The sequence below is a fragment of the Teleopsis dalmanni genome, chromosome 2 (genome assembly GCF_002237135.1).
Source record: "Teleopsis dalmanni isolate 2A chromosome 2, ASM223713v2, whole genome shotgun sequence".
Taxonomy (NCBI): Eukaryota; Metazoa; Arthropoda; class Insecta; order Diptera; family Diopsidae; genus Teleopsis; species Teleopsis dalmanni.
This window is the reverse complement of record NC_051847.1, coordinates 232,567,581-232,637,521: the sequence shown is the minus strand read 5'-3', so window position 1 is coordinate 232,637,521 and position 69,941 is coordinate 232,567,581. Positions and strand designations below refer to the sequence as shown.

The 69,941-nt window shown below is 29.8% G+C and overlaps 1 protein-coding gene across 1 annotated transcript; it reads left to right on the top strand.

The window, feature by feature from the left end:
• Positions 1–36,406: 36,406 nt before the first annotated feature.
• On the top strand, positions 36,407–69,293 carry LOC119676955. The gene is made up of 5 exons (XM_038088222.1): positions 36,407–36,672; positions 49,542–49,887; positions 52,598–52,813; positions 68,138–68,628; positions 69,023–69,293. Exons 1-5 carry the CDS (start codon positions 36,473–36,475, stop codon positions 69,291–69,293), a joined length of 1,524 nt encoding a protein of 507 aa, XP_037944150.1. The 5' UTR covers positions 36,407–36,472.
• The last annotated feature ends 648 nt before the right edge of the window (positions 69,294–69,941 follow it).

The window sequence follows — 69,941 nt, the reverse complement described above, 5'->3', positions numbered from 1 at the left end:
ATTTACTAAAATTTATGGAATCCAAAATTTTACTTAAATATATATCAAAGGAATATGTCAATGATAGTTATTTAGTTTTTACTAAGATTTTAAAGAGATTTACATGTGCCCTACGTTTCACTATTTAAATAAAAAATTGAAAATTTATAATAGTGGAAGTTGATAACCAGAGAATAACTTTATAAAATATATAATATAAAAATATATACCATATAAGAATATAAAATATTCTTTGGTGATAACCGTAAGTGCTTCTGTTCTGTTCGTAAGTGCTTCTGAAGCAGCGCAGCAGCTGAATATTTACAAAAATCAAATTTGTTGTCTTACAGGGTAAGTCAGTTAAAAAGCTTTTTAAAATATTTATAAAAAAATTTTTTTTTTAATTATTTTGAATTTAAATGCAAAATAGCAAAATTGATAATAAAATTGTTGTTTATTAATTATATGTTACAGTATTTAATAAGATTTTAAACTTTTGGTATATATAAAATATAATAATTAATAATAAAATATTTTTAGTTTATATTTTTATTTATTTATATTAATGTATAATCAATAACAAATATCTTGTATATTTATTTTAATATATACAATATAAAATTTTAAACGGCAGGTGATGAGCATAGTCGAAAAAGTTTTTGCCTATAAGTTCAAGTAGCGGAGCAGTTGAGTTTCAATTGATTAAAGAATTTTACCCGTTATTGTCATACAGGGTACAAATATTAATGAAATAGAAAATGTTTTATAATTTTTTTGTGAATTTACATAAAAACCACTTGAATTGGTATGGAGATATTAACATATTGATTAACATATTGATATATATACATTTGAATTTATTGTTGTGTATATAAATCAACAAACTGATATATTGCTATATTGATATCATGCAAACATAATTTTATACATTTTTATATTGGTATATTGATAATTTGATATTTTGATATGGAGATATATTGTTATATTGATATATTTAGATATTAATATGTAAATATGTTGACGTTTTTAGAACATTTTTTATTATTGTAACACAAATATAAAAAGTTTGGGTACTAAGTTTAAACCTTCAGTTATAATCCATAATTAACCGAAATGAAGGCAATTATTTAATAAATTAATAAAACTAATAGGCAAATAAAATGATATCTTAAGTTAGCTGGATTAGCGAACTTTAGTTGTCACTTTAGAAACCAGTTTTAAAATTTTTATTCATATATATTAATGTAATCAATGTCTGTGATTTATAGTCACCTATGATTTGTCACTATTTAGTAAATATATAGTTATTTATCACAATTTCACAAATGAGCTCGTACATAATATCACAAAAATATTTAAAAAAACTACATTGCCGCATGTAGTGTGCTTTAACTGTAATAGAATTTCTATTGTATCTTTTATTACTCAAATATGTTTTATGTCAAAAGTGTTCAAGTTTAAATTGCAGTTTAGAGTTTATAAAATGTTAAATATTTGTCGTCAATTATATTTTCAGCAATTTTAAAAGTGTCACAACGAGTCTCAAGATTTATTTCATTTTTCTATAAAGCAATATTTTTCATTGCATTATTTGAATGCAACTAAAAATATAGAGAGTATACAAATATTTTAGTTATGCATATACTTCGTAATATCAGTAAAATTAAATAAATATTATACTATACATTAAATCTTATTATACTATACATTAAATAAATAATAATAAGAAATTGTTATATTTATTAATAGTTGTTCCAAAATAACAAGAAATAAACAGATACCTTGTAGCCTTAGGGTGGCTCAGAAAAACTAAAATGCGATTTTTAATGAGCGCACCCCCTAGGAATATGCCATTGACCTTAAAAATGATATTCCCAAAGTTTTGGAACAATAGGATTAAAAATGACGTTGCGCCACTCGAGCAAAGTTGGGTTTTCAGTACAAAAAACAGAAATTTTTCATTTCGAGGTGATTTTTTATCTTTTTTCTTGTTTCAACAGTTATTAATATATACTCATTTGATAGATAATTAAAATATCTTTTTAATAAGATACGGATGAGCAAAATCGATGAAAAATTATGCGCAAAACACAATAATTAGTTGGGCGACTGTGCTCTGTTTTCTATTTCATAACTTTTAGATGGCTTGCACAATTACGTAATAGGTATATGCTACGATTTAGTTAATTATTTATAAAAAATTATAATTTCAAGAAAACTTTTTTTTTCAGTAATTAATATATTGTGTTTGTTATGTTTTATAACATAAATCTGACTATGTGAAGGACAATTTTTATGATAATGTTCGACTACTTGCAGAACATATTGTTTTTCCTCTTCATATTTTGTCAAAATCGAATTATAATCCATCATAAGCCTAATTTCTCTTTCTATACAATCATTTATCATATGAAGTCTGGCACAGAATTCAAGTGCATCTCTATAATCTTGCGTCTCCATCCATGGCGAAGGATCGAAACTGATAAAACTATAAGAAAGGCAAAAACGATCCAAGAAATTTGTTATTTCGTCGGTCACAAAATCAATAAGGTTCTTTGCGGAAAATAACTTCATTAGTGGGTTCCCACTCTTTATCTAACCAGAGATAGCTGAGAGCTTGGATCTATGACCGGTAACTCTACAGTTACTATCTGTGCAGATGGCTCAAAGATGGAAGGCGGTACGGGAGCAGGTATCTTCTCGAAAGATATGCAGATAAGACAGTGCTACCGAATCCCTGCTGCTTACAGCGTCTTTCACGGCGAGATATACGCTATCGAAAAAGAGGTCAACAATATACAATAAAGTACAATTCGTCCTTCGAATATCACAATTTTTGTAGATAGGCCGCACTGAAAGCAATTGAATTTAAATTCCAAGATAGTATTAAAATGTCGCGATTCACTGATGGGCATCAAACATCATAAGGTCTCTCTTTGCTGGACATAATACATTTCGAATACTTCTACATAGAAATATTGAAGGGAACGAACTAGCAGATGAGATGGCCAAAAGAGGTTCTGAACTGCATACAGAAGAGGCTGACCTCTCAATACATACACCGATATGTAAACTGTATAGGATAATAGAGGAAATCAATACGGTGACTAACAATTTATAAACTAACCGCGAAGACTGTAAGGTCGCTAGAATCTTATGGCCTAAGTTGGACAAAAATAAAACGAAAAGCATTTTAGGCTTCAACAAACCTGCAGTTCGTGTGCTTTTTGGTGTACTAAAGGGGCACTGTGCCATTGCGCCGATGTTCCAACGGTTGCGAGTTCCAACAAGTTGATTATGCAGAAGTTGCTAAGATGAAGAGGAGGTAAAATCTATCAACCACTTCCTGCGTCTCTGTCAAGGACTTCAAACAAGGCTACGTCTTGCGGATCCTTATTTTACTGGCTTGGAAGAGATAACGAAAGCAAACTTATCGGATCTCCTCAACTTCATCTGGAAAGCCAAATGGTTTAACAAGGATAACAAAGATTAGCAACTCGCATCTCCTGGTAAAATTTTTTGAGGGCATCCCAATGGGCAACATATGTCTCCGAGTAGAAGTGCTGACAACTGTCAGCACGTGCCTTCCGAACATAACCTTACCTAGTATGGGTTAAAATTTTCACACATATGCTCATCATAAAAATGTATATATCTCGTACAAATCATCCGAGTTATATGTAAATTGATCTCTTAAAATATACATTTTTAGTAAGTACATGATTTTCGCCATCCATCGAGAATCCTGGATGGCACCTAGGTGCCACAGGTAACCACTACAAAATATGTATAGCGTAGCGATCCGAAACCTTGCATTTGTCCAGGGCGGTAACTAAAATAGGAGTGATAAATTGAATCGTTCTGTCTGCGTTATCCCAATTTTGTTGAACTGTGACTAAAGATTCAGCTTCCATTTTGAGACAAATTTCTTCATCGAATTCATTCTAATTAAAATCAATGAAACTTTCAGCCGCTCTTGCTTCGTTTGCTAAAAGGATATTAACTTCAGTCATATTCCCTGTACGACCATTTTCTCTTTACTTACCAAATAATTCTTGTTTTGACTACGTTCTCAATTCTACTTATATGTCTATATAAATTATTAAGTAGAAATGTATTATTTTTATTTTTTATTTATGTTTCTTCCGTTTCTTGTAAACATTTGCGATTGCATTGTGCATGCCAGCTAAAAGTTATGAAATAGAAAACAGAGCACAGTCGCTCAACTAATTATTGTGTTTTGCGCATAATTTTTAACCGATTTTGCTCATCCGTATCTTATTAAAAAGATATTTTAATTATCTATCAAATGAGTATATATTAATAACTGTTGAAACAAGTAACAAAGATAAAAAATGACCTTGAATTGAAAAATTTCTGTTTTTTGTACTGAAAACCCAACTTTGCTCGAGTGGCGCAACGTCATTTTTAATCCTATTGTTCCAAAACTTTGGGAATATCATTTTTAAGGTCAATGGCATATTCCTAGGGGGTGCGCTCATTCAAAACTTCATTTTTAATTTTCCTCCTTATAACGTGAGCCACCCTATTGGTACACCCTTTCTTGACATATAGTACAAATTTGAGCGCCATCTGTCAATCAGTTTGTTTACAGCAGCTGTTAATGTGAGACTACATTAAGCGCATTTAGCGATTTTTACTATGGAAAATTCTTGTTGTACACGATTTTTTGACCAAACACGGCATCACTGTTATCGCTCAGGCATCATGTTCGCCAGATCTGGCGCCGTGCGACGTTTTCCTGTTTCCGAAACTCAAATTGCTCCTTCGTGGTAAGCGTTTTGAGTCGAATGAATTGAGTCCAATAAATTTGGAATAAAATTTAAATTTGTTTGTTATTTAATTAAATCCGGGTACTTTTTGAGCTGGAGGTATGCTTAACAAGATTGGTATGAAATTAATTTCAGTACTTTTTTTATCATACTTTAAAATTTTTTGAATCTTTAATTTATTTTAAGGCACCTGTGAGTAAGTAGTCAGGGCTTACTTACCAGATATCGCGGCGTATAAGATGAATTAATTAAACCCAATATATTAATATATTTTATTAAATCTAATATATTTTATTCTTTTTCTTGTACCACTGTACTAGAAATTATTATTTATTAATTAGTTATACTTATATTATAATATAGTTATACCAGTTATTAATAATAGTATTAATACAGTATTAATATACTATCATTTATTAGTTAGAAAGTAATAAATAGTTTTTAAGTATATTTTATCAAAGACATATACACACACTTGTGTAATTATTGAGAAAAATTTTCAAGGTATATGCATGCGTGTCAAAAAACTTCTCTACACAAATGTCATCCTCAACCTTCTGGTGGTGATCCTTATTTTAAACATATGCGACAATGGCGATCGAGTGTTGAACGGTATAACTGTTCCACCAAATCTAGTTCTTAAAGGAAATATCAATTGTCACATAAAGACTGGGGCAGCTTCGGAGGCCCGGTATCTAACAACTTTTATGTAAGGTAGCAAACCTACCACCGAAATAGGATGCTTTGGTTTAATCAGGCACTGTATTTGACTTCCAAATGATTTGAGTATTCACAACAGCAGCTTCGAATAGGAATGGAAATTTGGTGATGATCCTATGCAACGTTAAAAGGACAATATTCGGACAATGGAATGTACGTATGTTATTCCAAACTGCAAAATTTGCCCATCTCTCTGCTACTTGTAAAAGGCTTAACAATGATCTGTTAGCGATAAGTGAAGTTTGCTGGAATGGGAGCGGAAATATGGCTGGCTGGGACATAATCTACGTGAACCGGTTAGTGAAATTGCACACTTAGCGTGAGAATGGAATCCATAAGGTAGATGGAATCGTGGACGGCCAAAAAATATATGGAGAAGATTAATAAACGGGAAAACTAAAAAATCATTCAGCGAGCTTAGAGGATAAGCGCGTAATAGGGGAGGGGAGGGAGGGGTAAGGAAAGCATATGTGGCTAGACTAAGTTCTTGAATTGTGATTGTAATTTATAGAACATTTCAAATAATAATAATATTTATTGTAAGATTTATTTAAATCTAAAGATATGCCAGCTGACTTATTTAACTTTTGTTTTTATAACTAAAAGTAAAGTAATTAATTCGCTAATAAATATAAAAGTGGGCCTATCAGGAAAAGCTGACGGCTGACCTTATCATCAAAATCTTAATAATATGATGTATAAATAATAGATATACAACATATTACTATCCTAAAAATGTTTGTAGGACTATAAATAAAAATTCAATACAAAGATTTATGTTATCTTAGTTGTATATCTTATCTACGTATCAGAAGAACTTAAATGATGACATTAATATCAAAGTTGTAGCATTTAATTTTCTATTTAAACACAATATAAACAACTTGACTGTTGTGTATAGCTATATAATACTAAATTTATTAATAATAGAAGTAGTAACAAATCTTGTTTAAGATCTAATTCGAAATAAATCGAAAAACTTAATTTACAAATCTCTTTACGTCTTGTCATATTTGTGGTAGTTAAAACGATGTCTTCTGCTTTGAAAGTACTCATTAAAGTTTATTTGGCATTATATAGTAGCTTATCTCTACTGGTACAGTAGCTCCTGATCGATATTTATTTTTTGTATCCATTTGAAGTAACTTGTTCCACCAATTTCGTTATTAAAAGAGGGTTCTAATGAAATAGTTAAACACATATATACAAAGTTTCTTAAGGCAACTGAACCTTTTATACTTTTAAAGACAATTTATAAAAATACCTAAGAATTGATTGATGTTGTACCAATATGAATTTAATGAAATATAAGACAGTTAAGTTTTTCTAATATATTATTATAACGAAGATGCGATATTCTACTATTAATCAGTTGAGTTAGTCTAAGAAATTTATTAGATTTTATCAAAACCAACAGTTATGATATCTAAAATGAATGTATTCATTAAGAAAAAAGAACATCGAGTATTAAGAAATTTAAAGGTAAAATATGAATATTATTCGTGTATTCTTTATGTTTATAACTAATAGCAATAATAATTTTACCAAATGGTATAAATATCTAAATAAATATTAATACCTTAAGCAAAAGGGATAATTTTTCTAACTATTACTAACTTGAGAGTAATACATCGAAGAAGAGTTTACACTTTTTATTCTTTGTTCATACAGGGGCATTTTGAGGGTGTTGAGATTATATTAATGCAACTCAGACAATGTAAGAGAGCATATAAATCATATTTGCTCTTGATATTTACTCTTGATAAGTCACTTCGATTTGTTCAGTTAAATTGTCTGACAATTCAAATATAGATAAAAACGATTTTGATTTATTTACATATGTAATTAATCTTACACATAGTGACCACTTGAAATCATAGGTTGATGAAAATGAAATATGAAAGAAATATATTAACTATATTATGTGACGTCTATACAAAATTGAAATTCATTGATTTGAAACTTTGGCAGCTTAAATTGGATATTGTTATATACTTAGCTTTAAAGTTAAAACTAAAAAACTTTTTTATCTATGAGAGCCATTATTATAAAAGTAATATATATCAAAATACTAAATAAATTTTGTATTTATGTGTTCGAATTTCTTAAAAAGTTTATAGTCCGAATATAATGTAATCCATACAAATTATATATGGACTATAAACTAATTAAAAAATTCGTTTATTTTGTAAGACCAATGATGATAAGTTATTTTCTAATTAATAATCTAAATTCAAGTGAACACAATTTGTGGGAACTGTTATTATAGACCTTTTCGGTGGCTCGCAAGTTTGGCAAAAAACAGCGTAGGTGTACTGACCAAGCACATTGGCCAGTAAAAAAAAAGTGTTACCAACGCAATAAGCGAACTATTGTGAACCTTGATTGGAACTTCCAACGAATATTGCAATCATATGTAAAAATTATGTGTAAACAAAAGTTCAAATAAAATTCAAAAATTTCATTAATTTGAAAATCGGAAAAAAGAAAAAATTTTTCCGTATTTTATTTTGAAATTTTCAACATTTTTTTTCTTTTTAATTTTGTATTCAATTTAATTTTTAATTTATGTTTACTTTATATTTTTATACACAATGTTATTTGGTTTCATTATGCTATTTTTGCTATTTGTCTTATTCTGTCTTATTCTTTATATTAAATTTGTTCTATACAAAATTTGACAATAGGTCTTTTTTTTTGTAAGCATATCAGGTTATTTTAAAAATGGTTATTTAGTATAACTTTCTTGAAATCACTTAACTAATAAGCAACTCAAATCGCATGGTTGCCACGACTAAAAATTCGTCCATTGTGAACGAAATTTTCAGTTAACTGTCACCTGTCAACATATATTTGACAAATAATATTCAATTCTTTTTAATTTACTACTTTTTTCTGTTAACATTTATTCACAAGCATTTAAAAAATAAGATATTTATACTCATAATTGCAAAGAATTATTATTCATTTACGAAACTTTAATTTTAAGTTTTATTACGTGTTTAACATATATAAGCCCAACAAAATTTCCAGTTTTTTCAGAGTTGCCGTCAAAAGTAGTCCTTATTTCATGTTGTTCTTTTGTGATATGCTTACAAAAGAAGCAGCCTTATACCTAATACATTTTTACATGATTCGACTATGGTTTCCGTTATCGGTCGAATGTATGGCACACATATTTTTAGAAAATATTTTCACTCTAATTAAATATTTTTCAAAGGTATGTTCTATTGCATTTTTATTTAATAATTTTAAAATAAACAAAATTGAAATTCGTAGAACTCATCCAAAAAGGAATATTTTCAATAAATGAAAACCTGTGGGATAGTATTTAATTGAAGCCTACGTTGGTTGCAATTATGCTTACAAACAAGTGTCTATATATTTGCCTAGTATATTTTATTTTAATTTTATGCATTTAAAAAATAAATTTAAAATTGGTAAAAATAGAAAAAATTAATTTGTAAAATGACATAAAAAAAATAAAATTGTGTTGTGCATATATTGATATGCTTGTATATATACCAAAACTCCTATATATTGTACATATACATATATTTGTTGGTGATATTGTGAGATAAAATAAATAATTTATGTACACCATTATGTAATTGTGTATATAAGTTTGTTTTACCAATTTTAGTTGAACTAAACGAGCAAAATAAAACCACAAAATGTTGTTAAATTTATTCCTAACAAAAGGACTAATTTTAAAAACAACGTACATGTGCAAATACAGAAATTTATTGAGCCAAAAAACCCCTGAAGTATTTCGTATGCCTTTTCTGGCGGTTTTTGTGCGGTAATTTACGCTTGATTTGATTTGGAGATGTGAATATGTTACAAATGTTTTTATGTCTCGCACACATCCAGACATTCTGGAAATTGGGCTTAGAATATGGCACATTCTTTTTAAACACATAAATATCTATCTCTCCATATTATTTGTATCGAAACATCAAAAAACTGCTCATATTTATTTGCTTTCGAAGTAAGCAAATGTTGGCACAAGTTAATTTGAGTGGAAATTAAAATCATGTTGCGCATACAAACAAAATAAAATAACTCATACGACATGAGTGCCCGAATAAAAAGATAATTCGCTTTCAATGTAGGATAAAAAGTGTTGCCTTTAATTCCTAAATTCATTGATTTTTCACAACTTTATATTAAGTTTAAATTAAGGCATTTGAACGACAAATTGTAGTAATCAACGTACAACATAAAGTTATGATAGTTGTCACTTTTCACAAGTAGAAGCCAAACATTTCTAGGAAATTTTTATGATATTTTGTTTTATGAAATGATGCATCATATTTAGTAACAGTTTTCTACTGTACTGACGAAACCCAAAAACAAAGTAAGTTCTTTAAGGTGTCACTGACATATCCAAAAATAAATCTTATCGAAGAAAAAAGCAGTAAACAGAGAGAATATAAAACTCAAGAAATGAAATTCCGGCATATAATGTGTTATTCCATATATGATAACTAATATTAGGCCTTTTCTTTTATAAGCATATCGCAAAAGAACAAATAAAAGAAGCACTACTTTCGATGGCAACTCTGGACAAAATGGAAGTTTAGTTATATATACCAAACACGAAATAAAATTTAAAGTTAAAATTTTGGAAATTAATAATAATTCTTTGCAATTAATTTGGCAAGAATATTTTTTTTTACATGATTGTGAATTTTCATGCCTCTTAACAGTAAAATAATAAACATAAAAAGTAACATATTTGTTACGAACAATGACGACACGAAATATGTATAACTAATGAAATCATTCGTTGACAATTAACTGGAAATTTTGTATGTACTTCGAAAAGTCGTTCACAATAGACGAATTTTTAGTCTTGGGAAGCATGGGATTTGAGTTACTTATTAGTTAAGCGATTTCAAAAAGGTTGTTGGACTAAATAAGCCAGCAATGTTGTTGTTTCATTTGTTATTTTTAAAATAAGCGGTTGTTCTTTTGTCATATGCTTACGAAAGAAAAGACCTATTGTGGAAATAAAAATGAGTGAGACAAAACAGAATGCAGGAAAAAAATTTCTTTCTTAGAAATATTTTAGAGTCATCAGGACTAAGAGAGATTGTATAAAATTAATTGTACAATAATTGCATACGAATAAAAAATAAGAAATTTATCGGCTGCATTAATATAATTCATAGGCTGATGACTCCGTGGGATGGCACTCTGACAGCCCTACTAACGAAATGATAGTAAGTCAACTTCCGAATGATACTTAATTAAATGATAAGTGATGCTATTTTTTTATTTCAAAAACAATGGATTGAATCCAATTTCATGACTCCATTTTGATATTACTTGAAATAAAAAACCGCCAACTTACTGAAGCATCTCTAAGTGATTTGATTGGCTTTTATAAATTAAGCATCACAGTTCAGAAGTATATTACTGGAATTTCATTAAATATACAAGAAAAGATTATAATAGATAAATAAGATAAGATATAGTAGATAAATAAGATATAGTACACATGAATGTTTCAAAGGTTTTTTTGCACAATGTTGTCACACTGCTTACGCTTAACAGGCAAAGATACTGAATTCGATCGGGAAGCGTACACTGCAACTGATCTTGTTAAATAAGCTATTGCTTTTGGTGATGGACAACAGTCGCGATATTCATTACGTAGTATGCAACCTAATGATAGATTGTTGTGAACAATTACATCTGTATCAATATGTATAAAATCAGTACTTTATACAGTACTTTATACTAATTATCCATCTTCTGTTTGCAGTCTGTACTGTTTTGTTGTTTTGCACTAGTACTCGATATGGCTATTTGTAAGATTGTGTAAGAGAAGCTTTTATCTTATCATTACATAAAAGTACTAGTATGACTGAGCTTAGAAGTGTTTGGGATTATAGTAACATAGGTGACTTTCTGCATTTGCTTTCTCAGCTTCTTTAATAATTGTACTGGTATGTGTTGTTTTAGTTTTGGTAGATGGCTAAGCGTTTAACTTAGTACACGATTTGTTTGACTGTATGACATTTTTGGAGCAGAACCATTATAATCTTTACCTTTATCTTAAGTTATATAGTTTTAATTGATGCCAGATGTCGCTTTGTTGGCTTTTATTCAGCAGGTTACTACAATCCCTACTGACCTGTCTTTGTTGTTCGCAAAATCAAATTGTTTTAGTTTTAAATAATTGAATATTAACTAAGTACTCCTCTTTGATTTACATAAAATAATTGCAAACTAAAATTTATGGTTTCAAGCACTTTAGTAAAGTAAAAGCTTTAGCATTTATTTGTGGTTGTATTAACATCCCCAAGGGAATAATATGGATTCACTTTAATTTAAAACAATAAAATGAATTTGCAATTCGAAAAAACCAATTAATATCGACAACTAATTACACAAGTTTTGTTTGACCCATATAATATTCAACAAAGCGCAAAATTAACAGAATCAATTCGTTTATTTCATTTCTGCAATTAATTTCTGCATAATAAATCATCATTAATTATGCATATAATTTAAACGCTACAGATCGATCAATTATTAGTAATAAAATTTGCTTAGGCCATAATTCTGCAAAATTCAAACTGAAATATTTTATTTTCAATTAATTCAGTTCGAGCAGTTTAACATAAATCATAATACCCATAGCGGTGTATCTGAAGGTGAAATGCAAATGCATTTTACTAACATTAGTCCAAGCTTCAGGCAACAAATCTCTTTATCCTCAAAAAGAGTAACAAATATAGCCAGGAGAAATAAAATTCCAAAAGCAATTTATAATCATTTTCCATAATGGTTGGTCGGCCAAGTCCTGGCAAATGGAAGCAGTTTGATGCGTTAAATTTGTGTACACAACGTTGTCCGGTTGGCAGTCAGTTCACATGTAATAAATCAAATTTACTGTTTTATATATTATTTATAAACTAAGCAGTGTTTATTTTGCATAAATAAAAACAATATTAATTGTGATATGATAATGAAGTGAGCTGGAAATAAAATATTAAATATTGTTCAAACATATTCCCAATGGAATCGGGAACATATATAAAAATAAATTAACACATATTGCTTATATGAGTATTGATAGTTGTGGGTAAACTGTTGTGCAGTTTAAGTGGAAAATATCTATGCAAATAATCTCATCATATAGTAATTTTGTTGCGACCTACTTCCAGTGCTCATAACTCGTAAACTCGTGTGATAAATGCATAAACATTCAAAATATTCAAAAAAAATCTATCGCCATTATGCTGCAGATACAAATTTAAAACGCTTATTTTAAGACTTTAAAATCCTCAGCGCTTTGCGCACCAATTTAGTAGAGCATAATCCAATACCGCATAGTATCCTTTTACTGCAAGCGTGAGCAATGGCTTTTGAGGTCAACTGTTTACAGAGTTTACTTCACTTACAACATAAAACACGAGTACACAACAAGGATGCCGTTTACAATGCGAGGAAACTAAGTGGTAAATGCAGAGGAAAGCACTTCATAACTTTTGTGCACGAAATGCAAAGAAACGAGATCGAAAATATTGTATGTCGTAAAAAGAAATCGACAACTTGTCGATGTGCAGCAAGGATATTACTGACAACCTTGTAGCGACTGATAAGCGATACACAATACATATTGGAGGCACTCAATCGAGTAAATTTATATCTCAGATTTCTGATTGCATTTTAAAATATTCCATTTTTATTCGTTGACTTTGCCACCAACTGCATTCCATTTATACTTAAAGAATGATTTTAAAAAAATATTAAGTGAATTTTTTTTAATTTTTTATTTTCATGATTTTTAATTTATATTTAACTGTCAAATTATACTTTTATATTTTAAGAATGTCATAGAATGAAACACCTTAAAAACAAAACTTAATTCAAGAAAATGTCAACATGACCTTTTCATAGTCGTGGGGCTGAAGTAAGTTTGTCACTTCGAACTAATTCGATTCTAATAGCCGTAATTGCTTATATGCTCTTATGAACACAACAATAAAAGGTTCATAATTCCATTTATTATGAGTAAGTGAACCTTAAGAAGCATTAAATTAATACAATTAATTATATTGACCTTTACATGAGTTTTAAATAAAACAACTTACAAAGGCAGTTTAGGGAAAACATCAAAGTAAAGAAAGTATACCTAGTGAGTATCCAGTGAGTATTTATCACTGTAATATTTTCCCCTATTTTATGGTTTTTACAATTTTAATTTAGAAAAAATCATATTTAAAAATAATTTCTATTGAATTATTAAGCAACATTAACTTTAATAATAACTTTACAGCCCTTCAATAAACAAGTGTATTTCATTATTCGAGGTACTTCAATAAAAGTGTTTCATTACAGGGGCAGCCAACGCTATGGTAAACAACCTCAATATGCTACAAAAGTTCTATCATTTTCGTGACTAATTTATGAAAAAACTTATTTTTATGGTAAACTTTTTATTTTATGGTGAAACTGTAATTAATATATCTGATATAAGTATATTGGATCCTATGAAGGTTGGATCCAGCACTAACTTAAGTTTGAGATTCTTGCAATTTTGCTTGCCTAACTATAAGAATAATGAATATTATTATTATGTTAGCTGATATAACATTGCGTCCTAGATATCTATTGTGTACGCTTCATGGACTCAATGTATATTCCAAAGTCCATGTTTCTCAATAAATGGTACTATTGAACTTACATTATAAAGTTTTATCTATTAATTCAATATGAAATGCCCACTTAATGCCATGTTATAGAAAACATTTTGGACATGGCAAAATTGGCTCAATCGGACTATGCCAAAAATTCATGTTATGTAGACAGTCACATCAATGTTGCCAATTTCGTATTTTTACAACGTTTGGTACTTTTTGGTTGTGCCTAAATTTAAATGGAAATGTAGATATGCTCACTTTCAAATTACCACCAAAAATAACAAGCAAGAAAAAATTCATAGAGACTGTAATAACATTAATTTATTATTATATTATCTTATAATTATTAACAGTACTTACGCATTTCCTGGAAATCGAAAAGGTTAATAATTAGATTATTAGCGGTTTACAAAATAGGCTGTGTTGCTTACTGCCATTTTTTCTTCAAAACGTAATGAAATTGAAGTAGTTCGTTCTCAAAAAGCGCAAATACTGAAATTTATACTAAACAACACTGTTTTGCCTTAGTGCCGCCTTTCATGCTGTAATTTGAACCGATATATTGTTTTTTGGCGTCAGAAAGCAACTAATCGGGCTGACTGGCGAAGGCTACTCGACGCGACCAAGGACGGCACACGTCTGTAATGGCCAACTAAGAAGAAGAAGATATTGTTTTTTCTCTCAATCTTAATTTTAATAATTTACATTAAAAACAGCAAGAATTTTATTTATACCGTGGTCGAGGCATTCTACACAACATGTCCCTTAGGTATTTCTTTCTATTATGGTGAGTGAATTCTCAATATTGGATTTGAGGTTTAATTGTCTCTTCTAAGGGATCTTAAAATCGCATTTTTAAATAATGAAAAGAGGAGAGTGTACTTTTCGGAAGAATATAATGAAAAATAGGAAATACTAGATCAAGAAAGGTAGACATTGAGCTCGACTGAAATCAGTGGTATTTGTATTAGGTTATAATCACAACATTTCCCAAAATATTATATATAATAGTGTTAAGTATAATATATAATAATTAGGAAGCTTTTATATCAAATACTGAGTGGTATATAAGCGCAAATGTCAATGGTATACACAATAAAAGTGGGATTTCTAGATTGGGTCTGGATCGAAAGAATTCATTTTTGTTTTTTCACCCATACGGTGAAGATATAAGTTCAATAAATCACATTAAAAACTATATTATGATGAAGTGGATAAGATGATCTTTTAGTGGATTTAAATATCTTAATTATGTCGAGTTTTGCACTATTTGGCTGCAATTGTATGGTACAACATAGAAACCATCTTCATATTTCCCAGCACAAACTATCGTGGGAGGCTTCAACCCGTTAATATCTGTTTGATATTAATGATTAGGAGTAACTTTGAAGATTTAAGCAAATTAATCATAAGGAGAAGATTACTATAAGTTCTATTTCAGTAGTAAATAGAAAAAGAAAGTAGAAGTTTATAGGTTTAATATTTAGAAATTTTAAATTGGCGAAAAGGGTGTCGTAGGTTAGAGAATAACAGTGAGGTAGTTAGATATAAACTCTATATTGGGGATTCTATAAATCATATTTTTAAATAATGTGGAGAATAGTTAATACTTGACCGGAGTAGTGTAAGAGAAATAGCAAATACTTGGTAGCGGAATGTAGACATTGAGTTCGATTGAAGTCAGTAGTATTTGAATTAGCTTACTTTTTTCTAAATTTACTTTGTTGTATATAAACGTATACTTTTATTATTATAAAAATAATATTATGTAAATAATTGAGTATATTTTGCTTTAAATTATGATATTCGACTTTTTTATTGAGTCATAGCATTCGAAGTTCAAATTTAAAATTAAGACTTACTTCGAAGTAATTCATTCATTTTATTAAAGATATACGAGTCTTTTTCACAAATACCTTTGTTTTTCATTCACACACCTTGGGGTTAGTATCAAGGATCAAATCAAAAGAAATTGCAATAAAAAGTAATATTAAAACTTGCATGATAACATGCAACATTTAGACACAGAAAAAAATTGTTTACTTTTTCCAGAAAAAAAGGATATAAGTAGCTCTGAAGGAATTTTCAAAAGTAATTTCCCAATGGCACAGTAACTGTTTTTGCATTGAGGAGTGTTCAAAGAATATTGCAATTATTGCGAATAAACAAAGTTATTTGTGCCGTATGTCCTTTAGAGAGAAAGTTAAATACTTTCAACTTCTTTTCTTGAACATTTCTTGAACTCAGTCAATTTTTATATCTTTCTTTAGAATAGACAATATTCCTGTCACTAGATTCTTAGCACAAATATCTTAATTGAACTTATTTTTAAGTTATGTTTTTGTAATTTGTTCATACGATATAATTAATTAAGTAAAATATATGTTTCCAAATATTGTACTGTTCTGTAAAATCTTTAAGTATTTGCCGGCAGTAGTGCTCAAGGTCAATGCTCCAAGGGCATTAAGAGGTGATGAGGCGTTTATGACATGCAATGCTCCAAAAGGTTATTCCTACAATAAAGTTTAGATTCAGTTAAAATATATTTTTTTAGTATGAAATTAAATTTTTTAAATAAATTCGGTTATAACCAATGACCTTTAAATTTTTGTTGGTAATAATTATCTTAAAAAGTCGTTTCAGTATTTTTGGAAAAATTATTGCTTAATGTTATTTTGACCTTTACATTTGTATCTGTATCTATAATGATGCGTGTGTAGATACAAAGAATTAAAAACGTGACCTTCTAGTACAGATTTTGAATACTAATCTTATTATTTTATTTACAATATGTCCTCAATAATCCAGATAATTTAGTTTCAGCGGTTGTTCGGATTAAAAAAATGTCTGAATTATATAAATCTGTAGGATACTATAATTTATGTATATTATAGTCATTGAGTTATACATTTATTTTGGTTGTTTATTGTCCAAATATAACTGCAATTAAGGATATAAGTAAATGTTACTTTTTCCCGTTCACACGGGACATATTTTTAAGCTTATTTAGTATTTTAACGATTACAATGACAATTTGTGTGTATTACCACCGAGTGTGAATTATTGAGTATCTGGATTTTTGGGAACATACTACATATGAAAGTCTGTTGCTTTTACTAAGTTTTGTTTTCTGGGTACAGAAAGTATTATTTATTCATACAGCTGAATATTTGAATGAACAGTTATGAATACATAATGCAATTTCGGGAAATACATAAACCAAACTTAATCAAATAATACTCAGATTAAGCTGTTATCTGCAATGAATGTTCACAAATTGACAAAAGTCAAAAAGTTTTTTGAAAATTTTCTGTCTACCTTTTGACAAAAAATGTTCATACATTTGAGAGTAAACGATTTTTTGCACTTTTTTGTTGCATTGCTGGCCATAGCATTAATCGTACACATCAATTAATCCATTATTTAAATATATGAATAGCAAAAATACATTATTTTCTTTGAATTCTTTGAGTCCCGTCATTTCAAAAGCGTACTTCACCAACAAAAAAAAATAGACGCCAGAGATTCATACAAAAACGGTTGGTTTTTGGAAAGCAATAAAACTAAAACGTTGGAAATAAATTTAATTAACATGTGCAATCTTTTAGCACAAAATTACCATATTTTGTCAATTATCCTCAACGAGTAACCCACACACGCATCGCAACACCTGCGATCCCAAGCGGTTCGAGTACATGAGTTTGGCATGCTTCGCTCAAATAATTTACTCGTTAGTCAAATGATTCAATTAATTTCGCCATTGAATTGATATCAACAGTGCCATCAGCTGCAGTGATTGGCAATTGGATTTGGTTGAAAGGTATTTGCAGGCGCCATTTTGTGTACACGCCATCAGCCCCCATTTGCATGTGTTCGTTGCCGTGTGCAGAGGCAGCAAACCCTAAACGGAACGGAACGGAAACGAGGAGGCCATTTTCAACAACTGTTCCGTCGGTGTACCGTGCGTGAGCCTTCTGGTTGGTAAGTGCTCTTGTCAATGAGTTTAAATTCAAATTACAAATGCAAATTATAACATTTTCGTGATTCTTTAAGCAAGAACACGAGCTCGCATGTACCGTCATCCCTAACGACTATGGAGCTTGTTTTTGTTTTTGTTTGCCGCAAAGCGTATCACGCGCAACAACAACAAATTGCAATTATTTCTAATGGCTTATAATCTAAATTTTCATTTAAAACTTCGTTCCGACATTAAAGTTCTAATTTATAACGACTAACGTGACAATTTTGAAAACTAATAAATTCTAATCTCCTTATGTTTTTTAAAAAATTTTTTAAAGGACATGATCACGAGTCCCCTTAGAAAACTATTAGTCCTTTTAAAAAAATTTATTTTATTTTATTAATGGGAAACATCGTTCTGATATGTACTCATTTTTTCTATACTCTTAACCGGAGTCATTCTAATAATTTTATTTATAGGAAATGCGGATTAAATATATTATAATTTCGTCCATCGTCTTATACTATGTTCAGACACACCTAAATTTTGCAAAAATCTTAATTTCATCTTTGTTTCAGCGAAATTAAGTCGTTTTTTCCATAAAAAATTTATTTTTATGGTTACAATAAAATTAAGCAAAATGGCCTTAATTTCTTTGAAATTAAGGGACATTTCCAATGCAACTATGCGTAAGATAAGTTTTAAACAAAATATAAAGTTAAGATAACGAAAAAAGGACATTTGTTTAAAATAAATGTCAGTGACAGTTGACTTTAATAAAACCGGGAAATATTTTGAAAGTAGTGCAAATTTTTAAATTTTAATATAGAGAAAGAACTGTAACTGTTATTAATTTAAAATAGAGTGAAAAATAATAATGCACATACCTTAAATCCACTAAAGCTAATAAAACTACTGAATGCTATTCTTTATAGTTATATTAATCAGCTTTTAAAATTTCCCAGATACAAATAGTGGAGAGTATGTAATTTTCTAACTTAATTTCATTTTCACGAAATTAAGGAAATTTTGCTGCCTGAACATAGTATTAATCGAAATTAATCGAATTATTTTATTAATTTGAAATACGCATCAAATATATTATAATTCGTTTCTTTCTACTCTTAACCGGAACTATTCGAATTATTTTGTTGATGAGAAATTTGGAGCAAACATATTATAATTTCATTTATTATATAAAACATGAACTTAATATATCTACATATATTTTAATTTACTTCGTCTATTCTAACGCGTTAATAGATAACATATATATTAAAGATTTATTCTAAATATAAATAAAGAACAGGTTTAAAAATACCACAAAACATGATACCTTAAGCTAAAACTAAAAGCTGTATTAGAAAAATGTTTGCTAAAGGACTTAGTGAGTGTCTACAACTTTTTAATAATATCTTTTTATCCGAGTGATGAGATCCTCTCCGAACCGCTGTTGAGTGACTTGTTTATACCTTCTTAATTGTCAGTTTGTCTGATGAGTTCGTTACATGTTCATTATTCACTCTGCAATCGTCTACGTTTTATGTTCATTGCCGTAGACTTTTTCAAAATATTGTGAAAAATATATTGCATCTCGAAAATTATTGTATTTGGAATAAAGAACGCCAACGACTGGCTCATGAAAAATAAAAAAATTATTTATTAAGTATGACTGGATTGTGACTGAAATAGTGACTGTGACGATATATGATTTCAACAACATGAGAAATGCCGTGCATCTTAATCAATTCTTTGAAAAAAATTGTATACATATGGTATAGTATAGCTTTTGTTAGATCAGAGAAGAAAAGCAATTATAAAAAAAGTAGAGAGGAAAGAAAGTGATAGAAGCGAAATTAATACAACTGAAAAACATAGTGCGTGTATTTTGGTAAGTTGTGGAATATAGATAGCATATTCTGTTGAAAACAAATACCGGGATAGATTGATTAGATTCAAATAACGAGATGTTTATTAATAATTATTATGTTTATACCGACGAAAACAACACCATTTAATTAAATCAAATTTATTAAAATCAATTCAATCAAATAATTTAATAAAATTAAATTCAATAAAATCGAGAACTCGAGCGATACCATTTAGATAGCAATACTTTATTCAAGACAAAATAAAAAGTTGTAGAATCATAATACAACAAATCATCTATCAGGATGGGTTTTACTTAAGTATATTAAATGTTGCTTGCCTAAAATTTTAATTTTTTTTAAATATAAAAGTTCATAGTCTGTGATTTTTAGATATCTTCCTAAGAAATTGTAAAAACTCCAGAGACTATTTCAGAGTTCGGGTTTTTTTTTCAAAATATGATAGCCCGAAATTGTAATAATTTTATAAATCATATTCATCACACACTATAATTACACTAAAGTACTTTCTATGTTGTTCAAATTTAATTGAAAGTATTTTACGTCTGCCTTTGAAACCAAGATTTCATAAGTTTGTGAGGTACTCATATTATTTTCTACTCGATTAACATTTTTAACAATGTCATAGGTCAAACCTAGTAAAGATTATTTTTCAAAATATTTTCGTTTGAAGTATTCGTTTTGTAACAAAATTTAGTAATCTTCGCTCGTCATAAGAATATAAGAATATAGTTTTGTATATATATCTCAAGTCCAGCTCAAACATATATGAATCATTAATATTCAGATCATACTATTTTCTTACATTTAAATTAAATCAAAATTTAAAATCCAAACACAGAATGTATTTTAGTTAAAGCAATCGAAATTATTTTATTTCTTGCCACTGCATTGCACCTCACACCTCGCTAACAAAATAGTTTCATTAACTTAATTGACGCTAAACTTTTTGGAGGGAAACCTCACCAGACGCAATTAAAACAATTAATTTTATTCAAACTGGAATCAACCCAACCAATGTTGGTGAAGCGTTTACCAAAACTTGGTCGTATAGGTTACCAACTATTCACATTAAATTACAGCGCTTCTCTCGCAACTGTTAACCAGTCAATTTCTGGTGGCAGGAATGACTCCATGAGCTTCTCTTCAGTTCAAATATTTAATTTCTAATATATTAATTGCCACAACGAAATATGTTCTTATTTTAAAGTTTCTAATTGTTTCATAAAATAAAAAAATATTCTTCCAGTTTTCCAGTTTTCACATAATTTACTTGGCACCTGCATGCAGCTTTGCACTTTTTAATTAAATTACATTTTGGCTTTGGTAAGGAAAATTCTTAGCTCCCGGTGTTCGCTTCAAAAGTGTGGGTTTCTTGGCTCCGCATATTTGGGATTTGGTTTGCAGGCGGTTTGGTTAGTTTTTAGCTTAAATTAAGCAACAAAAATGTTATTGTGTATTCGAAGAAAACATATTTTGTTGTGGAAATATTAAGTTTTGAGAACGCAATATTTGTTAAAACTTTCAAAGATACAAAATTCAGCAAATATGCACTTTGGCAAAAAAAATCAGAAACCAAAAAAATTACTTGGGGGCAAAACAAAAGTTTTCTCTCAGTTTTTGTTAAATATACTTTTCTGTTGTTATTAATGTATATAATCTTATAAGTTCACATCTTAATAATTAAGAATGAGATTACTATGAAAGAAACTTTATATTCTTAACTTCAATTACACACAGAGCAGTTCATATAATAGAAGTGTACATTGTAACCTAATTTTAAACTTATTTAAATATAAAATCTATATCTTTGTTTTGCAGTAAAAATAAAAAAGGACTCATACACTGTGAGAATATGTGAGTCAAAAGCATTACCTATATGATGCATTTTCTACACTTGCTTATTATATTTACCATATTATTAAAACTAGAATTTACGACATTCTCCCAACAGCCGCTAATGCGGCCAAAAGAGTCCTATTGTACCAAAATCACTTTTAATTACACAAAGCCCTTTAAAGCTTTGGAAACAAAGACCATAACTAAATCTGGAGAAGAGCTCTAAATCTGTACTGGTCACAGAAAGGCCACATCAAACAAGTTTCTTCAAAGAATATGCATAGTATATATACTATATATACAAAGAATGTGCATAGTTGTTTCACCTTCGAGGCATAATCTGCATTTTGAATTAACAGATAATTGAATTTTATGTAGATGATAATTCAGTAATCTTAATTTGGAAACCTTAAAGTACCTTTTGAGTATTTAAGAATGTTTTTGTAGAAGTATGGTTTGATCAGTGCTTTGCTTTATTTAAGTCCTGGGAAGCAAACTATTCTCCTCTTCTTGATTATTTGTTTTGTACTGACCCAGTTTAATTCACAAAAGAGTTACGGCCCCGTAAAAGTAGTTTTTGATGTAGTTCAAGCTAGCTCATCAGCTTATTCATTTCCCAAAACTTCGCTGTGACCCGGAACCCCATGAAAACTTACCTTACTCCGAGCTGCAAGTAACAGTAGTAGCTCGTAGCACTCGAGAATCTGTTTCGATTTGAAAGTGCAAGAAGAATAAGCTTTAAGAGCAGCCTGGCTGTCAGAGAAAATAACAATTCTTGAGTCAGACGATTTTTTAATGATTGATCTGAAGCATAAGTTGATTGCGTGAATTTTAAGTTTGGAAGACACTCGGCCATGTGGTCATTGTCTATGAAATTTTGGTTCAGAACCAGTGATACTTATTGCATACTTATTTATTTACTGAAAGACTACAGTTCTCTCCTCGTGGAGCATAGTGCCTAATATGATATATTAAAAATATTTGAATTTATTGGCTATAAGCGGTTATGTTTTTTATAAGTCTTCGGATTAAATAATTCACTTGTTTGATTCTCGTCTTTCTAACAATTTGATATGTTTACGTAATGACAAGCTTTTTAATATACTTTATAATGAGAGCACAGATAATGACGCACATTTATAAAGATGTACATTTATGGAGATGTGCATTTATGTAGACGTTCATTTATTTGAGATATACATTTATAGAGACGTCTAGTAATTACCAACAATAGTGTTCGAAAATTCAAACATTTAAGACTGTTGTAAGTTGTTAGACTGTGGACAGTCCCATCAGGACACAAAATGAATAATTAATAGTTAGTAAGCACAACATTACTGAACAGCTACTATTGTGTTAGTCAGTTATTTTGCTCAGGAAAAAACATATTTAATACAAAATATGTAATAATATAGTTTATGTATTACACAACACAGTTTAAATAGGTGAATATAATTAAATCCATTCCCTCGTTCTTTACAGAAGAATACGAGTAGATTATTGTAATTACTCCATAAGTTTTCTGGTAAAAATAAAACCACTTAATTTACTAAAGTATGATTATCTATTTGCGAAAGATAGATTACCACTTTATTAGTTATTTTAAAAAGCATTCGGAGCATAAATATATATACATATATATACATCTCTACTTAAGTTAAGTTAATATATTATTAACTTTAATGTGAATGAAATTTACAAATATTTTTGTTTATATTTTATTGTTTCCACAACACGAACTTAGAATAGCCACCCTGGGCAATGCCGTCAAATGTGGCAACTGCAATTACATTTTGATTTAATCTAATTTTATTTTTTATGCCAAAGGACAAACAGGTATCACTCAGCATTAAGGATATCAATATCGATTTATGGAAATATGGTTTATTGTAGGCACGTGTTTTGGTCGAAGTTTGATGTTTCGGTGGTAATTTAAATTATGAACAAAGAAATATATTTAACTTCACTGTTTTTTTTTTTAATATATTTTATATTTAAATGTACCTTCAATTTCAATGGAACAGAGAAAAAGATAATGTTTATAAAAATAATTTTCTTCAAAATACAGCATTTTATTTCGATACAAATAATAATCCCAATGAATTTGGGTGTTTAAAATTTTATAAAAATGGTCTTCTTAATACCAGGGAGCTAAATGAGATATCTTGATATCTTTGTTGTGAAAACTGTTTAGCATGTCTATAATTTAGTAGAATTTCCAAAAAATGCAGAATAAAGGACTTAAAGGATTGCTAAGTACACACAATTTTTTGTGTCTTTATCTCTATTCAAAAAATGATTACTAATTCATATGGTGACTTTATATTATCATATGTAACGATTAAAAGCGATTTGTCAACTTTTTTTGATGCCCCAAAGATACTGTACATCCAGGACGCTAAATGAAACAACACCTCAGATTTGAGCGAAATTCTTGATTTTGGACAAGTCTCTGAAGCGTGAGACTACTGATATAGTAAGTTTAACTGACCACCTATATAGCATTTTGTTAGAATAAATCTCATGTACTATTTGGTAGCTATAGTCACCCACAGTGGTTCAAACCCATAATTTTTCAAAGCAATTTATATAAATTATTGCATCGATTTATAGCTATAAAATATAAAAGTATCACAATATTTTTCGAAAACGAAACAACAGTAGAAACAATGGTTTACTCCTAATACTCGTAAATAAATTCGAAAGAAATGAATATTGTTTTATAAGTTTAATATTAAATAATGAAATTATTGATACATTGAATAGCTTTGAGGGCGATAGTTGGATGAATATAGTACTAATTATCTTAAAGACACTAGTTTTGATAGGAAATAACAGTTCAACGAATTTAAATAGAATTATCACTGCAGCAGGCAGTCTGAAAGATTATAACTCCGGCTTATCATTCTGACTTACGTTCCGAACAATTAAAACCATTTATCTTTGTTAAAATAGTATTATGATATATATCTTTTAGTATTATTTATTTTATCGTTTTTCATTATACATATTGTCAAAATTTGTAATAGTATTTTAATTAATTGAATTTTTGGCTGACCATACAGCTGTTTCAAGTATTGCCAAAAACCCATTATCAGTCGTCTTGGAAATAATTCTTGTATTTAATTATTCATGTCTGCAACTACCAGGAATCGAACACATGTCCTGTCAAATTTGAAATATTTTACTTTACTTCATTATATTTTATTTTATTTTGTTTTATTTTATTTTATTTTATTTTATTTTATTTTATTTTATTTTATTTTATTTTATTTTACTTTATTTTATTTTATTTTATTTTATTTTATTTTGAATTATTGTATCTTATTATATTTTATTTTAGTTATTTTATTTTATTTTACTTTTTTTAATTTATTTTTATTTTGCATTATTTCCTTTTAGCTTGTTTTATTTTATTTTATGTTATATTATTTGATTTTATTTAAAAAATAATATATTATTTTTTTTTATAGTTTTGATGATGTACATTAATTTAAGTTTTGTTTATTAAATTAGTCTATTTTTATTAGACTATTTTTATAACGTTAATATGTATTTGGGTATCGTTGGCAATATCTACAATTTTATTAATTGTATTAGAGCCTCTCTAATATTTTATCATTTTGTGTCTAATTACTTTTATCCAGTACACATGACCTTTCAATTGAAAGAATATTCCTACGTTAAAAGGATATGAAATGATAATGTTGACATGCACATTTATTTTAGTATTTATACTTAGTTTGTAATATACATACAATACACTTCATATTTGTTAACCTATTATTAATATATAAATGCAATTATAATTGCATTCATTCGGGATTTTTAATATATATAAGTCAGTGGGCTACTGAACAGTTTATAAATGCTTTTAAAAAATTAACGTAAATTAACAACTTTCATAGAAAAGTTTATAAATTCATTTTATAATTACAATTTCCTTTAGATTATTTACTGAAGCTTTTATATTTTCCATTAGAGACCGTTCTTAATGTCAGTTTATTTTATAAATCCAGTAAAATTGTAGTAAACCAGTAATTTAATTCATTTTGTCCGCCTACTTCTGCCTCAAAAAACTGAAGTGAAGTCCGCGTTAAGGTGAAGGAAAATAGAAAAGTTTATTAAAGTTTTCTCAACAACGCCCATAAATACTTTCACTTCTCGAGAAGTTTGCCTTCATATTTCAAAAGTATTTCAAATCAACTCACAATTAACTATAACAAAACAATCACCTCAGCAAGAATTACTAAATCGAATTACGAGGGGAGATATCACAAAAATGTATGAATGATGCACAGCAGCATACAGAAGATGCCTTTGAGTATGCAGCATATGTGAGTCTGGTCCTGTCAACAGATTTTACTGCATATGCGGCAGAATAAAGATTGGTTCAGAAACGCGTTAGTTACAATTCCAACAAGGCAATTTGCTTCTGTTCTTGCCACTCTTTTACTATGATGACTTATTTCATGATGTACTCGTATAGATTCATGTGCTCGTATGTATATTTTCTTGCAGTATTTCTCTACTTAAACCGAACACAATGGAACATCAGCGAAGTATTGACTTAAGTGCCATAAAATTTTTACTTACATGGGTTAAGCAGGCATGCAACATGGCCATAAAATAGGAAACGCCAAAAAGTAGTACAAAAAAAAACCCGGTAAAAGTTATAAAAGCATGGGATGAAAGTATTTCTTACAACCGGTAGGTACGCTCCTTGGGTTGGCGGAATATCGTGCAACAAATTGTTGTTGCGGATGTGTTTGCATGGGCTTAGCTCGGCCTTAGCTGCACAGAGGATAACCTGATAACAATAACTCGTAAAGTAAGATTGCGGAAGTAAACTTTAGGCAAATAGATAAGGATAAAAGGAATATTTAAATTGACACAAGTGAATGCGATATTAAAGTATTTATTTTCAAATATTAAAATTCATAAGCAGCGAGGAAACGAGCCAGGAACTGAATTATAACAGGAAACAGTAATGGTAGTAAAAAGTATGAAAAAAGAGACTTTATACGTAATACAAATAATACGACGATAAAAATAATATGTAAATACACTATAAAATATTTATTTATTAACGTTAAAAATGATATTAAACTATAAATTTTCATAAAAATTTAAAAACTGTAGAATTAACTGTAGTAGGGGATCCCACTAAAATTCGTTATTAAAAATAATGTTATTTTTTTTCTAAGAAGCATTTAATACAAAGAATCGGGATAGGGCAGAATCTTCTTTTCATACAATGAATTGCAATAATATTTGTTATTATTCAACAATTAAATTATTCTGAACTAGAACATCAAGTACTGATACTAAGTCCAGCAAGTTACTGCTATATCTTTTACAAATTTATATAGTAATGGGATATCGAAATATCACAAGTATGAGTTGATTAAAGCACTCTTTGTTTATTAGAAATTAAACAGACCCATGTACTGTATCAACAATAATACCATGACGAGAAAATTAAATTATTTTAGCAGTTAATGTAATCTAGCATAGGTGATGTGGGATATATCGGCGATTCTAAGGATCCACTTAGGCTTATTGGTTGATTGTGTTTCTAAGGCAAATATTTTTCAAAGGGAGGTCACGGAGGTGACCAAAACTTTTAAAACCAGAAACTGCTAATATAGTCAATCACGTGGCATATACGCGTGTTAGTAACAAAGCAGTTCTAAAGCACTTCCATTATCTTTTCCACAGCTACGACAAGGATAAATAAACGCTGGAATTAATCTTCTAACGTGTTTCTCTAATTCGCTGTGAGAGTGCTATAGTTTTTCTTAATAGAACGTGAATAACTTGCTCGCACAGAAATAATTCAACAAATGTTTGCATGATGTCAACGATATATCCAGATAATTTAGGTATTCTGAAAGATAACTTAAAACCACGCATCTGGCCAGCTCTTCTTTGTAAGCTACCAATACATCTATCTGAATGATACATGCATAAAATATAAAAGAAAAAGGGATATAAAAATATCATTGCTAACGATATTATATTTATTCGGAAATTGGTCTAGTGTCAATATATTATAGTACACATTTCCATTGTACATAACGAATATTCTGCAACGGAGCACAATCCTGATGTTTACTCAAACATTATTTTACTTAAGTCTTAGTAAAGACAATTTTATAATATTTATACTTTATTGGTAATGGATTAAAAACATGATGCAAAGTAGAAATAAAATAATATAGTAAAATAAACTATTAAAAATCTGTAACAAAAATAACAAAAGTCTTTTATTAAAGTTCGGAAAGCTTTCTTAAAAATTTTAAATTAAATAAATTGAACTAAAGAAAATAAATAATAAAAATATAGTATTAATGTGATTGCCTTGTAAGCATCAAATATTCAAATTTTACCAAAACCCACTTTATGCGTTTTCTTGTAGAGCCCATACTAACTTTAATCACAGCTTTACAAATCTCAGTTATTTAAGTATAGAAGAGCCAACCGCATCATTAAACCATGTAACTTGTAGTTGCCGGAACTTCAATGTAATTATCTAGACCTGCAACTAGATATTCAATATTATATTAATATTATGCACTATATAGTGTTCTTACTACAATGTAAATATATTGTAATATATTTATATATAGAGTTCTTATAGAGTTACCATGTTCACTTCTATATAAAAAAAGTGCTGTTATACAACATAATAATGTTCTTTATACATTTTTTTAGGTTTTTACTTATATAAAATTTTGAATAGATGTACACAAGATTTCTTTATTATATCTTTTTATTAGATAGTTTTTCATCTTGAAGTTCCATTCCATATTGTAAAATAATTGCATTTTACAAATTGTTGCACAATTTATGTAATCAGCATAATTTTGGTATCAACTGTTTTGGAGTGTTTCTCCAAGTCTGATTTCTTTAATGTAAAAAAGGTACGCTCTATGTACCTTTTCTAGTCTTGAATCTTTATGATCCATGAAATATCCTCTTAGGTGTTTCTTTCGCTTGTGCATCATTGCCGGGCATTCCCCAAGCACATGGTATGCAGTTTCTCTCTCTTCTCTACAGTATCTGCAGTCTGAGTTGGATTGAATTCCTGATAGCTGATATTCAATAGGTGATTATTCAATCTACAGTGACCGATCAATAATCCCGTAATAATTCATAGGTTGTTTTTTGATTGTGCTATGCAATCTTTGAAGCGTTTTAGGTTGTAAGTCCCTAACAACGTTTTATATTGTGACAGTTCTGGTAATCTTTCGTTCTCTTTCTTTTTCCTCTGCACCATTCATAAGAATAGATAAAGTTTCTTTGCCTAGACCACGGAATGGTTCTGGGCCTATCATTCTGGAGGCTGCGCCTCTTCTTGCAAGTTTGTCTGCCGTTTCAATGCCTTGCATACCAGCTTGGCTGATTGTTCCAGCCAAGTATGTTCAGTTTGTCAATGTATTCCCATACCAGTTTAGATGATACCTGGTGCCATTATAGCTGTGCTGTGAGTGCCATTATAGCTGCATCTATCTACTGGCGCATCTATCTATCGTGTATATTTCCACTTGAAAGATAGTTGCATTGTTTCCCAGTGCTTCCCAATATATGATATATAATATGTTATATTATTTCGAAAAATGTTTGCCTTGTAATATAATTTAGAATACATTTCTATTTGTATTTAACATAAATGCTGCAAAAGAGCTACATTAACTTGATGATTCCGCCTTAAGTGTATGTAAAAGATACAAGATTCAAAATAGAAATAAAATATTAAAATAAAATAAATTCAAAACAAAAATCATAAAATGTTCATCAAAATTTAGAGTGTTTTTTGGGAAACTCAGGATCAATAAAAATTTAATTATAAAAAAATAAATAATAAATATATTAGACTATTGATGTGATTCAATGAATGCTATCAAAATAAGTCAATTTTTTTAACGTTGAAGTACACTATTAACCCATTTTCTCCTTCCATTTCCTAATGATCTCATTGAGAATTGCTAAAAGAACTTTTAAAGAACTTAATTAAAAAATTAAAAATTGTCTAAAAAGAATAAAGAAAATTACGTATATTATATGGTATATGTATAAGCGAAAAATTTTATTTGATATTTCTTTTGCTATCAAAATAAATCCATATTCTTGACGTTGACCAACACTATTATCCTATTTTCCTACATTTTCTGATGACCTCATTATATGATATATGAACTTTAGAAGCACTAAATTAACAAAATTACAATTCGTCTTATAAGGGTAAGAATATTATATATATTATATGATATTCTCCAATATTTAATATTAGAATTATTAATATTGAATATTTCTTCATGTATATTTTGATTTACAATTACTTATATTTCCAATAAGTCTTTCATAAGTGTTATTTCATAAATCTGTTTCAAAAAAATTTTGCTCACGAATTATTTAATTTATTTTATAATGAAATACATAAAGTATTATTTAATAAAACTTTATTTTATGTAAAAGCAACAAATAAAAAATTTAAAATAATAGAAAGAAATCAAAAAGAAATTGGGTGAAACAATGAAATTATATTTATTTCAACATTAAAAATTGGATGAGGTTCTCAATACATATGCAGGACATTTTCTCTCGATTTAAGTAAAAAGCGTCCATAATCGTTTTAAATTTTCCAATCCGATTTCATATTGGTCACTGCTTTTATATTTTTTAAAATATTTTTCCACAATTTTGTGCGGAATGCACAACATGAAATGCTAACAAGCCTTTGGCAAACAATACTCCTTTTTCGATTCTGGCTTAAACATAGCCCGTGGTCATCCATGGCCATCCATGGCCATTCGAGCAATTCGTGCTAGAATTGTGTTAAGCGAGTATCTGTTGTTATTGGTATTTTGTAAAAACAGTACCAACAGCAACAAAAGATAACATATATGTATAACATATATATCTATATATATATATAGATATTATGTATATTGTGTGTGCGACATCTGTTTATGAATTGCCAAAGCACATGAGCAATCAGCAAATGCAATTTAAAGTGAGTCAATACGTTGCGACAATGGCGTTGGACTAAAGGAAATCCTTTTTGCTGTTTACATTGCACATTGAACAGATTTTTTCGATAAGAAAATATATTTCATTTTTACTTGCACTTTGAAAACAAAATAAATTGTGGCAACTTTATCTGTGCAAGTGTTTGTAATTGTACACTTCGGCCAGTGAAAAGGTTAAGCGGTCGCCTATATGTCGAACCCATACGTTGCAGGATATGAGTTCATGCAACAAAATTGGACAGTGCTCGAGACACAATAAGGCGGGCAGACGTGAGTGATTGAGGCCAACGAAATGAAGAACATTTTGTTGGTAATGAACGGATAATAGCCTAAGGTATTTTCATTCAAAATATTTTTCAATCATTTTCTCTTGTAGTTGCATTATACAATATGTCAAAACAATTCTGAGTTAAGTGGACTTTTGAGGTAAATTTCAAATTAAGTTTGATGGTTTGTATGCGAAAAAGTCGCACAGTTTAAAGTATTTTGTAATTTACTAATAATATTTACTAATAAGTGTTGGAGATATGAATCGAATTCTGCTAGAAAACAATAATTTATGATAAAAAATTTTTATTATTAAAAGGGTTCAAACAGTAATGAAGAAACAGCAACAAAAATTTTATTAATTTATTGAAATTTAGCTGATCGTAAAACGCTGTTTCAAGTATTGCCAAATACTCATCAAAAATTTTTATTATTAAAAGGGTTTAAAGATTAATAAAAAAACAGCAACAAAAATTTTATTAATTTATTGAAATTTGGGTGATCGGAAAACGCTGTTTCAAGTATTGCCAAGTACTCATCATCAGTGATTTTAGGAAATATTCGAACCACAAACTAATTAAATAGAAGTTGGGCTATTTCCTAAGATAGAACTTAGATAATTATTGAGACAGTCTGACTTCCATAAGGGACAAATTTATGGCAAAGTTAACAATAGTAAAACTTCCAAGAGGAAAATAATTAACTTATTCCAAAATATTATTTTCAAAGATTTTTTCACATTTAAATTTTTCATATTTTTCATGTAAGACTATATTTCTGACCGATATTAGATAGTTGATATTGAATTAGCATAACAACTTTCGCCTACTATATCACGAAATATAACGCAATGCATATATATTTTTTTCTTTTATCTGTCAGTTTTTTTTAAGCTAATAGACGACTGAAATTTTTGTGCATCCATTTGGATGAACTTTGAATAATAATGAAATTGATTGACTCTCCCATATGGCGCCAATGCAAAATTTTTCCCAAAAATGAGATTTATTTTTCCATATGTATGTGTATTGTATTTGACAGAAAAAAGTTTTTAAATATAGGAAAAATATACATTTTAGACACAAAAATTAAATATTTATTTTGATTTAAACTATTTATGAGTAAAGCATATAATCTCTAAAAAAAAAATTTTTTTTGTATTAAATTTCACATTTCTTCTATTTAATTATAATGTTTTTTAAAATTATTGTGAATCGTTATATATAATATGAATACACTTTTATTATGTTGAAGCTATTTGAGCCAGTTCACTTGAGCATTTTTACTCTCGATTAACTGCGAGGTATCTTCGTAACCCCTCCTTACGCCTTGACTGGATTATTGTTTATCACTTCATCAGACTAAGCAATAATTGAGCACAGTCTTTTATATCTAAACTATTTGCTGTGAGTCACATAATTCTTATGTGTCCGTTTCCTACTAACATACAGTGTATTTCATTGCAATTACGGTTTAAGTAGTATATAAATTTCCAACTTTAAAATTGGAATGCACTGTTAAGTGTGGAAACTTTGTCAGGAGTTTAACGTCAAAACTTTTCAATTTTAAAATTCTAATATTCTTTCAAGTGACTTAACTTCATTAGGAGTTTAACATGAAATGTCAGCAATAATAAGTTCCAGATTGAAAATTAAATGCATTGATAAAATAAATACCTATAAACGGAATCATATTAATTAAAATACTGTGATTTACAAATAACTAAGCAAAATTAATAGTTTTTGCAAAGTTTAACTAGGATTTGCAAAGTATTCCGGCACTTTGACCACACCAGTTATTTGAGATACTCCATTACTTCTTACACCACTCTGCTTCTAAAAACAAAACTAAAATTGTTGTTTGTTGAATTTTTACAACATGAAGTAATAAAATCTTAGTACTGGATTAGGTTACTTTGTTCGTCATTTTAACTTATCAACTCACTTAAATTATACACTGTTAGAAATATCGTTTGGAAATTATAGAAAATTTATTGAAACTGACAACAAATGTATTTAAAAGTCATAAAAGCTATATTAACTATATTTTCATATTTTTATACTCGAAGTGGTTATATCTAACAGAGAAGAAAGAGATAGAAAGAGAGAGAGAAAGAAGAGAGAAAGAATTAGAGTTTACTGTCCATTGTGATATTTTATTACCAGGGACCTGAGAAATAATAAATAAATTTGTTTTATGTTATATTTTTCAAAATTAGTACAAAATTATTTGCGCATATATAAATATAAGAAATAAATGCAAGACTACTGATAATGGGCATTTGGCAATACTCTAAACAGCTGTTTGATCAAATAAAAACTCAATTAACAAAAATTATTTGAGTAATAGGCTATAATTGCTGTGGGCTTAATTTTACCTATTTGACATGGGACCAATATCCCGCTTCCAAGGTAATCGAGTCTACGTCTTGTCATCGCTGGGCAGTTGCATAGAATATGTTCTGATGTTTCCTTCTCCTCATGACAGAGTCGACAGGAGTCACTTTTTACCATACCTATTATCTTCATGTGGTAATTAAGACTACAAACAAAGTCTACAAATATTAATAAAAAATTTTGTTGTTACAATTTATTACTGTTCGCAACCTCTCTGTTAAATACAATAGTTTCTATTAAGTTAAATAGTCACTAATAATTATTATTATAAAAATAATTATTATTTGCGTTTTTCTTTTCCAAGTACAAATAATTTGTGCAATCTGCTTTTTATTTTAAAACGTAAAATAATTATTTTTTTTTCAAGCAATAATGAAACTCTATGTGTGCAACTTATTTTTGAAAATCAAATATGACTCGCAAGATGGGTTTAAAATTCTTAAGCAAAGTAGAATAAAAATAAAAATAAAATAAAAAATTTTATAAGATAAATTATTACTGATTTCTCTCTTAATAGTGAATAATTTGTATACATATAGTATTCTATATTACATGTCTAGGAATTGCAAGTGATTTAAGAAAATGTCATTACTTAACAAAGAGTCATTAGTGCAGAACAAATAAATCGCATCAACACTAATTTCTAATAATTTTTTTCTTCTGTTTTTTCATTACAGATATTCAAACGCCTTAACAGTAGATTTACTCTTAAAAGATGAAAAATCTTTCCAAATGAACTTAAGAAGTGCACACTTTAAGCTGCACACATCCGAAGTGCCAGAATAAAATAAACAATAAAGCCACAAGCGGAAATTGCACTACTCAATTCAAATTAAAACCCACATTCCCAGCAATAGCAATAAAAACAATAACAAAAATAAACAAAAAACTACTTCTATTACTATTACTGGTACTGTTACTTCCAATAGAGCCAGCCACAAAGTGGGGGACTTACATTTTATGATATCACAAATCAACAACAACTGCTGAACTAACTTAAACAAATACCAAAAATAACAAAAGCCAAGATAGTAAAAGTTTCCAAAGTCAGCAAAGAGAATGAGAACCGGAAATAAAAATAAAAATAAAATTGTTCTTATACTGAGCACACCACAACAACACCAACAACAACAGCAACAACAACAACAGCAACATCGACCCCAAGAGCAGGAGCAGCAACATAATTGAATGGCAATTCAAGTGCTGCAAATAATAATGACAAATAATAAACAAAACATTTGTTGGAACATAAACAGTGACAGTAATAAAGATAACTACAACAGCAACAACAACAACAATTATAATAACAACATCAGCAAGAAAGATAACAACAAAGATAACAACAACAGTAACAAGAGTGACAACAATCAAATTAATCCTGATAACGAAATTTGTATGAAGTGCGACAGCAGCAGCACAAATTGCCAACATCAGCTAAAAGGAAATCATAATTACCAGCAACTTCAATTGCAGGAGCTAGAATATCAGCAATTTGAACGACAGCAACGCAACAGCAACAGCAACAGCAACAACAACAGCAACAAAGAACAACGGCACGACCAGCAGAAACATTTGCTTAGAAAAAGAAAAACTGGGTCCCCAGTGATGGAGCCGATGACGATAATTGCAAACGTCAACGAAACGTAAAATAAGTCAAATCAAAAAGTACAAAATTTAATTAGTTTACCAAAACGACAACAAAATCAGCAGCAATAAAACGCCGTGGCAACAACAGGACCAGTGAACCAGCGAACCAGCGAACCAGGGAGCAACCCAAAAACAACGACGGAAAAAAACTACAAAAACTGAAAAAACTGCAAAAATTGCAAAAATAGCGTCGCTGGAACATGTGTCCTTTGGTTCGTTGCATTCGTAATAGAAAAATTGAGCGCCTGCCATATTGAATTGTTGGAACCGTTAATGCAATTTTAATACCGAGCGGAAATTTCAAACGGAAATTAACAAAGCCATGTTTGTTTATAAGGTTAGTTGCACTAGTTATGCGGAATAAGCGATGAAAACGCGAATTTAGACAAACGAAAAGACGAGCGCGATTAAATTTATAAAATATTCATTAAAATAAAAATTTAAAAAAAATTTAAAATTAAATAAAAAAATGATATAATATTAAATAGAAAAGTGAATGCGCCTTCCATTAGAAGAAAAACATATGCGCTTTAAATACGCTCCAATGCAAGATTAAAGATTAAGCCTGAAACTCCTCGTTCAAGTGTGGAAAATACACGGTGAAATCAAATCCTATGACATTATTAATCAAACAAACGTATCAAACAAACAAACAAATTCGATAGAAATAGAAAATAAAAAACGTTGGTCCACGTTTAATGAAAAAATGTGTTGCCTGTGATATGCCCCCAAGCAAACACGGCTATCAATCATTTTTTTCACGAACGAACACGGAAGACCGACAGTTTTCGTTGGTGAATTCAGAGTAAAAAAATTTTAATAAAAATATGTTAAAGGCGCTTAAAGGCTTAACTCAGTGCAAAACAACAGTTGAAGACTTGCAGAAATAAATTGATAAATTTACAAAAAAAAAAAAATCTATAATATATTTTACTAATTAATCAATAATTTAATTAAATAAAAATTTAAAAAATTGCATAAATTCATCAGATAAATATAAAATATAATTTATAAACTTCAATAAAGGATTCGAAAGTAGCTTGAAGCAGAAAGCAAGCGAAAGAGAGAGGGCGGGAGTGGACGTATAGCTGATGTTGGCGCTTGTGCGCCTGTTGTTGTTTGTGTGGTTTTTTTTTTGATTTGAATTGAGTTAAGTTCCGAAAAAATTTCATTAAAAATTGTTGCTGTTGTCGGTCCTACAAATTGCAAAGTCAACAAATTGAATTGCAAGAAATTCCATTTTTACTTTTTCACAAATTCCATTTTTATTTTCGATTCATATACTGATGACTGCCGCTAAAAGACGCGCAAGCAGTGGCGCAACAATCAACAGTGCGAATGAGCAACATTACCAACAGCAAAATGAACAACAACAATACCAACAGCAACACCAACACCAACACCAACACCAGCACCAACTTCAACATCATCAACAACAACCACAAACATTACGAGACTGCTCAGTAAAATTACCGCTGGATATTCTGTAAGTAGCACATATTATATCTAGTAGATATATATAAAAATGGCGTTAGTACACTGCAAAAAAAATATATAGGTATACTCGTTTGTATATGAACTCACGTAAAGTTTTGTTCGCTTATTAGTTTTTTGTACTAAGAGTGAAAAAAGTAAAGTTCATTTTAAGAATTTCAGGATTTTCATTTTGCGGATTAGCATATGTTTTTACTCATCTGTTTGCCGCAGTTTGTTAAAATTTTAAGCTTCTCCGGTACGTCATAACACATGCAGAGCACGTTCCTTACATTATTCCATATTGCATTTCCAGCAAATGCAAATGCGATTCTGCATGAGAAGCAAAATTTAGAACAAAACATAAGAAAAATATAGAGCTAATCTACTACATTTGTGTGAAAGATTTTTTTTGTCAATAATTCAACTTCTTTTTTTTTCTGTACTGCCATAACTATATATAAATCATCTAAGAGTTTGGATCATTTAGTTGAAATATGGTACATACATAGTAACAAATCAGTATTACCTTTTTTTTTGTTAAGAAATTTAATAAGTTCATCTGAAACATCTGAATATTTCATATCTTAAGTCGTAATATATGTATGTTATAATGCAGTGCTATGATGGTAATTGAAAAATTCTATATCTGACGTAAACGTGACTCGAAAAGTTGAGAAATAACAAAGTTCCCGCTGCAGTGGAATAGAAATACATGCGACAAATACTAAAAAGTGGGTCTAGAGTAGAGTGAGCCGAGGCTATATATAGATATTAGTTCTAAATATGTTTCCTCTGCTGCTCAAAAAAAAATATGGATCAATTGAGCCAATATGCTGTTGCATGAGCATAGCCAATTGCTGAATATCGCGTAACTGACAGTCTGCCCTACATACCACTATCTAATCTAACAGCAGTCACTAGCCGGTATGCAAGTGTTAGATCATTTATCGAATAATCAGCATAGGTTGTGGGGAATACATAAATAAGTCAAAGAGAAGGTAGGAACTCTGTAGAAACCTTTAAGCTACGAAAGAATAAAAGTGTCTAGTTGTACTAACTCAGAAATATCTCAACATAAGACTTGTAATGAACCCTTTTCTGTGATTCGTTCATAGCTGGAGTTAACTTAGCCAAGGTCCTAACAAGAAAATTTATTTGATGAGACCTTGGCACTTCCAACAACTGAACTGATCAGAACTGAAGCTGACAAGATATAATACAGACACACGTGACTCAACACACTCTTCTCTGTTCACTGTTAGAGTGTCTAGGGGTCGGAGACGATAGGTTACTGTTGAAGCCACCTACAGTTTCCGACACTATAGTATAGGTGCATGTAACTGTTAAAACTACGTGTGTTACATTTCGTGCAACCTAGATTCAGTCTCTGTTAAAGCCCTGAATCTTGGTTACCTGATCAAGCTTCAGATCAGGAATTCTTAAGGATGCATAAATGAAAGAAGTACGCTAAATGTCTTAAATAGGCATTTCATATCGCATGAAGAATTAAAATTGTGTTACGTACATTTAATACTAGAACTTATAGAGTAAGTTGGACTTGTCAATGAAAGTCAAGTGCATATTCTAAGGTAATGAGGGGTGCATAATAGATCTCTTGGTTGTAGTGCAAATCTTTCAATATAATAATAATAATAATTTGACATCATTTCGGCTGTTATAGATCCACATTCGCAACCACTAGATATAGATACTAGGTAATGATGTTTTAAGAATGACATTCAAGTTCTCTTTCTACTCGATCTTCTTCTATTCATTAAAGAAACTAAAAAATTCGAGTAAAACTAGCATAATCTGTTTTAGATAATAAATTTTGTTTTTGGGTTCGGACACATTGATCAACTGATTTAGCGTTATTCAGCTCAGCACTCCAAAAAAAAAAAAAATGTGGACGTTAGATGAATCCATTAGTGTACTTTTCAACTTATCAATATTTGTAAAAATGAAGCTATATATAACTCTATCATGCTTTATAATATATATAAATACCAGCATAAATATATATGCTATAGCATAAGTATTCGCATTCTGTTGCAGTTGTTTTCTTAATTTATGTAAAGATCATTCGAATTATTATATGATAGAGATTATTTAGTGGTATATGGGTTCAACATTAAAACTGTAAAAAATTACTGGTTCCTCCTATACGTGGTTTTGTGTGCAGTGTGTTTAGGTGAATACAGAGACGATTGCTATATGAATATCAATAAATCAAATAATAATTTTGAAGTTAATTTTTCATAGTGCAGAAGAGATTATAACTTATTGGATCGCAGTATCGACTCTTGGAATGTAAATTATATATTGAAGTTTTAGTAAATCCTAAACTATGGATTTTGTTTTGTGTTTGGAAATAGTTCGTACTAACTGCTTACTAAGCTCTTCCAAACTAAATTATTTAAACGAATTATGTCTTATCTAAACACATTACATCATTCAACCAAGTCAACATATTTTAAAATAACTTACATTGGGTGTAACTTGTAGTTGTTGGGAACTTTACGATAATTACCTTGATCCACAACTAAAAATTTAATATTATATTAAAATTAAATAGAGAATAGTGTCAATACTACAACATTTCAGATATAAATATCATTCGTTATATAGTTATCATGTACACTATCATACAAGAAAGTGCTGTTATACAATACAATCCTATTAATTCTAAATGTGTGCATTTTTTAGGATTTTAGAAAGTTTGTTTGAACCCTTTTTTCTTCCATAGATCACAATTTAAAAAATTTACATAAATTTATTTTTGTAATTTCTTTTAAGACAGTTTTTCATCTTAAAGTTGCAATCTAAATTAAAAAATATGTATCTTCAATTTAGGAATTGCTGCATAGTTTATATTATACAATCAGAATAATTTTGGTAACATCTGATACTCCACTAAAACAATGTTGATACAAATAACGAGTATTAAGATATTTTCAATCTCATGACACCTTTTAATAACTGATTAAATGATATAATTGTTGTAAGTGATATAAAATGATAAGGTTGATTGCTTTCGGTGGCAGGGCATTAGATAACTTCCATGTACCTTAATTAGCGATTTTTCTCCGTTTTGCTACCATATTCCTCGCAAGATTCCTAAAGACTAACTCCATTTAGCCGAATTTAAAAAATTTAGGTCTTTCGTTTTCACCGATGAACAGTCTGATAAACTATCAAAGAAGTATCTTCCTAAGAACCTGTATTTTCTGGACACCAAAGCTGGGCATTTATAGAGAAAATGCACCTATTATGGTTTCTTATTCCTGCGGGTTTCCACAACTTCTGTAGTGAGGATTATGCGGAATGTGCAGTTCTTCTGCTTGGGTTCTTATATACCAATGACCAGAAAGAACTGCAATAAGCCTTGCAGTGTTCACGCGGTATACCATATGTTTATGCTGTGTATCTTCAATTCTAATAGATCATAGTGATAAAATACATGCAACCTTGGAATTTTTATCCAACATTTGAATATGAATTGTTGTCTCAACTAAGACAAAGATTCTAATTACTTAACTCATTTGTTGGCATAAAACACAACATTAAATCATTATCGGTTCTTGACCACACATAGAGAGGCATAGGATCTCTTAACACTTTTTAATCGTATGCGATTTCGTGCTTAAAGTTTCACCTCATTTTAATACCGTCCTTTTTTTTCTACCACCTCTCAATCATATTATTAATGGACAGTACCTTAATGCTTTTAAGGCAAAATTCGATTTAGTGCTAAACGGAAAATAAAAAGCGAGACTCACTCTTTTCTTCTCGCAACGCAACGTGCTTAAACTCTTCAAAAACAGAATTTAGTTTTATTTTTCTTAAGGCTTTCTTTTATTAATACATTCTATAAAATATATTTCTATATATATAGGAAGATATATAAACGTATAATTATTATATAGGATTATAGTTTAAAAATATATATATATGTTATATATGCACAACCGGGTTTTATAAGCAGTCTCACTACTATCCTGTTATTCCCCTTTTTAGTAGATAGAGTGTATCGAAGATCACAGTTTATAACTTAAACTTAACAAAACCACCTCTTAGAAAAAAATTGTAAATGGTGTCGCCAGTAGATAGGGTGTATGGAAGACCACAGTTTATGACTTAAACCCCACAAAACCATCTCTTAGAAAAAAAATTGTAAATGGTGTCGCCAGTAGATAGGGTGTATGAAAGACCACAGTTTATGACTTAAACCCCATAAAACCATTTTTAAGAAAAAAATTGTGTGTATCGAAACCTACAATTTATGATTTCAACTCAATTTTCTTAAAGTCAAATTTTAATTGGTATTACTTGAAGATCAAAAAAGTATCAAAGACCAAAATCTTTTTGAGTAACCAAAGAAAAAATTTAAATCATAGTGGGTTTAACGTAGCTTACTTCATTTAAGTCATAGAGCAAGAAAAGGAGTAGGCCAAAGATGCAGATAAAATTTACTGAAAGGAATGGTCGTACCGTTTTATACTTCTTCACTATTCTGAATAAGTAATGCTTGCAGTGCTTTAGCAAGAACTCAGGAAATCATACAATTCCAATACATATCGTTCATCGACATAATTTACCGATAATTTGTATGGCGGTGTTAATTGCCATAAGTGAATAAAAGAATTACTGTACTGAATAAGTTGGGAAATATTTCTGCTCATATTCGATCTTTATAACTCAATTCTGGTTTACTTTTTTCTGGTTGTCTTACTCGGACACAGAATAACATTTGCGAACGTTTTTATAAAATTAATAATGGCGCATTGCGTAAAGATGTCGAGCAGCAATTTTCGCTTTAATGGCGTTAAAATGCTTTTATTTTAAAATGAAAGCGTCAACCAACGCAGTTTTGTGTAATATTTTCACTGGAATAAAATTTAATGAAAACCGCAAATGGAGCACGTATGGCAATTCAATAAAATTTATATTTTCCAATAAAATTGTGTCAATGGTACTATGCAGTGGGTGTGGCAGTAAATTGTTAATTCATAACCAAAACTCCGGCGAAAGCGTTGGCACGGAATGTGGAAAAGCTGCTCTTAAAATAAATTTCGGGGCAGTACGTGGGCTTTCAACTTTAACGGAAAATGCATAAAATTTTAAATCAACACAAACTCAAGGCATAAACAGTTTGATTTAGTGATTTTGTTTGTTCTAAATGAAGTATTTTTGGGCGAAATTCCAATAGTCTCGGTGTATTCTATTGAGACTTTCTATATGTATTAGTCCTTGCAAATTTTATTTAGACTACCACAACTTAAATTCTAATATTTTTCAAAAATTAATTTGTATTAAATTTAAAAAAAATCTAATTAATTAATTTAATTATTCTACAGCTGGTTTATGATTTCGTTCTAATATAAACACAGCAAGTGAATTTGGTAATGAACTTTCACAGTAAATTAACAAAACTGCAGAAAAATGTACGAACATAAAAGTCAAGTACGGCTTTGGATCAGTTGTTTAAGGTACGCTGCCTCTGAGCTTTACATTTGGCAGGACCTAAGTTCGATTCCTGGTACTTGCATTCGCAAAAATAATTATTTATGAATAATTAAATACAAAAATTATTTCCAAGACCCGTGATGATGGGTATTTTATGATGATGATGGGTAAAATGAATTTTTGTTGTTGTAGTTTAACACTGTTCAAAAAAAATGTCTTTAAAAATATATAATTAATTAATTTAATTATTGTCTAGTTGGCTTATGGTTTCGTTTTAATATAACACAGCAAGTAAATTTGTTAATAAAACTTTCACTGAAAAGTAACAACATAAAAAGTCAAGTACGGCATTTTCAATTCAGTTCAGTTGGCGCTGACTCTGAGCTTCAAATTTGGCAGGACACGAGTTCGATTACTGTATTTGCAGTCTGTAGAAAATATCATTAGGATTCCGATCTATAAAGATAATTATAACAATTTTTAATATATTTTTATAAAGTATGTATTATTGTTGTTGGTAATTATTGTTGTTGGCTACTTGTGGATAAACACGATTAGTCATCACGAGTTGTAAGCCTGGCATTTGCAATCCAAAAACAAATTATATACGGACTATAAATTAATTAAATAAAAATTCGATTATTTCCTAAGACCACTGATGAAGAGTACTTGGCAATACTCGTAACAGCGTTGTATGGTCAGTCAAATTTCAGTAAAATTAAAAATAAAATTTTTATGTTTGTCCTTTCTTTTTTTCTTTACTATTCGAATTTTCTAAAAAATTTTTAATATTTTAATTATTAATTTTTATGATTAATATGAATACATAACAAAAATATACAACAAACATACAAATACTTTTCTATAAAATTATTTCATATTTTGCACTTATATATATTAAAATTTCTAAACAAAAATAATTATGTATTCTTCACATACTATGAGTTACTATTATAAAAATGCATGGACGTCCACCACTTTGTTCTATCGTCTATATTATACTAGTTTTTACCAATCATTTCTCTATAGAGGTGGGCCACATTCTCTAGGTCTGTTTTATAGTTCATTTTTTGTTATAAAGTAATTTTATATATGAGATACGTAGCATCTCTAGCGTCATTCTCTTTCCATAATACTTCTCTTCGCATAATACCTCTGCCTGTTCAATACAAGAACTATTTCCGAGACCACTGATGATGAGTATTTGGCAATATTCAAAACAGTTGTATGGTCCGCCATTCATTTAATTAAAATAATATAAAATAAATTTTTGTTGTTATAGTTCACTACTGTTAAATTTCACTCTTTATTAAATTTTTCAATTTTTCAGTCACATAAATAAAATGTTAATGTCTTGAATTTGTAAACAATTTTTTGATATTTGAAATAAGTACAAAAATTACATAATTTGCATTTATAATTTTACAATTTAGTTGAAATGTTCATGCAAGACGGTAATTAAAATTGTTCCCTTTCTCGAGACGCTACACCGTACAGTGTAGTGTGTAAGAAGAAACTATGGCGGGAAACGCAAGGAGTTCCCATTGCCGAAAAGAAAAGGAGTCAGGCAGTTGAGTGCATATTTTAATGGCGTTACATGTTAAAATAAAAATTTTAACGATTTTCAGATGCAAGTTTTTCACACATTAAACGCTTTACTACGTTCCTTTTTGGAAACTATTTACGGTTTTTGGCGACTAACAAAATGTGCCACACGCAATGCCATTGTTATGATAAGGACTCATATATACCGCTCACACACACACACATACACACACACACGAATACATATACAATTGCGCACGTACGTGAATGCTAATATTGTAGCTTAAACAGCTAAGCGCGTCACTGCATTTAAAGCTACACAAGAGCTTGAGCAGGAAACAGGAAACAGAATTTTTGCATAAGCATTTTATTTCAAAAATATCCTTCTGCTCCTTCCTTCTGCTCCTTCTGCTCCACTCGTGGTGCTGACGTTTGCTTTGGAGTTTAGTTTCGTGCTGAACGAGAAACGTGCAGCAGGTGTAAAAGTGTTGCATATTCAAATGGTTTATTTCACACAGAATTTTCCATAACCAAAGGATTTTGGCTATGGAATCTACATATATTCAAAGTAGTTTATGCGTTTATGCTGACTGGAAATGCAAACTATATGATGTCATATTTTGTATCACGTTGTTAGCTATTACAAGATACTTATTTTTTAATTCTGAAAATACTAATAATTTCATTTCATATACATTATGTATGTACGAGCGTTTTTTACATACCCACATACATAATTACTCTCATTATGCCACGCACTGAAGTTTTTGTCAGCTGACATAAAAGGATATGGAATAAATGAATCATGCAAAAGTTTTGTAATAATGTCGAGAAGGAATAAGGAATGATATTTTAATTAGGTTTTTACTTAAATGATTAAACGGTACCACTAGTCGGAAAAGTTTGCCTCGATTAGCGGTTACACGCTTACTGTCATACTTATGGTACACTAAAGATGAAAATGTTAGATTTGGGGTTTGGTGCAGGAATAGGGTAAAGGCAGCTTGCTAATTCCTACCATTTAATCTCAAAACTTTCTATCAGTATCCTTATATCAAATAAATGATTTTTCTTCGAAAAGTAGTAAGAAGGAAATAAACTTTTACTAATACGCCTTTTATAACTTAATGTGACTTAATCCAGTAATTTATTTTCGTTCCAGTTTTGGAATACTCCGTAATTGGTTGGTTAATTTATTTTCTAAAGAAATTACTCATTAAAATATTAAATACTTTATTAAATATTAAAGAAAGGATTACTTAACTAAATTGTAAAAGCTTCTTACTGTATTACAATATATGTAGTATAATAGTCATTATATATTACAGCCACACTTCCATAACTCGAAGTACCATTTTGTAAGGAAGAGGCTCCACTTATTGAGACTTCGAGTTAAAGATTATTTTGTGATTGTAAGCAATTTGCTCTCTAATCCCTGTTGCGTTCTATTTAGTTTAAGTTATAGAAAATTCAAGTTATAGAAGTTTGAGTTATAGTTTGACTGTATTCTTATTATTAAAACGGGTGCTTAATGATAATATATGTAACATATAATAATCGGTACTTATTATATTTATTTTTTGAACGGGCTAATTCGTCTAGTGTTCGAATAAGACTCTTTTTAAATAAGTTTTCAAAGTTTATGTTTTATTTTGTATGAATAATTTGTATAAATAATAAAAAAATAAATTATATTAATTATTCTATTACGAATATTATATTAATTATTATTCTATTATTATTTTTAAGAGGAGGTCGAAAATTGGGTGTCTGGTTGGTTTGCTTTAAAAGACGAACAATTTTTTTGGCGTGGTATCCACAAATTGCCAGAAAGATGGTCAAAATGTGTAGAAAGCAATGGCCAATACCTTGAATAAAATGTTTTTTACTTTTCTATTAATAATTAGTGTTTTATTTTCACCAAAAAACGCTCATTTCATACCAGTACACCTGGTAAATTGTAGTTTAACATCTTATAAACCATTGTATTTTGTTAGAAAGGTTTCGAAAACAAAAAAAATGGAGTTTTTGACTAACCATTCAGCTGTTTCAAGTATTGCCAAATACATTAATTATTATAAAAATAATTTACACTCAGTTAGTACAAGTAAAAAATTTATATACTTTATACAATATAGGTACATAAAATCTTTTTGATGTGTAGGACTTCAAGCTAAAAGAAAACAAATGCAATCGACGTATAAATTAATAAGAATAATAATTTAACTCAAGTAACTGATATGTATATAAGAAATCACATTTCAGGGACCGAATTTAACGCTATATTTCAAAACTAAAATAATTGTTGATATGACCGTTTCACCACCGATAAATCAATCAAAAAGACTTCTCTACAACTGCATGAGAACTAATAATAATAAAAGATAGAAATATTATTGAACTGAAATTTTTTTCATTATAATCTGGTTGATAATTTCGTGGCATTTATTTATTGAATAAAATTTCCAATATATGTCCACCGCGGCTACGAGTTATATCGTCCATTCCATCAGTTCAATTTTTGACTAGTTTTTGCAATAAATGTGACCGTATGGCGCCAATGATGACATGAACATTGGTTTTTAATGCATCAAGAGTTGCTGGTTGCCGGTATAAAAAGTAATCGGCAGGCGTTAAATAGCACGAACAGGACCACTTCTCGAAATAAAGTTGTTACCAAATTGATTTCACAATAAATCTATTGTTAAGCGCGCTGTAAGAAAAGTTGCATCGTCTTTTTGGAACCAAATGTCGTTTTATGTCGATGATTAATTTTTGAAAACAAAAATTCAGGCGAGCGCATTTCTCGATAGCGCTCGCCATTCACCATAATAGCAGTTCCATCCTCATTACGAAAGAAATATGGGCCTATGATGCCACCACCGTATAAACCATACCAACTAGACAATTTTTTTTGTATTGTGGATGGTTTTGAATCGAGAATAGTAAAGTTAGTAGGAAAATGGTCAATAACTGTACGAATTACTTGCTCACTAGACCGATTATGTTAAACGTAAAATGGACAAAGTGTACAGTTTTAGTTTTCAAAACAAATTTCCACAATTTGAAATCGTTGTTCTAGCGTTAAACGATTTATAATGATTTGCTAAACCTTACTGAATAGAAATGTGAACACAATTTGATATTTTGAACTGTCAAACCATAGTTATCGGTATCGATAGTTCTCATGTATTTTAAAAAACATCCTATATATTGGTGTGTGGTCTTCATTTGAAAAAATTTCTTAGTCATATCTTTGTTCCCCTACAAGTTGATAATGATTATCGTATCGGAATGTAACATGAACTGTACAAACCTTATCATAACAGTACATCGATACTTCGGAGATAAAGGTGTTTGAAGTTTCTCAAGTAGACTGAGGGAGTATTAATCTCCATGGTTACAGATTACGTATATATATACGAAGAGCATGCTTTCAAGACCTTCGTGTCGCAGTCGGATACAAGCGGACATTCCCACAACACTAAGTTAAAAACTGTTATTAAAAGATTCAGATTTGGAATGCACATGCATAAATAAGTGAAAATGTTCCGATTATCGACTCGAAATTTATGTTAATAAAAACATAATGTTTTGTTGATTAGTTATAACTAATATTATTAACTATCTTTGATTTAAGCAACACATATAGAAACAGTGCTATAGAAAATCCGCACAGCATCCTTCATATTAAGGCGTGCATCATCATTGACCTGCATCTGCCACTCATCTGCTATGAATTCATAGTACTACATTTTACGATTAAGAGATAATTAATCAAACTAAACCATAATTGTATTTCGTGAGCAAATGCATGGATTGATTAACATTGATTGATTGATTCTGGCATTCCATATACCATATACTGATAACACATTAAGTTCTTATTAAATTAATTTTATATAATTTAAAATCTTAATTTAAGCTTAATATATATTTTCAAACCTACTTTTAAGTCAGAATCATATTCAAAAGAATATTTTTTAAAATATTTTAAATAAGTATGTAAATTAAACGTTTTTAATTACTTTTCCGTGTTCTCAAATTAATTTCAGATTTTTATTAAATTTTGCTTTTAAATGCACTTTGCTCATCGGTATTACCTTCCCGTAATGCACATCCTGTCATCGTCGCATTTTTATGTAATTTAGTGCAAACATTGATTTCGGAATTATGTTAAAATGCTTGTGATTACTATTTACTTAAGCTGCAGGATATTCCTGTACAACATCCTGACATCCTGCATAATTTCCTGTTTAAAATGTACCGTTAATGAAATAACAAATTGGCAACAGTTTTTAAAAGTTACTTAACGTAAAAGCGAAAAGTATATATCGCAAGAAACGTTTGCCTCTACGAGGCACCAATATTTGAGCTAAGTAAAGTACTTTCGTATTTATTCTTAAAACTCTAATTACTTTAATGGCATATGATCGCTTTCTGGCACATTTGTGACATATGCGGCCTGGCACATTTCGCATACGACAAACTACTTGTTAGCATGCGCCACCAAGAAAAATGGAGACAGGCGAAGCGTACGTCGTCAGCTCATTTGAGTAAATATAAGTCAAGTGCTACCAGTGTTGAACAACAGCTGAAGAGGTGCTTGTAGTATGTTTCATTGCCCACTAACATGCCCACATATGCCACTTGGCGCAGCCAGCAAACCTCCAATTTTGTTTTTGTAGTTGTTGGGATGTCTGTTCATATCAGTATCTGCCTACCTGCCAGTGCTACTGATAGGCCACTTTCTTTATGAGCTACGCCAGAACAGTGGCACAAAGCAAGAAACACTTCATTTATCCAAACAGTCTCATGCCAGGAGTTGAGTTCAGTTGAGTTGAGTGGAGCAGAGCAGAGCAGAGTAGAGCAGAAAGCCATTATGCAGGTAGCAAACTTTAGGCTTCTGTGTTAAGTATGCGCCGTTTCAAGATTTTTTCCTTTTTTACTATACGCTCCGTTATGTGTTTCTGTCCTAAGCGCAGAAATAAAAAGAAAATTATAAGAAATTCGGAGCATTTATTTATAGTTTATTTAAGGACTGCATATGCTTTTAAGTGTCCTGTTTATGCACCTGGCACCTTGAGTGCTGTGGAGCAGCTTGAAATATATATGTATGGTATACTGCTTTCTTCTCACGATTAAGTAGAACGTCCCGTTTAAGTCGTTTAGCATCTGCGGCACATACTTTTTAAGCTATAGTCACTTTCTTGTCGTCTTCCACATTTTAATTAAAAGAAACTTAAATTGTTTATTTGCTGACATCACATATGAAATATTTATGAATAAATATTTTATTTTAAGTGCTCTTAGGAAATTCGTAGTATGTTCAGTTCGAAACTTGAAATTTTCTCCTATCACGACAACAAATATTTTTGTTTAAATAAAAACTTTTTCCTTGAACCTGGCAAAGAAATTAATTTGATATAAATTGGCATTTTCTTACATTCCCAAATGAGAATTTTAATTATTGAAATGGAATGCTTATCTTTGCCCAGAGTTTTGTATTTCATTTTTAATTGACTCAATGAAAGCAAATACACGGTGACTGAGTTAACGCAACGAAACGAACTGTAACCAAATCCATTAAAATAATTAGTAAGCACACACACGTACGTACTACGAACGAACCCCCGTTTGAAAGAAATCTTAATTAGCATTTCGATATAACCGCCAACTAAGTTAAATAGATAGAACCAATCTATACAAATTCATTATAAAATACAAGCACCAGTGGCACGGTTTTCGAAATCATAGGAAAACCTTGAACGCTTGGCGGAAAAGCGATTTATTTAGCTAAACTAAAAACAATCGTCCTGGCGTGGCAGAAACTAATTTGGTTTTTTTTTCTTCTATTTTTCATTTCAGATGGTTACCGAAATCTGCAATGCGGCCTGTTGGCCCCGAAACATCACACACCGACTGCATTTTGGTCGTCGGTGTATCCCGTCCGAAATTAGCTGTAGTCTTTATAACCGTTATGTTAATATCCTTATTTCTAACATTTCACGTTCTTTACGACAGTGCCGTTTACAACATACAAGCAGCGCAGGCGGTCTCCGAACATCGTCGCCTGGCCATATTAAGCACTAATCGCTTGCCGGAATATAACAAACCCGTCGCTGTGCCGTCATCCACCAATCAAATTAGTCATCCCATGGTGTTTCCGTCAAATCGTGTGCACTTCCCCAAAACAAGTCGAAGATTACCACAAGTGAGTAAATATGAATGGCAGTCAAGTAGTGACTAACTTTAATTATATGTACAAAATATATTTTTAGATAAATAAGCATTTCTAATATTTTGTTTACCAAAGAGCTAGGAATATCACGCACTGGGCATAGAGGAATTAAATGTCCTGTAGAAACTTATAAAAATGTTGTTTAGCTCACGTTAATTTGAATTATTTTTTATTTAGTCTAAGATTAAATAGACTGCTGACGTATTTAGCATTGATTTACTTACAGTTTAAAATAAAATGAAATAATTTTTTATTAAAAATTTTTTTTTACATGACAAAAAACTAACATTGTTTTGATAAACTAAAATAGGGTTAGAAATATTTAAATAATATTCAGTTTTTACTAGATATACATAAAAACTTTTATTCTCATCTGCTAAAGATTTATTATTCATGAAATAACTCAAATATATATTTATAGAAAAAAATGAGAACACTTTTTTATATATAATAATGATTGCTTTGACTACATTATTGGTAACCACTACTAACCCATGTAGTCGAAAAAAAAATTGAATGCTAAAAATCAAGACAGCAAAATTTGATTTTATTGCCTTCCATCATATCGCTTAACTAATTAATTATTTAATTAATTAATTAATTAAAAAAAAATATATTAATAATTTGATATTAAAAATAATATAAAAAAAATGTGACTAAAAACAATTTTTATTCTTGCAAAATAAGTACTTAACTATATCGCCAAACCAGTCATATTACTAATATTATACAATTTATTGTAAATATAATACTACATTTATTATATATTTGTCATAGAACAAAATTATTTGTTATTATTATTTTATTGTGTAATTATTACAACCATTACAGAAAAAAAAGTGTATTAGGTTTGTCAAGATATTTTTAACGCTTTGAAGAGAAAGTCATAGACCTCATTAAGTCGTGTATTCATATATATATAAATACAAGTTTAATTCATTCTGTTTGTTTTAGTTCAAAGTAGTCTCTCCGTTTTTAAAGTAATTAAATGAAAGACTTTTGCCACATACTTTTCGGAGGTGGATTATTTAATCATTTGTTAAATTGATTAAAATCAGACCACTGTATCCTATAATTATCTAATTTGTATGAACTTAAAAAATGGATATAAGTTTTCTTCGTTTTTAGTAAAGATATAGAAAGATAATTTCTCGGAATTGGATTATTCAATCATTTGTCAGATTGATTAAAATCAGACCACTGTATCCTATAATTGTCTAATTTGTATGAACTTAAAAAATGGATATGAGTTTTCTTAGCTTTTAGTAAGGATATAGAAAGATAATTTCTCGGAATTGGTATATTTAATCATTTGTCAGATTGAGAAAAATCAGACCACTGTATCCTATAATTGTCTAATTTATATGAACTTAAAAAATGGATATGAGTTTTCTTAGCTTTTAGTAAGGATATAGAAAGATAATTTCTCGGAATTGGTATATTTAATCATTTGTCAGATTGAGAAAAATCAGACCACTGTATCCTATAATTGTCTAATTTGTATGAACTTAAAAAATGGATATGAGTTTTCTTCGTTTTTAGTAAAGATATAGAAACATGACTTCTCGGAAGTGGATTGTTTAATCATTTGTCTGATTGATTAAAATCAATTATTGTAAACAGTAATTAAGGTTGTCTATGCTCACAATATAAGTACTATAACTAACCATACGTTAGTTGTATATAACTATAGGTTTATTGACTATAACTATATATTTATATAAAAATTTAGCACATTACAATTTTTATTAATTATTAGTTTGTAAAATGGTAAATTATGAAAAGAAAATAACTTTCTTCTTCTGACAGTACAAAAAAAAAGTGCATACAGTTATCTATCAGTGCTATAACAACGTGCCATTATTTGTGCTTTGGTGCACAAGGCTGGCACAACAACCTAACAACCTTATATATGTAGCCATCTATGTAAAGTTATTGAAAGAATGCATTTCACATTAAGACTTCAGTTGTTATTATTATATAAAATATAATTTATTATGATATAATTTATTATGATACTATAAATGTATTTTATGACTTTTTTTTTATAATCAGAGTAGTTGTTAATGATTATATTTATATTTTTATGATTATATATAATATATTAATATAATTTACTGTGTTGAAAAATAAATGCAATCGATTTTACTAATTGTAAAAATTCGTTCATTATCATCGTACGACAAATTAACCTTAAAGTGCATTAGCTTTTCGTTAATTATAGATTTTGATCTATTTGCTCAGTCAATTATTAATTTTTTTATATCTAAACTACTTATTATAAACTACTTATTAGAAATAACGTCATGGGCATCCCAAAGCAATTATATTTTCATATACAAATTTTAATTACACTTCAAAACCAAAGGCTCAGTATGACTGCGTTCCATTAAAGTTAAATTAACTTTACTGTTAATTAAAACTAAAACAAAAAAAATGTTTAACTAATTACTGAGTAAATTTTTGAACTTAACTAAAACTTTAGGTATGGCAACATTTTGTTTAACTTTAATAATTAGCTTCGTCATATATGTTATATTCCGTGCAGTAATTCCTATCACAGAGAAAAGCTAAATCACTATATAGAATATGTAAAAGGAAGCAGTAATTAACTAAACTTATTGCAATTATCTCTAATACAAAATAATTTCATATAATCTGTCTTTCTACTTTCTCGAATTAGGCTCTCATAATTGGAATTCGTAAATGTGGTACACGTGCTTTACTAGAAATGTTGTACCTGCATCCTCGGATACAGAAAGCAGGTGGAGAAGTACACTTTTTCGATCGTGATGAAAACTATGTGAAAGGCTTGGAATGGTATCGGAAAAAAATGCCACACTCATTCCGTGGACAAATTACCATAGAAAAAAGTCCGAGTTACTTCGTCTCACCAGAGGTAAGTGTATGACAGGAAGTTTTTTTGCAAGAAATGTATTTTATACCAATAATGTATGATAAAGTTATGGCTTTTAACAAAACTTTTTTTTATACCATATATTACACTTAAACACTAATATTAAATAGTTTCATGTTTAATGAGGCAATGCTTTAAATAAGTTTTCCAGAAACTTTATTAAACATCAAATCTTATACAATCCAGTTCCACATCTTCTCCTCATTATTCCACTAGCATTATAGTTTTTATAAAATATACTTTTTAATTTATATGTGTTCTTTAAAGTTCTACTTTAAGAGCTTGAATAAATATTTTCTTCTTTTTGTGGTGGAAGAGTTTTCACAATATCCTATCTAAAACTGTGGTAATATATCGTCGCTAACCATTTAAAGTACCTGCTCAACGGAAGGGATGATAAGACAAAATGAAAATGTTAGCATTAATTAAAAAAACTCTAAAATAATATTAAATATCCTGTTTTGCTTGGCGCTTGTTGTTTTTCTATTGACAATTGTAAATGCCATGCACAGGTCCTAGTATTCGCGCGATAGTCGTCCTGTCGCAGCACATAGTCGTCCTGTCACAGCACATAGTCGTCCTGTCGCAGCGCAGAGAAAAGTTATTAAAAATTAAAGCAAATAAAAATAAACAATTTTTATCGCCATTGTTCGGCGATGCATAAAAAGGAGTTTCATAGCTTCTGGACTACGGAAACTGCAGCGACTGGAGCGACTGCAAATAGCTGGAGAGGAAGAATCTGAAAAGTTAAACTCCACTAAATTTTTTGATTTTACAGGTTGGAAAGCGAGGTTCTGTCGTCCGCAGTTGCCTAGCTGTGTATTTGAGTTAGAAGTTCCGCATTTGTAATTCACAATTGCTTTCGACATTGTTGCTGAAACTCCTCTTGCAGTTTTGTAATTTTTATGAGTTTAATGCTGCTGCATTTGCCGTTCTCGGTCTGTAAAAACTAGAAGAAATAAGTGGTGTTGAATTATTAAGGCGTTGTATGTATTGTGCGGTATCAACCATGGCCGGCAATGCAACCAACGCATTTGTTGTTCGATTGGGGCGCCAAATATCTGTGATACCCAATTCACATTGTTAGCATGACATTAAGAGTGTTGATTGTGTTGCTGATTTTTAACCGTACCAATAATTCTCGATGTATTGATTTACGATTCCAACCGTATCAATGCAATAGCACTGTTAATGCCAACCGTATCTCAGTACCAAGTACCAATAAAGCTTAACGAAATTTGCAGTTAGTTTAAAAACGGTGCTGCAACTGCTGAGTGGTAGTAGAAAATCCATTTGCACACTGCCACATAGTAAGACAATTGTGCTTTTCAGGTGCTGCACTTATGCACTGTGATGTTGCAACATTTGCAGTGCTGCGTATACAAAGCCGTAAAGTGCAACTACAGCATTACTGGGTAGAAATCTGCTAATAAGAAAAACACAACAAAATACGATTTTCACTTATTACTTCCATTTTGTATTTTCCGCTTTATAATTTGTGTAACTCAAGACTTAAATGTTGCAAACTTTTAAGAGTTGCACTGCTGGAAAAATAGTAATAGTAGTAAAGATGAATAAATAAGAAAATATCTGGGTACGGTAAAAGGTTTAATGAACCACAGCTAAAACTTGCACACAACCTAGTACACGAATACACTCAATCGCATTCATGCAAAAGTGCTAAGACTGCTTAAATGTAGAGCACTTCAGTTTTTGTGCTTCGCCCCGAATGTGGCATGCAACAGCACAAGCAGAGCTACTTTACGAGAATTTTACAGCTGCTATAAATCTTCATTACATGTATTATGTATTAATATTTATTGACAGTCTGACAGTCTGACAGACAGTGAAGCGCTACACGGCAAAACAAACAGAAGCGCTGGTGTGGTTCATATGTGAGAGCGACGTTCCCGGATTTGGTGATGCAGCAAAGAGTCACAGTTTTATGATAAATGTTGCATGACACTTTCTGTTTGCCCTCCACTCTTCAGATTTATAGACAGTTCGTTGTTTATATTTACATATTTCTCTTCGCTATACACTTCGAAACTTCGAACTCCGATGACAGGGTATAGCAAAGTAGTCACTAAACCCAGTTGCTGCGAAGGCTGTTGAATTTGTATTCTATAAATCTTCTTCCATTTTAACGACTACAAATGCTACGATTGGCACTTTAGCATTGTTATACGACTCCTTTTGGACGAATTTAAAATAACCTTTTGGCTTTGAATATAAGTAACCAGACTCTTTCGACGAATTCGTAAATAATTTAGTAAGAGTTTGTCAATATGAAAAGCTTTTCTTATAAATCTAGATCATTTATTATTTTGGTTATATTCAGGAAGAAATACAGATGGTAGCCATGATAAAATTTTCCTTTTATGCAGTTCAATTATAATCATGGTAATCTTCAACTGCCAGACTTATTAAATATTAATTGACTATATACGTTAAACTATCAGACTTATTAAAAATTAATTGACTATACATTAAGACCGAAAAGTTTTCGGAAATTCTCATTTAAAATTCGCGCGCTGTATATTTTTCGATATTTTAATTTATGTAGTTTGGCAGCACTGTCCTTAATTACTATGCCAAAAATGAGCGCGATCTGTCAGACAGTTCGTTTACGGCAGCTGTTGAAACCAGTTCACCTCAGTAGGGCGTTGCGAAAAAAACAATGGAAAAAAATATTGAACAAAGAGTTTGCATCAAATTTTGTGTTTCGAACGAAATTTCGTGTGCAGAATCGTTGCGAATGCTACAAAAGGCTTATGGGGAATCAGTTTTATCGAAAACTCAAGTTTATGAGTGGTACAAAGCCTTCCAGGACGGTCGTACGACCGTCGAAGACATTTCGCAACGCACTACTGAGGTGAACTGGTTTCAACAGCTGCCGTAAACGAACTGTCTGACAGATCGAGCTCATTTTTGGCATAGTAATTAAGGACAGTGCTGCCAAACTACATAAACTTAAAATATCGAAAAATATACAGCGCGCGAATTTTAAATGAGAATTTCCGAAAACTTTTCAGTCTTAATGTATACGTTAAACTACCAGACTTATTAAATGTTAATTGACTATATATGGGTATTCACATTACTTCTGTTTTTATTTTTAAATTAAGTTTACAAGTTGTTTATTTATTAACAGATCAATTCTGGAAAAAACAGTTAAAAGTCTTCCAAAAGGACGAACGAGAGAGTGTTTGAAAAAGTCTATTAAAAATAGAATTAGAACCAATTGTTCTATTTACACAAATATTTATCAAATATTTAACTAATTAACTAATTAAAGATCGAGTGGAAGATTGTTTGAAAGATTTTTACTATTCTGGCACAAAAGTCTTTAAAAATCTATTAAAAATGGAATAAGAAACAATTGTTCTATTTTCACAATTTTTAATTAACTAATTTATTAATTAACAATTTTTATTGTAATTTTTATGTATTTTATTTTACATAAAAAAAAATTTATATAGCGCATATATCATTTGGACCGAAAAGAGCTTTCTGTGTTTCAAAAAACTACTGTCGAAAAAAGAAAATTCTTTCAAACGATCTTTCGAAAGATTTTTCGATGTGATGAGCTGAAAGATAGTTGCCAGAATTTTGCTGTATACCTATGTAGTAACTATAGTATGTCTAATTTAAATAAGTAATTTTAATTTATTATTAAAAAAATAAAGACTTACATATTCATCATAGTTTGGCAGTCCCGTCAATCTCTCTTTACCATTCAGTTCTGTTCGACTTTTATTATATTAAACAGGGCCTAGGATCTAAAAGTTAAAAACATTATTAAGTATTTCAAAACTCCAAACATGTATAGGGTAAGTTAGGATAATGTGTGCTGAGAAACACTAATGGATCGAAGTGTACTATTGTCCATTTAAATAATACTCACTCAGTTCTTTATCTAGTTTTGCGAGTGTTTATCATAGCAGCTAATAATCGTTCACTGTGGTTTGATGTTTAATATAAGAAACAAAACTACATTTTCTATTTTTGTGAAAAACTAATGAAAACTAATGTACTAAAAAAATACTTAAAATTCAAAATTTAAAAAAATCTATTGGATCGAAAAAAAAATTAAAAAAAGTGCATTTTAACTTTATCATATGAAACTACTCTCTCAAATAGGGCATTTGCGCTATTGTAGTGCTTACGTGCTTTTCGTGCCACATTTTTCGAAGTTATGGCAAAAGCTTAAGAATACAATCCTAAGAATAGTAGCTACCTCTTCTCAAAACTATTTGCAATAAACAGTTTTACTGGTCGACTCCGAGTTTTCGTAGAAATTGAGAAAAACAAATATTATTACAAATTTAATTTCCAATTTACAGATGCTGAAGTAGTTTAACCATCATTGGGAAGACTGCATCAATAATAAAACCAAAATAATAAATTTATTGCAAGAAATAAAAAACAACATAAAAATCAAAAACTTTCATTTCTATATTGGGTTTGTCACTTTACGTGCACTCTCAGCATTATGCATACTAAGTTTTATGATGAGAATGCATTTCGGATTCAACTAAATCGTGTTTTATTGGTGACGTTCAAGAATCATATAGACACGGGCACGTATTGTCACAAATTATAAGCCGATAATTTGCGAAACATATACAAAAGCTCTGACATCTACTTAATAATTATAGCCCAATAAAAACTAGAAAAATATCTAAAAAATTTTTTTGAGATCTTGACCTGATCAGATCTAGAACAGACTGTATTTACGAGCGATACATATCTTCTATCAGTCATGCATTCTTAAATCTAAAAAAATAACTGACGATATCAATATATTTGGACTTTGCAAACCTAATATTAAATATCAGGAAAAGGTTTGAATCAAAGGTACAAAAATTACAGGTTTAGATAATGAGAGTCTATAGGAAACTACGCGGTACTTTGCAAAGAAAAAAAGTTTTGATAACGAAGAACCCATTACCTATAATCAGATTAAAAATTAAATAAAAGATTTCATAAAAAAATTTTTTAAGGTAGTATACACATTGTTACTGTGACAATAAAAACAAAGTATGAAAATGCGATGGCAGTAAAATTAAAGATTCTGTAGTATATTTCAACAGAAAAGGTTCAAGATGTAATGTCCTATTAATTTGGCTTTTGATTACGAAACAAAACCCATTTAAACAAATTGTAAGCTGCCTTGAAATTGTTATACTCAAAGCATATTAAACATTTGGTAGCTAAATGTCATTCCAAATGTAGATTCCTACCATAGGTGAGGACTATATCGCAATTAATACCAAAATCGGAAAAAAATATAATATTACCAAATATATTGCCGATGAACTATATTAGCATAAGTTACTATGCCAATCAGTCTCTCAATCAGTCCGTTAAGTAAGGTCCATTATAATCCACTAGTTAACAAGTGACTTTTTATAAAAGAAATTATTTATTACTTATGGAACAAGTAATAAGAAGGCCTTAGAATTTTTTAATACATTATTTGTGCCGAATAGTTTTGTGAGAAAACTGAAGTCATAAATGCCCATCAAGTTTGCTCTGTTTCTGGCTAGAGCTGGGTAGCTGTAGTAGAGGTGCTCTACTCTATATTCCTTTTCTTCAACTTCACAACTTTTACAATAGAAAAGAAGATATCCTTAGAAGTATCCTAAGAATCCTGAGTATCCTTAGAAGATACTCACACTTTTAGTGCTTGGTCTATAGAGTCTATAACAGCTAATACAAATCACGACCTTAGACTTCCCGTGGTACGCTGAGTACCAAACAATCTCTTGACTTTTTCCTATCGAGTTAAGGCCACTTCAGCCTAGAAGAGAGCAAAGTATTGCTTTTTATCAGGTCGAAATGGAAATGAAAATTCTGTAGTAACTATAACACGAGAAATCTAAATTCAAGCAGTTTGTCACTTTCAACATTTAGCGAACGTCTCCTTAAGTTTGATATTATCGCCAGCTTCTCTTCAGAAGCACTCTATTTTTATAACTTGGATTTGCTGACTAAGATTTTTTTTTTAATTGCTTAAACTATAAATGTATTTTTATTTGAATTAAAGACAATTACTGCTTTTAAATAAAGTATTTTATTGATTTAATACAAATATCAGTTATATTCTATTCTACCCACAAGAGTTTGAAGCAGAGCTAATAATACACTCATATAATTGCAGCGTTAAATGTAGGTCTACCTATTAGTTTATATTTCTAGTAAAAACGAAATATTAAACAGATTTTAATTGCTTATTAATTCAATTGCTATATATTTTGCATTGAAAAGCTCCACATACTAAAAAACTATTTGGATTTGAGGCTGCAATTATAATCTAAGAGATATTCAATTTAATGTGAATTTAAATTCAATTTAATCCAAGCAAAATTGAGCATTTAATAAATTTAATTACAAATTAATATTAATTTTCAATTGACTGGCTTTTGTCAGTGTAGCTAATGAAAATAATTATATTATTAATTAAAGTCCGGGAAGGCAAACAGTCACATACGGCACACTTTAGCTTAAATTTTTAGTTGAAAATTTCTACTGCAGTGGTGAAATAGTTTTCATCTTATATTATTGTAATAATATAATGTTGTGTTTGTAATAATATTTTTGTAAAAAATTTAATATATTATCTTTTCATTAAACACTTTTCGTAAAAACATATTTTTTTAACCTTATTTTGACAGCTCACTTTCATCAATTTCATCAATGTGAGTAAGGTTCGTTTCTTTCAGTTTTGGTTGCCTCTGTATTTGGAATGAAGTGACAATAGAAAATTGAAACTCATTCAATTTAAATGAAAGATTTAAGCTGATTTAATTAAACTTAATATGCAACATGAAAGTCAATCATTGAAAATTTATTGAGCATTCATTTTCTCCTGCATTCACACTTTAAACCCAAAGTCGTAGCATATTTTTTGGCGCATTGCCACTCTTTTCACAGGAAATTTTCGATTATTTTGCTGTTTTATTTCGGTTTTCATATACTCGAAAGCTCATGTAGCTTCGTCGTGTGCGCCAATTTATTGAAATATTTGCAATTTGGCTTAAAGGAAAATGCTCTTAACAATGAATAATAAATTGCGTTTGCATGCATTTGCTGCTTCTGCCAATTTACTTATAGAAACATACTAATGACATCATTTAAAAAAGAATTTCATTTATTTCTATTTATACCATATTTATCACACTTAGCACAACAGTAGAGAAATTGATATTTGGTGTGAAAGCAAAGCAATAAAGAAAACAAAACAAAACGAAACGAAGTCCTATGAAAGGAAATGAATCTTCTAATAAAAGAGACAACAGGTCCTTACTCTTATCTCAATGTTCAAGAATTTAATTTTTAATAGAGTGCATTCCTGAGCTGGCCATACCACTGTCTTAGTTACTGTCAAGTATCCATCATCAATGGTCTCTAGAAACAACTATTGATTAAATTGTGCATATACGATGATGCAAATGTTAGGAATTTGGCAAATATGATACATAGACTCGTGTAATTTATTATTATTATTGTTAGGGGATGTGGCACTGCAACTGTCGAGTCTATCGTATTCCCTTCTGGGCTTAGAGTAGGAATTTAAGCACTGTTGCGTCAATAAAAAGTAGTATTGAACCTACTTTATAGAGTTTTATTGCTTCTTCCATAAGAATATACATTTTAATGAGCCTATTTCATATGTGCATTAGCGCAGGACATTTGGACAGCACATGTGTGACCGACTTCTCATTCCCTTCACAGAATCTACAGTTTGCATCCCTAAGTGTACCCAGTTTTGTAAAGTGGTGTTTCAATCTACAGTGCCCTGTTAGGATTCCTGTGATAATTCAAAGATATTCTTTTCATAAGTTCATACAATCCTGGCATCTCTTATTGTTATACATAGGTACCAATAAGTGATTTGGATTGTTTTTATCCTGCTATATTATCCCAGTAATCCTTTTTATTCTAGTTCTTCTTTAGTTTTATGAGACTCGTGTAATATTAACACACAAACCAACCCACACTTATTCAAATCTCAAGTTTTGTCAATTTTTGTTAAAAACAATTATAGTTAGTGTGTTCTTTTTTAAATAACGCATAAACCACTGCTATATACATTTACTCATATATTATAAAGTGTTGTTCCTTCAAATTTACACTGGATTTAGTGAGGTGAACAAGCAAAAAGTATTTGTTTATATCTCATAAGAGATATATAATTTATAATTAAAAATTTTTATGTCTTATGACAAGAAGTCTATCATTGTGCAATAAAATTTTTTATTGAGTATGCCTGTTTATTTTGACCAAGAGTTTTTAACTGATATCAAATGACACAAGACTAAAAAATCTGTATAAAATCGTTCCGAAATCTTATTATACAAATCAAAGCCTTTATTTATTTTCTTTTTCTTATTTATTAAAAGTAGAGTCTTGCCGAGTCTGAATTAAAAACAATTAACGAATTTTTCAAAAAATTTGTTGTACTCATAGACCGGAACTGCTGGAACTAGTTGGAGAATTTTGGATAACCGGTTTCTTTCATTGCCAATTTTATTAATAATAGTTTTATAATAATAGTTTCATTTTGGTCAAGACAGCTTTTTGCGAAGATAGATAATCGTGCAACAAACTATCTGACAATCTATATCACAGACGAACTCATCAAATTCTGTCTCACTATCTTTCAGATAAAATTTTTCGTTCATCATCTGATCATCTGGGATGAATACAGAGTGAAAATTTTCTTTTGTATCGGACAAAATAGTATATATTTTCCTCATTCTGCTCTGTATTCATTCTGCATAAATATCTATCAATTGGCTCTTCTGTTAGCTTCTATGCCACACTTTGACGTCTTGTTTTCGGTTCATATTGGTAACACCACATTTCATTACCAGATATACCAGGCACAATAGCATGCTTAACAGTTGTGTTTCAAAAATGAATTTGAATGAAGTTGTGTTAACATGAATTTGAAAGACTTGCTTAAGTCGATTAGTTTCTTACTCAGAGAGTTTGACACGAAGTGCGCATAGACCTATCGTTTATGCAAACATTTAGTCAAAATTCTATAGCGAGTACTACTACATTTTTTTTCAGTGAGACTCACAGATGCATAGCTATAGTTTCGAATAATTTTTTATTTTTTGAATGCTTTGTTTTGTTCCGAGTTCTTTTTGGAAACGGAACTCGGTGATCGTCTGTGAAGTCCTAATCATCTTTCCAGACTTGGTTGAATTAACGAAAGACCTGTTCGCGGGATATATGTTTGTACGCATATCAATTTTACAGATATAAGGTGTGGAAATAGAAGAAGATCGCAAAGACACTTGTATAAGCTATAATTTTAAAGAAAATTATAAGTTCTAAACAAGAATATACCTTTGTCAAAATTGCACTATATATTGACTTCTGACTTTAATGCATATTAAACACAAGTGTGTTTTATTCACACTTACCTACGAAAGGACAATATGGATAACCTGGTATAATAATTTAGAGAGTGTGCTAAACTTTTTTTTTTGGAATAAGAAATCACCATCGATATCTAATGAGGTCAAAATTAAAATCGCTAATTACTGATTAAAGTTAGTATATTTAAAGCTTTTTTCGTGATCATTCTGAATGTCATGACAAACTATAAATTCGCTCCTTATCTCTGATTTCGATATGATAATTCACCTTAAATATCCTGCAATGACGGCATAATATGTAATTTATATATTATTTTTATTATATTTTATTAGCAATATGTTTTGTCTATAAGTTTTTGAATTATAATTTAATGTTTTAGAATCCAAAAATTAAAATTTTAATCAGCTTGTAAGCTATGACAGTAATTACACCAATATTCATAATATATATTTCGTTAAATAATATGGAATAGTTACTGAATTCATAATGAACTCAATTTTCAAAACTATTTTAAATATTTTCTATTTTCAAATTTCAAATTAAAATTCTAACCAACTTATTTTGTTTTAAAAATGAATTGGAATACTGTCTGGCAGCAAAACAATGGATCCTTTTTAAAATTTTGCAGACTTCATTATAAATGCAAAAATTTTGTTGTGGTAGTCTTTTTTTTGGCAATTTCGAGTCTAATTAATTTGTATTTTATTTACTTGGCCCATGCAAGCCATTTAAATTCATAACGAAGTGCATGAAGTGCAAATAAAATTATTATCAAAAATTTACTGCATTGAAATTGGCAAATGTTCTTTCAATGAGAATTTACATTTTACATTGCATATTTTTTGGCGCATTAGCCTGGCTTATATTATACAATATTATGTTTAATATTTTTTATCCATCTGTTGAGGTTCTTTTTGTTAAGTACGGAGGAGTTAATGGCTTATTTAATACTTTCACCGCAGATCCCTACTAACCATAGAACAAATGTGGGATAATTATTGTATTTAAATAGTATGCGAGTATAATTGTACTAGAGAAATAAGTCTAAGAAATTCTTTAACTATATGTACTAGTTAGAAACGCTTGTAAGTGTCTATTGCATTTTTTCTCAATAGTATCTATGATCGTTTGTTTAACCCCCTGCAGCAAGTCTTCCATTGAATTAAGATAATCACTTATTCAGGTGAATTTAGAAAAGTATGGTTTGAAGCACATTGCTTTCGTTTTAAATAGGATGCAATTTTAATTTAATGTCAGCATTTATAGATAAATAATAATCCAGTCAAGGCGTAAAGAGGGATTTTAAAAATACCTCGAGTTAAGAAAGAGTAAAAGTGCTCAAGTGCACTGCCTCAAACAGCTTCAACATAATTTATAGAATCACACTTTTGATGTACTTTTGCATTCTCTCGAGTTTCAAGTCTTTGTTTATATCCTCATTTCTGATGCACCATCCAACTTTTAGTTTATGTCTTAGTCCAATATTCTGATAAGTGTGAAGCTTTCTAATAGCGGATTAATAAAATGGATTGCTATAAGAAACATAACCTTAAAGTATTTTAGATCTAGAAAATTGTTTATAAAGCAGACTTTTATCTTTCATACTCAATTTCACTAATATAACTGGTTTCACACGCTTCGGTGTTATGTTACAAGCAAGGTTTTTGATCCTTAAAACACAACCATAAAGTGGTTTAAATCAAATTGTTTGCTAATAAAGCATAGTCACTTATCTTGATGGTTTCAGACTCTTTGGAGTTATGTTACAAGCCCGTTTCCTGATTCTTTGAAGTAAGCATTTTGTATCAAAGACTATATCTAAAAGTTTTACATCGTCTTTATATTTTGCTTCTACAAAACTGGCTTTTATTTTTCTTGGATTTGGATTCCTACGTCTTGTCACGAAAATTGCTTTCGTTTTCTTAGCATTTACTATAATTAATTACCCCAAAAGTATTTTATTATCCAATCAATATGAAGTTGTAAATATTTAATAATAGAATAATAGAGGTTTTGGACTGTTGCCAAGAATTCTCTATTCAATCAAGAGCTAACTAATAGTTTCATCATTTGAACAGAAATATCATATTAAAATTTTTCAATTTGAGGTCAGCCCATTATGCCACACCTGATTAAATGCCTTAACTATATCAAACAAAACCATTTCAGTAGATTTCACTTCGCTGAGAGCTCTTGCTAGTTGGAGATCATTGAAAAAATTTTCTTTTCTTTTCTTGAGAAAAAAATCCTTATCTGTAACTATATATTTCAGTCTCGTCAACACTATATTTTTTGCTATTTTAGCTGTAGCGGACAGAAAACTTATACGTCTCCAATTATTAAATAAAATTCTTACTCTGCTTTGGGGGTAGACTACTATTACTGTAGATTTCCGGGAAGACACCTATAGAAACTATTGCATTAATAATATCTTTTGGTTCCTGTTATTACTGACAACGGAAGATAAATATACCAATATTTATTATTTAAATTTTAATATCACCCAAACTCTCTACTGAATGTATCCCACAGTAAACAATTTCGAAGAAAAGAATATCCGCATACTAATCAGGGTTGACTTCTGAGTCACTAACAAAATTTAAAATATATCGGAATCATAGGTTATTTATATAATTATAATATCGAAATATTATTACTTATTATTATTATTATTATTACTTTTAAGAACACATTCAACAAATAAATAGCTCGTTTAAAAATAATTAGAAGAAATTACTACAGTGGAATTGTAGCTATAGTAATACATTAGACTATGGGTCTTAAATAGTCTAAATCTTGTTATCACAGTTTTTTACACAGTTTATACTTATTTTATTTTTTCTTAGTCTATATCCAAGATGTAAAAACTATTCTATTTTTACTTTTTGTACTAACAGTATTATATATAGTATCTTATATCTTAACGTAAACCTTAGAAGATTTGAAATCGTAAACCAAGGAATAGTGTATGATTTAGCTGTAGCTAAATACCATCCCAGTTAGCTTAGATAATTTTCTTGATCGATGGTTTAATAGATCTGGAAGGCAAGTAAATATACATGTTATGTTGATCAATATATATTTTGTATAGATCATTGTATACATTTTAGAACAATTAATGAGAAAGACGAGGAACTTTTCCATAAGTAAAACCTATTCTGAGTCTCAGAACACAGAAAACTTTTCGTGTACCTTATCAAAATTTATATTTGTTAGAAAAAGTTATAATAATGACTTAACATATTATAATTTCAGATTATAAATTCGGTTAGTATTCATTTCATTTTCTAATACATTTTTAGCTATAATAGCTAAACCAATCAAGTTACATTAAGATTATATATTTGATATACAATACTATATAAGGTAACTTCACAAAGAAAAGTTACGGGTGCATATGCAGGGTGATATTTTGCGAAAAGTCAAGATAACGGTTTTTGCAAAAAACTCTAAAATAATACACTGCAAAAAAAATCGTTACGATTTTCGAGTTCTGCAGAAAATTTCCCTGTAGGAAATATAGGTCTCACATTTGAAAAACAAACCTTTATATTATTTGTAAGCTAGTGTAATCTATGCATAAGATTTATTAACAGTGGCTCATAAAGCTATATACATATATCTGATATTGAGATTCATACGAACCGTTTCACATTTGTTTACCTTATGCCGAATATAGTTGCAATTCTAAAACTGAAAAAATAGAATTACACTACTACGGAAAATGGTGTAATATGGAACATATTTATATAACATGTGTATTTATACATATTAATATATGCGAATTCTTATCATTTTTATATTGCTTGGAGTACATATTTTTGCAATATTAATTGGATATAGCTTATAATATTAATTCTTTTTAAAGTTTTCACTATATTTTTAATGTTTGTCTAGTAGCATTCGTTGCTACATACTTGAAACACAATACATATAAAACTGTAATTCTCAATAGGTTTGCTTGCTTTAGTATTTGTAATGACTACAATGACTATAATTCTCAATAACTTAATATTAAATCTTAATAAAACTCATGCAACTTTTGATTGCAGCTAACAGCTTAAAGCTTAATATTAATGTTATTAATAACCAAGAATTAGTTTTTTCTTGATGCATAGGTAGCAAAATTGTTTGTTTATTGGAAAATGAGATACTTTTGCAGTAACCTTTTGTTGATGAATCTATAAAACAGTGTATGTGGGTGTATATATGTAATGCACCTTCTAATTAGATGCATTTATACCAATATCTGTATATTAATAATTTCAACTCTCAATGTGTTTACTTTAAAGCTAAAATTGTATGTAAGTTTCCATTGAAGCCAGGTGTAAGTGCTTACTTTTAATGGAACTTTTATTCTAAAATACTTTTACAAAATGTTAGGGTCATGTCCACGGTTGCCACTTGAAAATTTTTTCCTGTACCAAAATTGGTTTAAAAAGGTACCATTTCTGTAAAAAAAGGTCCAACATTTTTTTGGACTTCTTTATTTTTTCGTTCTGTGTTTTTCATAGTGTTATAAATGAACAAAATATAAAATAGTGTAAAGTTGCATTTATAAAAAAAATTAATTGGAAATATCCACAATAAAGTTGGGTCGTCAAAAATGTACCATTTTTTGAACATGAGTACCAAACGAAAAAAAAGTACCAATTTTGGTACTAAAGTACCATAAGTGGCAACCGTGGTCATGTCCAAAACTATCTGATTATTGCAATCCTAACAACTATTAATATATTAAGAAATTTGTTCTTGTAAGTCCAAAGATTATTTGATTTTTGCATATATTTGTTAATATGTTTTGTTTTTTTAATTTATATAAGATTTGTAAATTAATTTGTGTAAATCTAACAATTCAAGCTATTCGTAATTCGAACCAACACATGACTTCGGATTTTCAAAAACCTTGAAAGTAAACCTCGTCTTTAAAGTTCACTTTGATGTTTTGTGCTTTGGTTAAACAGTTGACTTTGTACTAAATATTTGGAATTCCTTTTATCATATGCACAATGAGCATCTCAGCACCCTTCTAGTGTTCAATTAAATTGTTTACACTTCACATTACTCAGATCCCTCTGCACAGCTGTGCCTATTTCCACACTTTATAGTGTTCAATCCAATATAGTTTTTGTACCCTTCTTTTGTACTGATTTACAGAGCATGAGGTGGTCTCCGCTGTGCATGCACTAACAGTGCTCAGTGCTGTCCACTGTTCAGTTAATTCCTCGCAATAAAAACACCAACACTGAGCCGAGGTATAGTACGGCACCAGGAACAGTAAATAAAAATTGTGGCTGTTGTTGCATGCTTCAGTGAGCTCATTTCAAATTTATTAAAGTGCCTGCACTTTACTCCAGATTTTTAAAGCTACTCCAGCCGACAATATTAAAGATTTATTAAAGTTAAAAATAATTGGTAGAAATTTTCATTTTCATTTTAAATATGGAGAAGCAGTCTGCATTAACGATTTGACTGCATTAAAATTATGCTCATTTCAAGCTCAAGCAGCTATGATACCAGATATTGGTCGGTGACAATTTGAGCCCCTACATAGTAGTTCCAGAATTATCTTATCTTTTTCCGTTTTTCATTGCAGTTTTACTTTTCATTAGCCTTCTTTGAACTGATTTCGTTAATTTGTAGTTGCGAGCTTATTTTATGATTATTGCTGCGCAATTTACTATGTCAATGAGCATCGCCAGTAACATCCCTGTGTTGTGAAACAATGAATTAATTTGCCATTTACCATTTATAAGCAGAAGAGCAAAAATTGCATTTTAAAATGAATATTTTTTTATTAAAACACAAAACACTGAACACTGAACAGTGAACAGTGAACTTAAATGAAGAAAAATAGAAGAAATTTTATGCTTATTTAACGTGTTTTGGCGATTTGGATTCTTTTAGGTGCCCGAACGTGTACGAGCAATGAATGCCAGTATTAAACTTTTACTCATCGTACGTGAACCTGTGACAAGAGCCATTTCTGATTACACACAATTACGTAGTCATGCAGCAACAGCAACATTGCCCCTAGCAGAGAATACGAATGGAGCGATACCAGCTACTGATGTGGATAGCGGCGCACTACAGAAACCATCGTTGTTCTCTTCGTCTTCATCCTCATCATCATCCTCATCCTCATCCTCATCCTCATCCTCAACGTCATTGTCATCATCGTCTTCATCGTTGGCGTCGCAATCCTATGGCAAATTAAACGCATACTCTTGGTCGCAGTTCTATGACAATTCGATTGGTGGCGGAGGAGGAGCAGGCAGCGGAAGTCACAAAAATGTTATTGCCAAAGGCGGAAATGCCAATAGACACTTCGGTGGCAGCAACCAATACACAACAACACCAACGCCGCAAACGAATGCCGCAGCACAAATTGGAGCCAAGTAAGTGAAAGCACATTCCGCCATTGAAGCGGTGCGAGGTGCAAAAAAAAAAAAAATGAAATAAAATTAAAAAGTCGGAATAAAATAACAAAATAAAAATCTTAAAAGCAAATTAGTTTTTATGCAAAGTTCCGCATTTGAGTGAACATGGATGCGAATTCGCTATACAAAATGGCGTTGATAGCGAAACGCTGAAATGTTGAAACGAATTCCGAGAGCAATTTAATTTGTTAAAAAAGCAGAGATAAAATATTGCAATCATTTATTAAAAACATAAAATGAAATTAAAAATAAATAATATTGAAACTATAAAAATAATTATATTATATTTCCCTTCTCTCACATGTAATTCTACTTATGTATTTCTTTTTTCTTGTTTTTTGTATTGCTGTAGAACATTCGAGGAGTTGGCCATATTCCCCAATGGCACAGTCAACGAATCGTACCGGCCGTTGACCATTTCCATGTACCACTTACACCTGCATCGTTGGTTAGAAGTCTTCCCACGTGAGCAATTACTGGTTGTCAATGGTGATAGATTGATTGAGGATCCAGTTTCACAACTCAAACGGATTGAAACGTTTTTGGGTGAGTGCATTTCTGTTCATTTTCTGCAATTTGCCAATTCGAGTTTATTAGCTCACACATGCATAAAGGCCTACTAATAAATTAAACCTCAGAATTGTATGCAAGTGTCAATAAATTCTGATAGTCATACGTGCTTGGCACGGCGCGATGTAATTTCAGATAATTAAACAGTTACCGGATAACTCGTTGGTCTTGACTTTACTGGCACTTCAATGAATTATTAAGGAAATTAAAATTTTAATCATTTTATAATAGGTTTATGATGGATGAAATAAATTCCAATATTGTGAACCACACATATTCTGAATATCAACCGAAAGTCTAATTTATTTATTTAAAGAATTAAATACTTACCAGAATTGCAATACTTAACCGATAGATAACCGAATATTGGCATTGGACTTTAATAATATACAAAAAAGTGACTTCGCATAGTGATTTATGTCATATAACATATAGAAATACTCTGGCATATTCCACGAAAAATTGAAAAAAGATGCTTTAAAGTGAATTACTCATTTAGATATCAAAAATTCGGCACCAAATTTGTATAAGTTTTTGTTTTAGTTTAAAATATAAATCTATAAATTGTAACTATATATTATGAAATAAGTACCTTTATAGGCGCTTCAAAGCGAGAAACCGAGAGCTTAAAGAGTAAATGGACCAAAAATGATCATTTTTAGGCATATACCGCGTATTTGCGGTTGATCAAAATAAGAAGA

Bases quoted from the DNA above. Each gene is read 5' to 3' on its own strand.
- LOC119676955 (XM_038088222.1), top strand. From the start codon at position 36,473: ATGACTGCCGCTAAAAGACGCGCAAGCAGTGGCGCAACAATCAACAGT. The intron at 52,814-68,137 runs GTAAGTGTATGA...GGATTCTTTTAG, and splicing joins GTTACTTCGTCTCACCAGAG to GTGCCCGAACGTGTACGAGC. The intron at 68,629-69,022 runs GTAAGTGAAAGC...GTATTGCTGTAG, and splicing joins GCAGCACAAATTGGAGCCAA to AACATTCGAGGAGTTGGCCA.